Source organism: Salvia splendens, chromosome 5, assembly GCF_004379255.2.
Source record: "Salvia splendens isolate huo1 chromosome 5, SspV2, whole genome shotgun sequence".
Classification (NCBI taxonomy): Eukaryota; Viridiplantae; Streptophyta; class Magnoliopsida; order Lamiales; family Lamiaceae; genus Salvia; species Salvia splendens.
Genome location: NC_056036.1, coordinates 20,206,183 through 20,277,153, shown reverse-complemented (window position 1 = coordinate 20,277,153; position 70,971 = coordinate 20,206,183). Strand labels below are relative to the sequence as shown.

The following is a 70,971-nucleotide window of genomic DNA, read 5'->3' as shown; positions in this document are numbered from 1 at the left end:
TCGTACCACTACATGCGTGGGGGTGGCTCCATCAGCGCTCCCGTGACCCCCCCGAGCCCCGGAACCCCTGCCGACTGGAGCAGCTCGTTCGCTTGCCTGCAGCACCCCATGTCCGTGCCCCCGAGCCCTGGCCGCCAGACGTGGTACCCGAGCGGTACCACTTCTCCGACCTTCAGTCTCGTTTCCTCAAACCCGTTCGGCTCCAGATCTCTCATGTGCACACCGGGGACATGCTCCCCTGCAGATGTCCCCATGCCTCAGTTTGTGTTTGGCGCAACGGATCTCGTGAAGCCGTGGGAAGGAGAGAAGATACACGAAGAGTGCGGCCCGGATGAGCTCGAGCTTACGCTCGGGAGCTCGAAACCGAGGTAGATCGCCGTGACTCGCTGAGAGATTCATGATGAATACACTAAATAGTTATGCTTGAAGTCATGAATAGTCAGTTTATCTTGATTTCTTGATGATGTATCGTTGTGATTAATCATACTTCAAATATCAAGGTTTCGTATTCATCCTACTTTGTGTTACGGCAACACTCCAATGTCATCATAACTTCTTATCGGCTCTAGCAGCCGTTCACGATTTCATCCACATTTATCTTGGTTAAGAATACTCAATCATACTTCTGCAGGTTAGTGACGGAAAGATATTGGTCTATTGATCAAATTTATGCTGTAAAAGAATGACTTAGTTTGTTCACTTATGTATTACATGTTCTCAAATTTTGAGAACAATACTCATAATAACGGACAAACCATGTAATCACTCCATCCCACGGTAAAAGTTACTTTTGTCATTTTGATCTTTTCCATAAATCATAATAAGAGATCATTTTATTCATTTTGATTTGTCTTACAATAAGAGTCATTTTCCATTTTTACTTTAAATAGAAGTAGACCTATATTCAGTTAACTCATATCACTCACATTTTATTATAAAATTAATAGTACTGTATAAAAGTGAGACCCGTGATAATATACTTTCTCTGTCCACCATTGCCCATTATGAGTCCCGGTTTACCATTTTAGTTCATTCACAATTAAGAATTTTGGTTCACTTTTACTGTAAATGGTAGGTAGATCTGACATTCCACTCACATTTTATTACTAAGTAATACTACTCCCTCCATCATACTGCAAGTGAACACCTTTCCTTCTAGGGTTGTCTAATAGCAAGTGATCGATTCCATTTTTTGGCAAAAATAAGACATTTTCTCTCTCTTAGTTTATCTCTATTTATTTCTCCTACCTTTTTTCTCTCCATTCAACTCAATAAATATCATTTTATTAAATTGTGTACTAAAAAGAAGTTGATCACTTGCGGCGGGACGGAGGGGATATATAAAAAAAAATGAGTCTCACATTACACTATCTTTTTCCACTCACTTCCTTTATACTCTCTCTTTTCCATAGTAATGAAGTCATTTTGTCATTTTGTTATGTTCCATAGTAGTGGGGTCATTTCACTTTTAAGTATAAGTCAACAAATTTTCTTCTCACTTACTTTATTCTTTATTTACTTAACTTTCTTAACACAATTATTTTTAAATCGCGTGTCGAAAAGAAATGCCTCCACTACCGAGGAACAAATGGAATATATTTTTAAAGAGAGATTTTGGAATAGGGGATTAAAATCCATTAGCCTTTTGACATTTGTGATTAAATTCGGTAGCCTTTCAGAATATGGGATCAAGACATGCGAATTTTTCAAAATAAGGGATTTTGGCATTTTGTCTACTAGTGTCAACACCCGTGCTATGCACGGGGCATAAGATTTCCAAAAAATATGTAAATAAAGACCAAAGAGTATGAGTTAGTTAGAATAAAATATTAGTAGTAAAAATAAATACATAATAGAAAGAGAAGAAAATAAAACATGTGTAAATAAAGACCAAAAAGTAAAAATAGGATAAATGGAACAAAATAATAGCTCAACAAAATGTGATCAACAAAAAACAAATATATAGGGACCAAATCTTAGGAAAACAACAACACACCAATAGTTCATAAGTTTTGGAAAACTTCTTTGTAGACAACAATTTACACTGCTCCATAAATCTCATAAATTCGTAGACACATTTTATTATTCATAAAAAGATTTTGAGATTTTAAATCCGCATATAATATGAATAAGACTACAAATACTCCCTCTGTCACCCAAAGATTGTCTCACTTTGCTCGGGCACGAATTTAAAAAAATGTAATGAAAAGTGAGTTGAAAAAATTAGTGAAATATGAGTCCTACTTTTATATATTAGTTTTATAATAAAATGTGAGTAGGAATGAGTTAGGGAAATATGGAGTCCACTACCAAAAATGGTAAAAGGTGGAATGGGACAAATTTTGTGGGACCGACGGATATGGAAAAATGGGACAATCTTTGTGGGACGGAGGGAGTAATTAACAAATATGATTATGCTCAAAATTAAAATACTTAATACAACTAACATTTTATAGTTTGCCATAAAAGAACTCCAAATAATTCTCAAAGAAAAACCTTGACCAAACAAATCCAACACTACAAACTCCGTCAATCTTTATCCCGACCAAACAATTGAATATTTATTTATCGTATACTACTGAATTAATATAGGATAATAAATAAAAACATGCCACAACAAAAATAAGTAGCCCAATAAATATAACACTACAACCCAAATTAAGCTAAAATCTCATACAATACAGTCCAAATAAAATAAAGTCATAGCCCAATTATTAATTGAAAAAGGCCCAAAAACAAAAAAAATGGCCCAAACAATTTACCTACAATTAATACCAATATTTATAATATTAAATGACAAACAAATAAACTTACGTAAGACTAATCATCTTAGCAGGTAATTAAAAGTTAATTACACCTACACATCAAATTAATAAAGTAAAGTAACGAAATATTTAGAAAATCCCTCTCTCTCAACGGAAACCCTAGGGACCTGTATTCCTTCCGTCGCCTTCCTCTTCCTCCACCACCACAACCCCGCCTCCCTCTTCCTCCACCACCACAACCACACCTCCCTCTTCCTATACCACGACAAAGCAAACGACTGAAAATCATACACACTACAATAGATCTCTAAAGATACATCCTAAAGCACAATTAGATTTACCCTAATCCTCAAAAATTAATACTTCAAAATGCACCTAAATCTGGAAAAATAAAGAGAATCACACAATGTACACAGGTAGCGAAGAACGGATGGCGCCGGAAAGGATGGAGTCCCCAGTGAAAACACGAAAACATCGACGGCGGTCAACACATAAAGGTAATCCAAAACTTTATCAAAACCCTCTCAAATTCATTCTTCTACACGACTCTCACAAATTAGACTAAATCTAAGCAGGAATGAGGACACAGTGATTAACAAATCGGACGCTTTTGGAGCCGCCGAAACACCAAAAGGTAATTTTAATCCATTTCCAGAACTAAATCGTCGCCTTATTTCTATATGAGTGTCCAATGTTGAATAGAACCTTGCAAATATGAGCCTAATTCAGAAAGGATTCTTTCTTCATTAAGCTCCTATATGAAAAAACCCGAATTTGTTTATAGAAGACATAACATAACTGTTTCTTCAATGCATGCTTAACATTTTTACTAAACAGCTTCAAAGATGGACTTAAATGGTGTTTCTATATATTTTAGTCATAATTTTACACATAAACAACATGTAATGCCATTATTGAAAATACTAAATTTTTAGCTTTTTTAAACAAAGGGATCAATGTTTAAAAGCTCAACATAAAGGAATCAAAGAGACAGAAGCATGGAAAGAAAATCAGGAAATAAGATGAGTGCCTGAACTTGAATGCGTTAAGTCCTCAAATGGCCAAACTCTTGAGTATTGCAGATTTTTTCAACTTCTTCAATGATTATTCCTTTGATATGTGTATCCAGATAGAGATTATAGGGTAATATGACAAATAAATGAAAATGGAGCTAAGATTTAGAAGGTATAGAACTACTTTTAAACCATGATGACCTTACACTCTGTAAACAGATTATATATATATGATAAAGAAGAAGGTTGTGAGAATTATAGATAAGTAAAAACTGAGAGACAAATAATAATGGAAATGGAAATTTAAAGGGTTAAAAGTACACATAAACCAAGGAGACCTTTCAGTTTATCATGGTTATCAACAATCCAAACCCTGCAAAATAGGCTTACATAAGACACCTTAGAATTACTGATGTGGTAATAATAAATTTTACAAAAATGACTTCACATTAGACTTAAATCAATTGTTTGCTGACTGAATGTTTAAATTATGAGCTTAAGAGATTCATAGATGCAGAATACTAAAGTATACAGATTTGTTTTTATTAGAATACAGGGTTCCCTGACACATTTTATTGAATCAAATATACACAGATGTTTTAGCTATTTTCGAACTACTGTTTGTGAATTTCAGAGACTTAACTTGTAAAAGGTCATCCATTAACTTCTACATTGCTTCTAAACAGGAAAAAAAGGATTGTGAATACTAATATTAGACTTAAATGGTGTATCTATATATTTCTTTAAATTCTTTGATTCAAATAATGTTAATCCACTGCCCACTTGTGAATTACAGGAAGAAAAGACTATTTTACTAATGAAAAACACTGATAGGGATTGATTACACAGATAGATGGTTGCAATCTTTTTTATAATACACAGTTTTTCTAATAAATTTAGTAGCATTCTTCTAAGTTGAAAAAATTTAAGTTAGATAAGTGCATAGAACAATTGAACTCAAGTGCATTCAAAATTGGAGCAGTAGTTAACTCAAATTTCCATACCAACTTCTGTCAATTTCTTTAACTATGTCAATCATATTTTCAAAGAGTTTAGTATAACATAACAAAGAAAAAAAGCTTCATATAAGAATTCTTGCAGTAATATACATTATATGTCATGAATGAAAATTTATTAAATAGTATACTAATCCATTATCTTCTGATTTCAGCAAGCTAAGAGGTAGACAACACTAAAGATATGACCATTTGAATGAGAAGAAGCAACCAAAGTTTGATGAGCTTAAAAGATAAGTTATTCATAATTCAATAATATAGGCTATAGAAATTGAAGTAGTATATTCAAAATTCTGAGTGCTTTTGATTATGTTTGCATGATTGATACGCTCGAATTTTGCACTATTTTAAGGCCTATTTTTGGTCTGTTTTGAGTGTCAAAATTGCATTACATGTCCATTATTTGCATATTTTATCCATTTTGGTATTTTTGACATGTTTTGTGAGAAATGTGCAAAATAGAGCTAAAAAAGGGCATAAAAACGTAAAATCTGGAATTTAGAACTGAAGCGCTACCCAGCGGCCCGCTGGACCCATGCCAGCGGTCGCTGCAACGAGTCCAGAGAGTTCTGGAGCTGTCCAGTGGCCCGCTGGGTCCGGTCGAGCACAATAGCCTGTGTTCAAACTCAATTTTCTGGCGATCCGGAGGTCCGATCAGGACGTTCTACATGTCATTCTCTTTTCCTTCGAAAGAGCTTCGCTGTGGTATCTTGATCACCTCAATCGAAGTTCTGTGGAGAAAGTTATGGCTGTTTTACCAAAGTCGCGTAAAGTTGTCCAGTACAGAATTTTAGGCAGAAATTCAAAGAATGAAAGAAGACATTACCTTATGAAACCAAATCATTTCCTTAACCTATGGGGCACGAAAATTCCATATTTACTATTGCTTGGAGGAAACTTTTTACCAAATTTAAATCCTTTTCAAGCCTATATATACCTCATAACCTAATTTATAATATTCACCAATTCATAGCCCCCAAAAGGGGAGCTTCATGGCTCCTCCCTCCATTCTTCAACCCTAATCCTTCATCTAGATCTTTTTTTTACCAAATAATTCCAGAGCTTAAATTTGAGAGTACTTCATAGTGCAAGGGGTTGAAGAAGGAATCAAGAGAAGATCAAGGCTACAAGGATTCAACATTTGGATTTTATTTGCTTTAGTTCTTATTTTCTTTACGACTTCCCTATAATCTATGTTTTTAGTTTATTCTATCACGTGTAACTAAACTCATAGGATTTTAGGGATGTGTTAGTAACGACTTTTGTTATACAATTTCGTTTTGCTATTACTTCGTTTCTTCCTAAGTTGTTGGATAATACTTCACGTTTGAGTGACACATTCGGTGATGATTTAACATAACTTGCTACATAATCGTAAGAGGAGGTTGTCGAGTTAGATCCACTTAGACCACCCGCAACGCGTTACGCGGGTGGCACGAGTCCCTTTCCTCCGTGACGAGACGGGCGCGGGAGGCGTTGCAGCGTCCATTCCCGTTACCAGCCCGCCGGATCACCCGTCACGCTGAGACGCCGTGCGAGACGTCTCGCCACGCGCTCCCGCGTCGTGGCGCGCGCTGGGGCTATGCGTGACGCTGACACAATAATTCATTTTTTTAATTCGAATTTAATAAAAAAAATTAAAAAATTGAAAACGGTAATATTATTGTTTTCGACCATTTTTCTTTTTTTTTACTCTATAAATACTCCTATTTCATCCTCATTTCACACACAAACACACATCTAATCCTCTCAAATCATCTCTCTTTCCTCTCCAATTTTCATCTCAAATCATCTCTTTTATTCTTCCCCCAAATTTAATCGATCTAATGGATCCATATGAGCAAATGCGTCGAATAATGGAAGAATCACTTGAAGAAGATCGATGTCGGGAGGCGGAAGAAGTCGCGCCGCCCCAAAGACGCTCCCGGACTTACATCCATTGTAACCGGGAGGAAGCCGCCGCAAGGTCAGTCCACGACTACTTCTGCGATAACCCGGTGTGGGGAGATACCTACTTCCGTCGCCGTTTCCACATGCGGCGACCCCTATATCTCCACATCGCAAATACATTGGCAGCCCAGGAAGAGTTCTTCCAAGAAAGGTTCGACGCCGTCGGCCGTCCTAGCCACACGACGCTGCAGAAATATACTGCAGCAATCCGTCAGCTTGCGACTGGACAAACGGCGGATGTGTTCGACGAATACCTCCACATTGGAGAAAGCACTGGGAGAATGTACTTGATCCAATTCTGCAAAGGCGTCCGGGCAGCCTTCACCGACGAATTCCTCCGGAAGCCAAGCACGACAGATTGCCAGTTCCTGCTCCTCCTTCACGAAGAAGTGCAGGATTCCCCGGAATGCTTGGCAGCGTCGATTGCATGCACTGAAAATGGAAGAATTGCCCGGTAGCGTGGAGGGAGTCGTACACGAGCGGCCACAAAGACACCCACCCACCGTTATACTCGAGGTCGTTGCCGACTACCGGCTATGGATCTGGCATGCGTACTTCGAGGTCCCCGACTCGAACAATGACATAAACGTGCTCCACCAATCCGACCTCTTCGCTGAAGTTTTGGATGGTAAAGCGTCGGCCATCAACTTCACCGCTAACAACCGACACTATAAAATGGGGTACTATCTTGCCGACGACATCTACCTGAAGTGGCTAACCTTCGTGAAGACGTGCACCAGGCCTGTGAACCCAAAGCAGGCGCTTTTTGCGCAGAAGCAGGAGGCTGCTCAGAATGATCTGGAGCGGGCGTTCGTTCTCCAAGTGCTCTTCAACATTATCAAAGCCCCGGCTCGTACGTGGTCCATGGAGAGCATGGTCGACATCATGTATACGTGCATAATCTTGCACAACATGATTGTCCAAGACGAAGGACCCGAGGTGGGAAATTGGTTCGACCCTGAAGCCCCCGGAAGCTCTACCGCAAGTAGTTCGCCACGCAGTGGAGTGCATCCGTCTATACAAGAACGGTTGTCTATTCGAGCAAGGACACGTGACTCTTCCGCCCATGCCCAACTCCAAGATGATCTAATGGAGCACATTTGGGCAAAATTTGGCGGAGGAAATTATTAAATTATGTATTTTTAATTTTTTTAGGAAATTATTAAATTATATTTTTTTTACGAATTTTATGTTGTAAGTTTATTTTATTTAATGAAGTGTGTTTTTATTAATTGAATTTGGTTGGAAATAAAAAAAATGAAATTGAATGAATAGTAATTTAAGGGACGGTTAAGGGACGGATAAGAGATGGAGGGTTGCAGGTTCTTTCCCTTAGTTAAGAGATGGAGTAAAAAAGTACAGTGGGGCCCATGAATAGTAATTTAAGGGACGGTTAAGGGATGGATAAGTGACAGCTTGCGGATGGCCTTAGTAGACATTACAATTAGTTTCCCTTAAAACGACATTGTTAATTGAGAGTGAGGACTTTATAAGGGTCTTAGGAGCTTTTAGGAGTTACGGATTTAGGATGACAACCCAGTGTTAGTAATCTACGCTTGTGCCGCATGGGAAAAACTTATGTGACTCGTTCTATCGAAGTAATAACTGTGCTATGGTATTGTAGTAGGAATTTGTATAACCATAACTAGGGCTGGGGAAAAATACCGAAATACCGGCCTTATCGTACCAAAAAAATATTGAAAATACCGAACTTTTGGTCTACCGTTATTTTCGGTACGGTATAATACCTTACCGAAATCTTTCGGTAAGGTAACGGTATGAATTTTCATATACCGCGGTATACCGCTTTATACCGAAGTTTGGTATGTACCGTAAATTAAGGTATATACCGTAAAATATAAATTTAATAGTATAAAATATATTTTATATATTTTAAAAATTATAAAATTTATTGTGAAATATATATATATAATTATGAATAAAATATATGTAATATATATATATAGGGTGCTGTTAGGTTGAGATTATTTAGCTAAATTGAGAAATGAGATGCAATCTCAGCCACTAATCCACAAGATTAACGAAATGTCAACAGCTATCACATTATGTCAACACGGGGGTATAAGTGTCATTTCGTGTTTTAATGTGTCGGATTGTTGACATGGCTTGTATGTCTAGTTGACATGACTTATAATTGTTGTTGACATGGTTTCTATGTGCAGTTGACATGGTTGTACGTGTAGTTGACATGGCTTGTAACACAGTTGACATGGCTTGTACATGTAGTTGACACGATATGTACCGTAGTTGACATGACATGTCAATATTCTATACAATCCCACAAATGTCAGCAAAAAAACATCCCATAATGTATTCATAAATTTCAGAGAAATGTCACTAGCAACGCAAATGTCAATATGTCAACAGACCTCCAAAGGCACCTACAAAATGCCATCCTAAATTTTCATCTTCAATTCACAATGTCAACAAACCAGCATCTCCTACATTTCAACATGTCAACAGCAAATGTCTACAACTGAAGTTTCAGTATAATGTCAACAGCAAATTTGTTCACCCAAAAACCAACAGCCAATGCCATCATGTGCAATGTCAACAGTAAAGTTTTTTTTTTTTTTATTTAATGTCAACAGTAAAGTTTAACTACTAAAGTTGCAGTCCAATGTCAAAATCAAATTTCACAACCCAAATAAAAAGCACAAATATGTGTCAACAAAACATCAAAGTCAATCTCAAATTTTCAACAAATAAACAACATCTGAGAAACGCCGCATAGACAGAATCAACGCTCAACTCTCCGCAAACTCATCCCTAAATCCGAAAATGTATTTTCCCCTCTTTCTCTGTCTCTCTCGAATCGAATCAAAATCGAATCAAAATTCTCACTGAATTGACCGATTCCGATCAATATATATGGACAAGGCGGCGCTATTAGGGCACGTGGTGGATCACGTGAAGGAGCAGCGGCAGAGGGCGAAGGAGGCGAGCAAAATCAGCAGCGGCGTGCCGAGCGAGATCGCCGCGGCAGCGGCTTCTCAATTCAGTGAGAATAATCAATTTCATGTCAACTCTCCAATTTCGATCATCTCTCAGCTGAAGAAGCCTTTTTAAATACCGGCGCCGGATATCGCGAAGCAAATCCTCAAGGATCAGCACCCCTGCTTCGCCAACAGACCGCCGGGCGTGGCCTTGGAGATCATGTGGTACAACTACATCGACATCGCCTTCAGCCCCTACGGCGACTACTGGCGCCAGATGCGGAAGATCTGCATCAACGAGCTTCTCAGCCCTAGGATGGTGCGATCGTTCCAGTCGATTAGATTCGACGAGGCCGCGCGTGTGGTCGATTCGCTGCGTGGATCTTCCGGAAGCGTCGTCAATTTGACCGAGAAGATCTTCTCCTTCACAAGCTCCATCACTTGCTGCTCTGCGTTCGGCGGCCTGTGAAAGGATAAAGGAACTCCAGAAGATGGCTTCTGGAGGATTAAATTACCATTTCACCCATTCATAATAAATTAATTTAAAAGTATTTTTTAGGTGGAAAAATCTGGACCACTCATTTAATAAAAATGAGTGGTTGATGTTGAATCTCATTTCTCAATTAGCCAAAAAAATCTCAATTGATCATGGACCTATATATATATATATATATATATATATATATATATATATATATATTTTAAAATAAAATATAAATAATATTCTAAAAACTCAAATTATCTATTTTCATTGCAGTACCAAAAATGAGGTACTGCATCGGTATGGAAATTGGTCATACCGAAAATAAGGTATACCGAAGTTCGGTATTCCAAAAATTTTGGTAAGTTAAATGTATGATTTGTTCGCATACCGAATTTACGGTAAGATATACGGTATGGTGGTTTCGGTAAGGTATATCATACCTACCCAGCCCTAACCATAACTGTGAACGCACATATCTAGAATTCCCTTATCTCTCATACTTTATCTTTGTGATTTAATTGCAATTAGTTGTTTACTTGCTTTATTTATTTGTTTTATTTATTTTAAAACCTAAAACTCTTGTTTGTCTAGATAGTATAGGACGCTTAGTACATGATAGCCAGTTGCAATTATATTTTATGTGTTCGATATCCCGGTACTGACCTTTAGCTATACTAGATCTACCCTGTATACTTGCAGATATTTTTAGTGCTAATAAAAAGTGCATCAAATATACTTGCTTAAATCATGATTAATAGACATTAGTGAATACAAATGCATATAAAACTTTAAACATACAGTTATGGAAATTATTCTAACTCTAGGACTTGATAATTGATAATCCTCTACTGGCTTGCATCATATTTTTCAAGTGAATAAACAGAGTCAAACAATAAATGGTGTAATAAGAGGGAAATGACTGAAAACTAAATAAAAACCTTCATTATAGTCTGAAAGGATATCTCAACATAAAAAATTCTTCAGATTCTTCTCATCTTACTAAGTTCAATACATGGAAAAGATGCAAATGGCCTAACATCATCCAAAAAGTGCCAAGTTCGGTGACAACAGAAAACATAACTAAAAAAACATAAGATGAGGATGCAAAACACAAAAAACCACTTCTGACTTCCCTCCTAATTAAGACCACCAACTTTCTCTTTCTTTTTGAGTTGAACCTCTCTCACATCATCACATTCTTCAAATTCTCAATCCAAACATCTCTTCACCTTCAGCAACTCATTTATAACCTTTCTCAGTAGTAGCAGTGGACAGATCGGGAGTTTTGAAAACATTCTGAGAAACCTATAATAATATTGAAATTAAGTTATAAAACAGTTAAAACAATTGCAAAACATGAAAAAGGCAAAAACACAAACACTAAATTGAAATACCTCATCAACATCAGCTCCAAAACGAAGTTGAGATCCTTCAACACACCAATCATTCATATTCTCATTCACAAGTAAACAAATCAGGTGTGCCACCTGATTTCTGAGAAACCTCAAATTAAAATGAAATCAACTTTTTTTCTACTAAGAAATATAGACAAAAATCTAAACTAAATAATATCTATACCTCAGCAAGATCATTTCCAAAAAAGAAGATCAGATAACTTCACATCAGGTTCAAAAATCTGTTCACCCAAGTCCTTAGGAATATACTTGTCAACTACTTCAGGTATAATGCACACATTGTTAACATGAAATGGGTAACTTCTATAATACTCGATATGAATTTTCAGTTGAAGCTTGAACAAAACATTCAGACCCACAACACTGTCTTCAATCCGAGTAAGAATAGAATTGATAGGAAAAGTCTGCCAAAATAGCCCATTCATTAGAACTCAGAAGTTTGCAAAACTTTAACTTCAAAATTTAAAAAGATAAACCTGGGCACCATCTCCTACTAAATCAGCCACATTCATTCCTAATAACTGGACACCTTCCCTATCCCACAATAACAGAGAAGCATTGCTGGTATGATCAACAACATTGTCTACAAATCTGAACCTACAAAAGACAACAATATTGATATTACATATCACTCTTAAACCTTAAACGCCGAACAACATCATTATATGATAACCTGGAGTTCATTATAATGAACTAATAACAAACTTATAATGAACTTTAGATTTCTAAACTATGCATGATGATGTCATTGTTTTTAAATCTCAGAATTCCCTATAATGAACTACAAACAAAGTTGTAATGAACTCCGCGTTATTATATAATGATGTGTTTGGCGTTTAGTGTTTTAAACTAGTTTGGTATATAATACAATATATATATATATAGGTGTGTTAAGGTCCTTCGCAGCTTTTCAGTCCAAGCTTCTTTTTAATCACAACCCTTGGATCCTTGAATTGAATGGTTGTGATGATCTGCATTATTACACTAAAATGGTGCATTATTAGTCGGTGTGCATTATTCAACTGAAAATCTGCATTATTACACTATAATGGTGCATTATTAGTCGGTGTGCATTATTCAACTAAAAATCTGCATTATTAAATGACACGTGGCATCAATCTAACCGTCAGATGACAAAATCGTGGGGATGAGATTCAAAAGAACAATAGAACAAAAGATACAAAAAAGGAAATGAATACATCCCTATATATATATATATATATATATATATATATATATATATATAGGGCCACCTTATATGCACAACACCTCCTTAGTGTAGAACTAGAGACTAAATATTGACCATTGGATTAAAATTTTAATGAACGAGATTAAACTTACCACATCTTTATTCAGTTATTCATCCTGTTATTTAATTAGTTCAGCCAAGGATGGCATGGTCATTTTTTAACTTAGTCAAACATGGTAAACAAAAATCACGGAAGTATGAATTAGGGTAAATCAAATTCACACCTTCGTCTTCCCTCTTCCAACTTTCGCTGCCCCGGTTTCATCTCTCACTACTCCATTCTCTCTAATCAGGTCGACAATGTAGAGATCTCCGACATCGTTTTATCTTCACCATCCAATTCTCACCATGGTTGACATGAGGCAGAAGAAAATCAATGGTATGTTCTACCCTTTTATTCATTCTACGAAAACAACACGAACTAAATTATGAATATTTTGGTTTTAGATGAGCGGCAGTTGCGTTCGAAGGGCTCATCTCGTACCGATAATTTATGACTACATACAATTTAGTTCATCTGGAACAGATTTCAATTCATTTTTTTCCCAAATTGGTTTCTCGGCAGTTAATTCCAAACCCTAATACTGAACATGCTCAAAAGGGCAAACAAGCGAATGAACCGAAAAATTCAGGTGAGCTACCCCTAGGTTTCAGTTTAATTTTGTGTTCCCTTTGTTTGTTTGATTTTAGATTATTTAAGTTTTTATTTTTTCTTCAAATTTATACTGTTTGAGTTATCAATTTGGGATCTCTGTGTGTTTTGCAACTTTTGTTTGTCCAAACTGTCCATCGCTAAATTTTTTCTCATCTGAAGTTTGTAATTTTAAGTGATTGCTTTATAAAGTTGTAGTGATTTCCTTAATCAATGAATAAAGTAATGTTTTAGTTGAAATTCAATGTGTTTTGGATTTTTGTGACACATGTTAAATGAATAATTGCGTTGCATTATAAGAGGTAGATGATTGAGATGAAATTCTTATTCGGCTTAACTTATTAAAAATATAAATGAACAAATTTATTTATGATATGATGTAATTTGGTATGCTTCGACTGAATAGTGTGGTTTAATCATAAATATGATTATATGATGCAAGGATTAAAAGTATAGGGTCCCCTTATATGCACAACACCTCATTGGTGTAGAACTAGAGATCAAATATTGACCATTGGATTTAAAGTTTGATGGAAAAGATGAGATGAAGTATATGTCATTTTCCTCAGTCATCCGGTGATTTAATTACTTCATCCAAGGGATATTTTAGTCATTATGCTCTTTAGGTCAGAATGAATCATAATTTTAGGGTCAATTAATTTCACTCATTTCTCTTCCCGCTTCCAATTTTCACAGCCCCACTTTCTTCTCCCACTACTCCATTCTCACAACGACACAGGCGATTCAGAGAGCTCCATCTGCCATTCTCTTCACCATCCAATTCAATCCCTTCGTCTCCTTCTCAGCCATAGATATCATAGGATTCTTACCATTCGTATTTGTTGTGTTCTACACTTTTAGTCATTCTACGAAAACACAACATACTAATTATTCTAAAACTTTGGTTTAAGATCAGCAGCAGTTGTATTCGAAAGATGCATCTGGTTATTTTATTTTAGATGTTTAAAATTATTTTTTTTTCAAATTTTTACTGTTTTGGTTATTAATTATGCATTTCTCAGTGATCTACAACATATTTTTCGAATCTTTTGATTGTGTAAATTTGCTTCATCTTAATTTTGTAATGCGAATTGATTGCAGTATAAAATGAAGCGATTTCATAAAAACATGAATAAATTATATCATTCTATGAAGTTATTTGTGTTTTTTTTTTCACATTAGATTCAGTTTAACACAAAATATTTTCATATTTGGGTGAACTTGTTACATTATAAGATGAAAAAAGTTGTTTATTAGATGAAGAAATTCAGTATGTTGTAACTGAATTTGGTTTGTGATGAGGTGTAGATATGTCTAGATATTTGGTATGTCGTAACTGAATTAATTTTACCAGAATATATTTGCGGTAAGTTATGATGTTATGTGGTGAAAGTTGATTATTTGATGAAGTGATTGGTCTGGATATTTGGTATGATGTATTTGTGATGAGTTCTGAATGTAGATAAGTCTTGTTTTGTTAGGAAGTTGCTTATGCGAAGAATTGCATAAGTTTTCCAAATATCTAATGTAATGGAATGAAGTAGTAACATTATTGAATGAACTTAATACTGATTAATATGAAATGCTAATATGAACGGTATCATTTGCACAAGTATATGAAGAATTGTACTTATTATGAACTAAATAACCTAGTTTCATGAAGTAATGACATGAACGAATGAAATTAAATACTTGTTGAATGAAGATTTGTGTTTGTTATGATCTTTGACTAACAACAATTAGTTTTTATGTATCAATGTCTTGTCTTAAGTGCCACATAAAGGATACATCCAAGCATGATCGTAGATTTGTCAAATGAAGAAATAAAGGATATGTCCATGCATGGTCGTAGATATGCCATATGCCACAAGGAATTTCGACAAGATACATGATTCAAGGAATCTCGACAAGATACATGAAGAAGAAGAAGAAGTGATGAGTTGTTTTGTTAACATTCGTTTTGTTAGTGTTTTTATTTTCAAAATTGTCATGATACATTTATTTCTTTGTAATTTATTACTTCATTATAGTAGGTTTATTACAGTACTTTGTTGCTTTATTCCGCTTTGTATTTGAATTATTTAAATTTTTTGCAAACTTTAAAGCGAATAGATGGTGTGAAGTATTACATTATTAGATGAAGTGATTTGATTCAAATTTGGTTTGTTTCAAATTTGGATTTTGGGAAGATTCAAATTAGAATATGGAGTTATTATATTACAAGATGAAGTAATAAAAGTATGAGATGAATTTGTTACATTATAAGATATAATGCTTTCTTTCAAATTTGAGTCATCTCAAATTTGGTTCATTTTAGCTGACGTATTTCCAAGTTCGGTTGAAGTTATAACATTATAAGATGAAGTGGTTAGGGTATTAGATGAAGTTTTAGCATTATAAGATGAAGTAATTTGTTTCATATTTGGTTCATTTCAAATTTGGTTCATTTTTTAGGATGAAGTTATAACATTATAAAATGAAGTTATAACATTATAAAATGAAGTTAATACTTTATAAAATTTGAATGACCGGCATCAATCGTAGTCTAATTATATAACCATGAAACACAGTAGTAAATGTTCTTCATGGTGAAATGAAATAGATTCATAACATAGGCGTTTCAATTAAAACTAAATGGTCTTCACGTTGTATTCGCCATCTCTTTTATCTTGTCGCAGTTCTTTGAATCATGGTGACCAACCTTATGACATTTGGTACATATACGACTAGGCTTTAATATCATCTGACCAATATTTTTAAATATCTAACAAATATAATGGTTTATTTTAGCAAGACAATCAGTTCTGTACAACATTCATATACAAGAAATGGTATCAGGACATATAAACGAGAATGGTTCATCTCACACTTAATACAGTTCATTATTAAAGCAAAACAGTTCATTACAAAACAGGTGTGATTCGGGCGATGACCTTGAGCAAATCCGGTTTGATTTTGCGGTAAGGAATTGCAAAATAGGTGTAATTCCGACGATGTCCTTGAGCAGGTCTGGTGGGATCGGCGATAATCTTGAGCAGGTCCGGTTTGATCCCGGCGATGACCTTGAGCAGCTCTGATCTAATCAGCGGTAACATAATTAGAACCGATTTTTGTATATCACTAGGTAATTACAAAACAGATTTTGCGATAGGGAATTCGTAAGAATGTTTTCCATAATTGTTTAATCGTGAATAATCGCGATAGGGAATTCACAAGATTTTTTTTTCATGACGAAATAGGAAACAAATTATGAATAATCGTGAATCACAAAAAATAGGTGCTCGATTGTGTTTTCCATAATTGAGATGCAAGAATTACGGTAACAACAAAACTAATTGAACTTTGGTATTCCAAAATAACCCTTTTGTTTATTTAATTGAATATAAAAATCAGATTTGGGTAATTAAAAGCAACCGTTAGATGTAATCCATGAGTGGATGAGATTTGGTCTCTAGTTCGGTCTTTAAAATTAGTTCGACATTGAATATAATCCTATATATATATATATATATGCATATAAATAAATGGTAAGAATGTATATTGCAGTAATCAAACTCTAATAGAAACAGTTAGTGTACTACTTTTGTACTGTAACAATAACTATAAACTCCATATATATGCAAAAAAATGCTACAAAAGGAGAGATATCAGTGAAAGAAAAGGGAGCCCAAGAAGATCTTTGACCAAAATGGTAAGAATATATATTGCAGCAATCAAAACAATTCTAACAGAAACACTTAGTATACTGATTTTTTACAGCAACCAATAACTATAAAGCCGGACACAACGGACCTTGATAATAGAGTTAGGCACTTTAGGAAAAAGATTATTAACCAATGTTATCAAAGGTGCCGTTCTTTGGTGGGAACTTTCTGGAGAAAATGAGAGATTCAAAAATATATAAGTGAATATAATCATCTAAAGGATTTATTGGATATAGTAGATTTTGCTAATAAATATAGTAATATAATTATCAATCTCTTTTATTATTTTCAATCAATATTTAATGGAAATAGTAGTCAATTAATGTTGTAACTTGTTTATAATTACAGTTTTATTATTCCAGTCAATGAATGCAGCAAATTTTTTTTGCAGGAATTATCTTAAACAATTTCAAGAAGCATTGAAACCAAAGAACACTTATTGCATGGAAAACTGGAATAAGAGGTAAGTATATACATTCTACATAAATTCAAATGTAGGAAATACAGAAAAATTAATGAATCCCCATTCTAAATTTTAAATGCAGAGAAAAAAAGAAAAAAAAAATAACTCCTCTGCAGAGCAGTGCAATGTCTCAAGAATAACACAGAAGGAAGGAATGACAGATTGAAGGTAAGAATACCAAATTAACCGTCCATAGTGCTAAACACAGTGACAAAATGAAAAACTGATACAAAATAATTGATAAAAAAGAGACTGAGCATTCATAGTAGAAAAGATAAAGAAGAAATAGGAGTAGGGATCATGGAGAATATGAATTAGTGAAGAACTAAACTGAAATATTTTTCTATGGATGATTGCTATCTGATTCTGAGAGAAAGGAAGTAACTGATTATGGGAGTGGTAGGAGATGGGTATTTATAGGGCTCCCTTCTTTAGCATGCGGATAACAAAGAATGCAGGTTCCCATAAAAACATCATCATGAGTGACCTTTCAAGTGTCATTCTTTCGAAACTAAGAACTCAGAGTTCATATGCAAATTAAAACATGCAGCGTTGCTCAACTTGATCAAGTCAGACAATAGATGGTTCAAGCTGGCCTACAACTACTAGTCGTTGGGTATGCAAACCGAGAGACTTATGACCTTCAAGACCTTAACCACAATACTTTTAAACTAGTAAAGGGAAGTAAGGGTCGAATCCCTTAGGGACAGATGCGAGTGGAGTTGGGATTGAGACATTTGGGAGATTTGGATGTGGCTGTGGTCACGCTTTTTAGTGGGTTAAGTTTAAACTCAGAAAAAGGGAACTGATCAACTAACTAAACTAAACTGATCAATCTAGACCAAAGACATCATAACTAGAGAAAGGTAACTTGATCAACTAAACTAAGAACAGAAAGGTAAAAGCAACTTGGGACCACTAACACACAATAAGCGCACTACCTAAAAGCTGTAAACATCGAAAAGGTGACAGAGACTGCAATCCTAACAAACTACTACATTCTTCTTCGCTAAGCAGCTAAATAAAACAACGAAAGCTGATCTAGACAGAGCAACAAACATAAAAACAGAGATCAGATTAAACGAACACAGATCCATATGAAATCAACGTAAAGAAAAGCAAATCTAAAGTATCCAACCTATTCTTATGCAAGTTGACGAACTAAAATGCAAATCTACATACGAGAAAACATAAACAAGGCGGAACTAAAGCAAACAAATGCAATCAAAACAGAGAATATTAGATCCAAAACAACTTGAATCAAAAACTCCATTTCATAAAAGATCTTCAACAAACGTAACTAAAACAGAATTTCCAACGAAAATTTAAAGAGTGATCAACAACGGAAAGGTAACTAGAGTAGCAACTACACGAAAAACATTATAAACAACTAAGCTACAGAAAGGATGAACTAAAAACATAATAGAAATTGTTTTAACCCCTCGGGGTGCAACAAAAACTCCAACGACGAAGACTTCTACGCAGATCCAGGTCCCTCCTTCCTTGACGAGGAAGAAGAGATGAAAACAGAGGTGGAACCAGCGACTTCTGCTGCTAACTCCTTACTCCATGCTGTGAGGTGAAAATGAGGTGACCAAAGGTGATGATGGTGTTGAACTCTCTTCTTATGTGCACTCTCTCCATATTTATAGGATGATGTTGGGCCCAAATCCCTAGGGTAAGCCCATCATATCTTGACATTTATGCCCTTGAGATGGCATATTTTCTTCTCTCTCCTCTGACTCATCACTTCATGTGGTAAACTCCAGTTGATCAACTCGTCGGCTGGGTAGGCTTCTGTAACAACCCAGAAAAAAAAATTCAAAAAATCAAATTTATCTAACTTGGTCACCAAGTCAGTAAATCATTTAATTAAAGATTCTCAGATATTTTTCTTTCCCTCAACCCACGTTGGAAAAATCGTTATCTCTCCCCAAATCTCTCTCACATCCAAACCACCCATCCCTCTATTTTAAATCTCCAAATTCAGTTTATTTTCCTATTCTACTCGTTCTCTGTAGCAAGAAAACCAAGACCTCTTCTTCACAACTTCAATTCAAGAAATCGAGAACCAAATTCGTAAGAAGAGAGAGAGCTACCGGTTGTCTTTCGAAATCTGTCCAAGGTATAATTTCTACCCAATTTTTAAAGCATGAATTTTTAGCATTCTATTCACGACATATCATCCTACACCCTTCCCACATAATGCAATCAACAAGCATCACCAATCAAACTCCAATAATCAAACACCCATCACGGTGAAATTGTTAACTAAAAATGAAAAGAAGCATACTTTGAATGAGAACCGATCTGTTCGGTTGAAATCGAATTGGTTTCGGGGCTGTTCGGGTTGGTTTTTGGACAAATCGGGGGTTGTAGTGATGTTTCGGGGCTGCACGACCACCGACGGAGCAGCGGCGAACAGCAGCCGACGGCTCTGTGCAGACGGAGCAGCGGTGAACTGCAGCGACGACTCTGTGCAGCGGCGACAGCACCGTCCTCCCGGCAAGACAGCAGCAGCTCATCCGGCGGATTGGCGGCGGTGGCTGGACGCTGAAGATGGCCGACGGCTCTGGCGGAATTGGAGACGGCGACGGAGATCCTGGAACTGCCCGTTTTGGGCGAAGAGAATTAGAGAGATAGAGAGAGGAAGTTTGGGGCGTGAAGGAGGGAGGAGTTTAAGTGGGCTATTTGTTTTTTTTTCAGATTTAGGCCTTTGTTATTTTAAAAGGATTTGGGCCTTATAATTAAATTGGAGGACTTATTTAAGTTGGGCTAACTAAATAATTAATTTGATTCTTGGGCTGATAAATTAATCGTGGGAAATTATTTAATTAGCTCCCGAATAATTAGAAGTACGAATAATTTATCCTAAGTCCGAAATAAATATATTTTCGAGGGAAAATAATTTCGATGATAATTTATGTGCTTAAATAATTTTGGGATTTTAATTCGATATCGTGGAGGGAAATACGAGGAGCCAACGGGGGAATTATGGGCGTAAGCGGCCGACCGGGTCTCAAGCGATGTCTTGGGCGGCCGCCGAATAATAAAAAATATACGAAAATCGAGAAACGAGATAAAAGACTTTAATGAGGGTGCATGCATTCTAATTAGTAGTTTTCTCGCGCTGATTGTTGTGTTATTATTTTATGTATCCAAAGGGAATTGTTCCGTGAGACTCTAATCCGGAAAGAGGAAATACTCAAGTGCGACACCTTTAAGCAGTCGAGGTGGGCTTTCGAACTAAATTATTTTCAAGAGCTTGCGATTTATTATATCCGGTTTGAGCATCTTTTAAAGTGATGAATTGCTTTCTAGGTGTGATTGCCAAGTATTATTTCATTCCATGGCAATATGATATATGTGTTTAAGGTGTGAAAGTGATTGTCATATGTTGTGAATTGGTTGTGAATTGCTCGACTTTGTGGATGTGATATGATGATGCTCGACCTTGACAGAAAAATGATATATGTTTTAAATATGTTTTTGAGAAAAAATAAAGTTTGCAAAGGGTATGTCATGCCATGTTTTTGTTTTGGAGAAATTGCCTATCTGTTTGTTTTGCAAGGGAGTTGTCCCTACTAGACCTATTGAAATCGAATTCGGGTCTGACTAGGGAGTGAGTCCCTACTCGGACTAGTGTACACCAATGGGGATCGTGAGCCTTCTTTTGGGTCGGCCGGTCTAGTGATCGAGTTTGCGGCCACATTCTCGTTCACAGGATGTTGATGTTGATGTTGTTGTTGAGGTTGAGGTTGTTGAGATGATTATTATTTAGTGGGGAGTGAATCCCTACTATGAGTTTAATCGAATTCGGGTCCTAGCAAGGGTGCGTCCCTACTCGGACTAGTGTACATGATGAGGACCGTGAGTCATCGAACGGGTTGGCCGGTTTTCGTGCTCGTGGAAAGTTGCCCCTTACACGGCACCCTAAAGAACAGATATGGCAGTTTCTTAATTAAATCAAGGAGAAATGATGAGGAAAAAGGATTTGAGGATGAGTTGAAAGTTTGTGTTTGGGATATTTTTAGTGTCTCGGGCCTTTTCAAGTTAAAACCCCGAGGTCACTCAATGGTGGCATGATATAATTATTTTTATAAAATTGTTTTGGCATTTGTTCACTGAGTACATCAAGTACTCAGCCCTGCATGTGTTTTCCCTATGCGCATGTTGAGCGGTGACGAGCGCGGTGGGTGTTGACCATAAAAGTGAAGAATGTCTAGAATATGTTGTGTCTTCATACATAGCATTATTCTACTCTCGAAATGCTTCCGCTAAATATTGTTTCTTTTAAGTTCGTGTATTGTTGAGATATTTTCGTTTGGAGTTGTTGATTGTTGAAATGATACTCTGATTTTATTCGAGCTATTCCCATTTGTTTCGAGCTATGGCCGATTTGTATTTTTTTCCCCTTTCTTCCCCGCTTCTTTAATCCACCCCTAGTCGCGATCAACCGTGTTTTCTATCCTTAGAAAATGCGGTCGTGACAGCTTCACTGTTTGTATGCAACTGATCAACTTGGCTTCCTTTCTGGTCATTTTTCACTCATTTCCCGAGTTGATCAAGTTGATCCTACACTTGCCGCTTTTACACTTTATACCCCCCTGCACACTCAAATTCACCATTCTTTTCGCATATTATCAGCCATGTTAGTGTAATAAACCCTACAAAACCATGCTTGTAACGAGCCCTATCAACCTTTTAGATTATAATCAGAAATAAATAATAGAAACTAAATCAAATAATAAAAGAACACTGCAAGTATTCTAACAATAATATAGATATTTACAAACTAATATAAACATTAAGTAGTAAAATAAGTCCAAATCATTTATAAAATATATATGTACAAATATATAACTTAATAACACTTAAATTGAAATCATATTTTAAAATAACATATCATAAATTCGGCCCATTAAATATTATAAGTTTCCATTAATATAGCTAAATTAAGGCCAAATTCACTCTCTTATTTTTTAACTTATTCTTGTGTTATTTATATGGAACTTAATAAGTCCTATATCAAATCTAAACCCTAACTAATAACAGCCGCCTCTACTAGTCTTCAATCTGCAGAAAATAGAGAGAGAAGAAGAAGAAGAAGAAGAAGAAGAAGAAGAAGAAGAAGAAGAAGAAGAAGAAGAAGAAGAAGAAGAAGAAGAAGAAGAAGAAGAAGTGCCTCTCACTCCTCACGGTGCAATCATCATCCAAGAAGCATAAATGTTATAGCAGGCGTGGCCTCCCTAAAGCCTACTCTACAGCATCAGCAACAAAACAACATATCTATAGGAATAAATATATCAAGGTACGAAATACACTATCTATGGAAAATGGATGCATGTTAATTAATTTTTCTACTAAGATTTCTATTTGGATGTCCATATTTTCCAAATCTTAGTTGACAAAATTTTTTCCAATATCTACTTTTTTCCAAATTAATTCTTATAGTATATCATTGCTCTAAATAATGACTAATGTGCATCCAAAACAATAAAAAAATGTTCTTTAGATGTTATTCTTAGGGATTAATATATTGCCTATTGTCTGCAAATTTATGTATCTGAATTTATGGTTCACAAGACTTGACACTTTTTGAGATTTTTTTCAGGGACAAATTGCAATGGGAAGTAAATCTTGGATAACAAAGTATTATTTCATAACTTCATTAAGGTAATTAATATTTTACAGTTTCTGATTGTCATTTAGAAAATGAATTTCAGACATATGTTTTTATTCATAAAATTAAAAGGTTTTGAATATGCATTTAACATATCAAAATTTTCTTTTTCACAGACAAAAATCATGGGAAACTGAAGAGTGAATCAATCACAGCTTTGGAAGAATGAAAAAAATAGATTATTGTAATAGAATAGTGATATTTTATACTAAGCCTAGAAGGCTAACATAAATAGGCTGCAACCCTATAGTAAAATTTACTGTCATACGTGAACATTCTCCATTGAGGGAATTTATCTATTCTATTTATTTTTAAAGCAGGATTTACAATTACTGTAAAAGAAAAATTACAAATTAATTACACACTCATCTCTCCTTTTCCCTCCAAAAGGGTATAAAAGTACTTTCATCCAACTACCACTTTTAAGTAGTATAGATTTATTCTTTTCTTTTTTTCTTATTTTTCCTTCCCGACTATTTGGAATTGACCAAACTATCCACCCTCCACCCTCCTCTCTTCACTGCCTGACTCCACCCTCCTTCTCTCTTCACCACTCCCGCCTCCACCCTCCTCTCTTAACCGCCTCCACCCTCCTCAGTCACTAATTGCCGAGTGGCTCTATTTCTGCCCATTTTATTCAGCTCTCAAACTCCATTTGCTATGGCTTTCGCGACTGAAGTAAGATTGTTGTCTTACTTTTATAAAATTATGGGCAGAATCCGAATAGGCACATATAAGGAAAATTCACCCACAACAATATTCTACTCTTCAATACAACCTCGCAAAGCAGGGCATTTCCACAATTTTTAGTGTATGCTTGTCTTCTTTTTAGCTTTGCTTCAATTTGTTAGGCATGTTATTCTGGTTTTTAGCAAATTAGGTCTTGAATTTTTGTTCTTGTGAAAGGTATGCAGTGAAAGGGAGGAGGAGGGTGGATATTTCATAAATGATGTGAAGGAAATAATAATAAAAAAAAGAAAATTTAGAAAAAATCAAAATCTCTTATTCTGAAAAATTCGCGTACCTCAATCCCAATTCTGAAAGATCAACGAATTTAATCTCAAATTTTAAAAGATTTGCGAATTTAACCATTTTTCTGAAATCTCTCATTTTTTAAATCCCGTATTAAACTGAAATAGAACTCCTGATACCAACGGATAAAATAATTAATACTCCTACATAGTAACATAAATTGGGAACATAATAATTTTAAATCATTTTTTAAATCACGTATTAAACTGAAATAGAACTCCTGATGCCAACGGATAAAATAATTAAAACTCCTACAGAGTAACATAAATTGGGAAAATAATAATTTTAAAATATCAAGTGACTTTGAAGCATATTTTCACAACTTTGCCACCTAGCCAATGCTAGAGAGTCTTTTCATGGATATTAGAGCGGGCAGGAGACTCACAGAAGGAGAAGGGTCTAAAAACTTAAGTTGAAGAAGATTCTCAACTTGCAAAGTACACCATCCGTTCCCTAATAATTAAGGTAAAACTTTTCGACACGAAATTTAAGAAAAAAAGAATATTGAATGTATTAAATAAATAGATAAAAAGTAAGAAGGAGAAAAAAGTAGAGAGATTAAAATAAAAAGTGAATAAAGTAAGAGACAGTAAAGTGGAGTAAAAAAGAGAAAAAAGTTACTCCCTCCATCCCTCTATAGTAGAGGCGTTTCATTTTGAGTAGAGATGCCCAAGGTTTTCAGTTCCGGCGGTTAACCGCATAACCGGAACCGTAACTTTTTTCTTGAACTGGAACCGCCATATTTTGAACCGCGGGCCGGTTCCTATTGCAAATTTTACGAACTGAAACTGTGCCGGAACCGCCGGTTCCAAACCGAAACCGTGAAAAACCGTTGGAAAACCGTGAAATCTAGCCGGAACCGCGAAAAACCGCCGGAAACCGGCGGTTTGGAACCGTGAAAAACCGGTGGTTCGGAATCGGAGCCGCCGGTTTTCGAACCGTGGGCATGTCTAATTTTGAGCACTCATTTTTAAAAAATGATAATAGTTAAAGTGGAAAGAGGGTAAAGTAAGAGAAAGAATAATAAAAAAAAGAGTTTCTCTATATTATTTTCTCTTTTTTTTTACTTTTTCTCTACTTTAATTATTTATTATAGTATATTTTTTTTAAATGAGTGCTGAAAATGAAACGCCTCTACTGCAGAGAGACGAATGAAGTACTATATATAGAAATGACTCAATTATGAGGAACGGACGGAGTAATAGAGTCTACAAGATCAAAGACGCATTGTTGATTAATGAGTATCACAGTGTTAAAACATGATATATCATCGATGTTCAGGAAGAAATAATTAATTTTATAGTAGTAAATAAATTGAGATTTTAGTTTATGTGTTAATCCAATTTTTAATTTAGTTGTTTATAATTATTATAATAATATTGATGTTCGAGAAGATATAAAATATTTCGTATATAAATTGAGATTTTAGTTTATGAGTTAGTTCAATTTTTAATTTAGTAGTTTATACTAATCCCTGCTCACAAAATATAGACTAGTTTTTATCATTTTAGATCATCCATAAAAATTAGACCAATTTTTAAATAGAGAAAGTTTTACACATTTAAATAATATTACTGGTAGTAATGATCCCACAATCCATGAACACTGTTTCTTTTTTCTTTTTTTTCTGTTCTCTTATTTTACCAATTGCACATTAAAACTCGTCATATATACAACTATGTCTATTATTTATATAATGACGTTATTTTGTTTATATTTGAATGATTTAATTAAATTAAGTTGTTAGGAAATGTGCATTATTGAATTTGAGGCCATATTTGGGATATCAATTGGTCATCTTCATTGATTTTACCAGCGACGTTTCGTCAACACGCACTATCCAATTCCACCCTTCTTTCCTATCCGTTTCTACAAACACATTCACACTCTGTTTGGGAAGAAGGTGTCGCATTATTCAGTGTATTAATCAAACTACCATTGCTTGATCGATTCTGCTCCTTCTTTTCCTTTTCCTTTCTTTTTTCGTTTCAGTCACTCGTAAAAGGATTTATTCACCGGCATCGTTTAATCTAGGGTTTCTGATTGGAGCTCTGCTCTTCAATTGAAGAATCGGAATCATTTCTCATTTCGCCGCGGTAGGTCGATATCGTATTGCAGATTGCATTTCCTTGCTCATGATTCGCGTATTCAGTTGCTTCGTCGCGCTGAGTGATAAGTCGATTTGAGAAGACTTGATTTGTTGAGAATGATGTCTGTGGAGAGATCGTTTGAAGCGTGGGAGGAGGTGCAGCGGCACGGTCAGGACTTAGCCGATAAGCTTGCGCAGGGGTTTACAGGTTTGATTCACTCTCACATAACTCCGCCTTCGTTCGTCTGGCCGAATCCTCCCACACCGAAGCTGGAGTTTCCGGCGCGGAGTTTTATGAGGAATGACTTTGGCCTGTCCGTGGATCAGTCGACGATAACTGGCGTGACCGCTATTTTTGACATCGGCAACAGGATAGGGCAGGCGGCGGCTGATTTTGGGGCGAGTTTTAGTGGTGTGGTTCAGCAATTCTTCAGGCAGCTGCCGGTTCCGTTCCGGCATGAAGAGAGCGCTGGGGTTTCGTTGGAAACAGATGGTCATGGACAGAGGGCGAATGTTGGAATTTCGCTGCAGGAGGATTTAGGGTCTCTGGCTGAACGATTTAAGGATTATGGTATTCCTGAAAATGGTGCTGCGGTGGTGGAGGGTTCGACTGAGGACGAGACGAAGGCATTAAAAAAGTTGGGTCGAGCACAGGTAAAGAATTAACTTCATCAACACCTTGGTTTATAATTGAAATGTCCTGGTTTAGTGGCTGCCTACGACTAGATTCGGTATGAGCTTCTGATAAATGATGTACTATAACAATATCTATTACCATTTGCTGTTTGAAATTTCTAAGTAGATTTGAGAATAGATGGAAGATGTTGAACCCTATTCATAATAGACTAACAGTACCATGAATTGTTTGGTTTGTTGATATTTGTAAGTACTACACCTCATTTTTCATCTAGTATTTGAACATTGATATAGGCTTGACTACACCTTTTAGATTGTGAGTTGGTAATTGGTGCAGATGCTAGAGTAGGCTTCGTGACATCAATAGTTACCTAATCATGAGGGAACCTTTGAATGGTTCTAATTGAAAACACTTTCCCTATGGAGGGCATATAGTTTTGATTCTTAAGTTGAGATTGGTAACCATTGAATTGGTTTCTAGTTTGACATCTCTGATTCACATTAAGAATGACCGTATCCAGGTTCTGCTGCAACTCTACTATTATAAATGTTTGTGTCTTTGCATATAGCAGTGTTGTCTTTTTTCTTTCGATCTGTTAACGGTGCAAATCGTCCTGTGTCTGTTTATGCCTCATATTCCAAACAAAATATCCTGTATGCAGGGTACTATCAATGTCACATCGACTTATGACAGTAGAACCAGAAATATAGAGAGCTCTCTGGTTGCCAGAGGAGATTTATGGCGAGTAGAGGCATCACAAGGTAGTTCAACGTCAGGCAGTGATAATTCTTCCCTTTTCCTCGTCCAGCTTGGGCCTGTACTTTTTGTCCGGGATTCCACTCTTCTTTTGCCTGTCCATTTGTCAAAGCAGCACCTTCTGTGGTATGGATATGATAGAAAGGTAAGGCAAATTTATGAAACCTGTTGCCTCTGTTGGTTTGTGCCATCTATGCTCAAGGAAAATAATAGTAATGCTTGTTTCTGAGAATACTTCATAGTCAGTTATAATGCAAATCCTGGTAAGCTTGTTGAGATAATTACTGAATCAACGTGGAACAATAGCTGACACCCTAAATTGGTCGGTCACAATGATTAAGGGTGTGAGTGTTGCTCCCAATTTTATCTTTTATGGCTGTAGTCAATATGCTGTTAATTACTATTGTTTATACTTTATATACATAATTATGTCTATTGTGTGCTTAATTAGATATTCTCACTTGAAATGTGCATATTTGTGATTTCCGCAATTAGCCATTAACATGTAAAAGCCAATTTTACTGTTTTCTAAAATTGTACTTTCTGTTAATTAAAGGCTGATTGCTTTGTTTGTCTGTTAGCTGGTTTGGTCTCTCCATGTACTTGCTTCCCAGTTTAGTGTAGAAGTTGGGATTGTAGGAAGATTTCTAATTTGATGTCCGTGTACTGATAGGTTCAAGATTTATTACTTCATGAACCAAAGAGAAATAGTACATGATTTGATAATTTGGGGTCTCTTTTAGTTTATTGACTGAAACAAGCAATCTAAATAGAGTCATAGACTTATGTTTATGTATCAAATCTAAAGTAACTCTTTGTTTTTGTTCTTGAAAAAATGTGCAAGAATCTTGATTAGTTCAGCGGGTGGATGAATGTTCCAAATTGTAAGGGCAAGAAATATCGTTGTAAATACTTAGCTCGTATGAAGCGAGACTCACCAATACTCTTGTGGAGTCTTAAGGAAGTGAAAGAAAATAGAAGGAAATTAGTTCACCATCATAGTGGCTGACTGGAACTACCATGTGCAAAGTAACTTCATGTTATGTACCCCTGGATATCAGTAACACATGATACCTGGGAACTATCTCAAGAAAATGAACAGGCAAATATGCACATGGACCAATTGACTTGACACTTGTGTTATTTCCATTTGGTACTTATGTCAAACGTTTGAAACATTATCTATCCAGTTAGTTGATTACTTCTCTTGCACTGTTGTCACAATCCTGTTCATGAGGGTTGCAATTAATGTGATTTTTTGTTGAAAACTTAACCAGTTTAGTGGTTTATGCTGCACAGAATGGAATGCATTCACTTTGTCCAGCTGTATGGTCAAAGCATAGGAGGTGGCTGTTAATGTCAATGATCTGCCTCAACCCTTTCACTTGTGTAAGTCTGAACCTGTCATATGTGTAACTGATGTAATTTTAATGTGGAAAATATCCATGGAAAGAAGTAGGAATATATATAATCATGTACTTGTGTATAGTTGTATATTCTAATTATGTGCAATTACAAGAAATTTTTAGGTATTTTTTAACTTATGATCAGTTTACATTTGACTTTGCTGTAAGTAACTGCTTGCTGGGATGCCTATACATATTTGAATGCTTAGCATTTTATTCTCCTTTCCTAATTGAAAGCTTTAATTTTCTAACTTAGTTAGCTCTTACATTGCTGTTTCTTCTGCGCAGTCTTTCATGGACGTGCAGTTTCCTAATGGCCAGTTAACCTATGTATCTGGTGAAGGTATATCAACCAGTGCATATCTGCCCCTCTGTGGTGGTCTACTTCAAGCACAAGGTCAATATCCAGGAGAGATGAAGTTTAGTTTCTCTTGCAAGGTGCCACTGTTGTGACTTTTTTCCTAAACTTACTGCTGCCTTCTGTCTTCATTTTTGAACAAGAAAATTAATATTCAACACATGCAGAACAAGTGGGGAACACGCATAACACCTACATGGCAGTGGCCTGACAAATCATTTGCCTTAGGATTGGAGCAGGCATTGGCCTGGAAGAGATCTGGTCTCATGGTGAGACCAACAGTCCAATTAAGGTAACTGTAATTGCTTTATCAATATCCAATGCCACTGCTAGTTATTTTATGTGTTCCTTTATCAACAGTATGTTATCTATTTATGAATATCCAGTCATGCTTATTGTTCTTCATGTAGCCAGTATGAGTCATTTTTTGGGCTTTGCCGCAGAACTGTCTTACAAGAATGCTTATTGTTCGTCATGGGGCCAGTCGGTGTCATTTTGTTAGGCAGTACTTACCCTGTTACCTTGTTTTGATCTATGGACCTTTTCATATTGTTTCTGATTCTGATCTACAGCCTTCAAAACTTCATGCTTACAGTTCCTTATACATTTCTTTTTCTTCAGTTTATGCCCGACATTTGGTGGAAGTTTCCCTGGAGTACATATGGAAGTTACTCATTCTGTGAAGGATGAATTTAATCTTAGTTGTGGATGTGCCCTCGTGCATCGTCCTTCTGCTTTTGCATCAGCATCGGTAAATACTTGTGGTCGATACTATCTTGGTTTGTTTTATTTATTATTAATATTTAAGGTGGTTTTCAATATGCCCAATGCTATTCTTCTTAGCCAACTCATGAAATTATTATTTTTATAACTTTTTTTATACTTTTTGGACAACTATATCCTTATGAACTTTGGTAGTGCGGACTGAGATGGAAGATGGTGTGGGCTAGTGTTGTATTATTGGCTAATTTTGATTGGTACGGTTATTGAAGAGTATAATCGTCAAAATTGAGAGTAAAATAATGTTTTAAAGCTTAGACAAGAAGTGTTTTTAACTTATCCTTAGAATAATTTTGAGTTCTCAGACCTAGTGCCCCTAATGCCCCTAATCGCACTCTGTGTCTCTAGTGCAACGGAATACCTCGTTTTTGTCAAGATATGGTCATACAAGTTGTTCTCTGGAAGACTGTTCCCACTAATTGAGCATATTTGGTGTAATTTAAGTGGTTAAACTTATTAAAATGGCTTTTTATCTGAATGGAGTAGTGTTTTTCTTGTTCATTTTCTAAAACGAAATCTTATTCGGTCTCTCGTCCTTGAAAATGGATGTAGGTTGGGAGGTCCAAGTGGAACTTAAACGTTGGAAGCGCAGGGGTAGTTGTGAAAGTTGAAACTCCTCTAGATCATTTTGGCAATCCTTCTTTCTCTGTTCAGTTAAACAGCGGAATCGAGTTTTAACTATTTCCTCTTATTTGCCGCCTTGTGTTTTAGAACTGCGCCTTGAAGTTAACTGTATACACCGTGTTTAGGGCATCGTATCCTCTCTAGTCTCTCCAGCAATTCTGGGTTACGAAGATAGAATAGAAGATGTGAATATTTATGCCAAGTTGAATAGATTGTATTTTGGTGCATTTAGCAGTGGATAATTTTATATTTTATTCTGTTTAATCAAGTTAAATAGATTTCGAGTTATTCTGTTTCAGCTTATGTTAATTTGTTTTAGGTGGCAGTAGATGAAATTAGTTTGATATGTCTTTTCCCTACGTAAATTGTGTAGACATGTCCAAGGCTCAGGAACTGCTGGTTCCGGTTCCGGAAAATCTTGAACCGGAATCGAACCTTGAGCGTATTTCACGGTTACGTTGTCAGTTCGAAAACTGCCGGTTCCGATTTAGGTTTCGAACCGTCGGTTTTCTGGCAGTTTTTCGCTGTTCGAACCGCCAGTTTTCTGACAGTGTTTTGCAGTTCCTGTTCGGTTTCACGGTTTTATGGTGGTTTTTAACAGTTGTGGTTCGGAACCGTCTGGAACCCGTGTTTCCGGCACGGTTTCGGTTCCATTTTAATGCCGCGGTTCCGATTCAGAATCGTAACCAGTGGTTACGATTTCACGGTTAACCGCTATTTCACTAAACCTTTGGCCTCTCTTCATCTGAGTTTCGACATGAACAAGGTTTGTGTTTGTGCTATTTTCTTTAAGCACAAATATTGTAGTGTTATAAGTATATATTCAAAATAATTTAGGGAAAGTAAATGCGTAGGGATTTAAATTTGAATATGTTTACTTTGGAATTTTTAGTATATATCCATGGATTAATCTGTGCGGGAGCGACAACGATGTTTGAATTCAAACGAATTCCATTAGTAAATTGTATTGTCTTCGAATGGAACAAAGTTTGTTGTTATATCAAATTCAAACCCATAATTGACGTCTCAACTATAGGTCGAATTTTTAATTTAATCGATGTGCAGAAGGTTCACGTGCCTTACGCTATGCTATCTTAATTGGTGGAAATAATAAGTTTAACTTAGGATCAAATAAAAATAATAGTATGTGCAGACAAGGTAACATAGCATGATTGCAATTGTCACTACTCACCAAAAAAAAAGGCACTGAATATTTATTTCTTGTTTTTTAACAGCACTAATTCATTTTGCAACTATCTTAATATCCTATGATCATACAACTCGGGTTTCGGAATTTTCTACAAATCCAAGTGCTTGACCATTTGTTATTCACTTATTTTGTGAATGATTAAGGACAGAGTAGTCGTGTCTCAAATTACTATGCGATCCATGAGTCTTTTGACATCTATTGTAGCAGTATCCAAGATCAAAACTTCCAACTTTTTTTGAAAAAATGATCAATAATTATAATTTCTAATAATTTATTTACAAGTAATTTGAATATTTGACTTATTAATTGGAAGGATTGTGCTTCATAGTCAAGATTAAAACTTGACTATATCCCTCCATATTTTCTATTTTTCTTGGTTAACTAATCTAGAACATATAGTACTCCCTCCGTCCCGCACTACTCGCACTTATTTCCTTTTTGGGCGTCCCTAGTTACTTGCACTCTTTCCATTTTTAGTAAAAAATTTCACCTACAGCCGTCATTTTTGACTTTCCTATACACTCATTCCTTAATCTCCGAGCCGAAAAGGAAATGAGCGAGTAGCCCGGGACGGAGGGAGTATAATAAATGTGCTAAATGCTAATCACGTACTTGAGTTTAACAATAGTGTTATACATGAACCATCCAAGAAAACGCCTTCTTAGAGCAACCACATCGGCGAGCTGCAGCTCGTCCGTCCGTCCGTGCCAGCGGCGCGGCACCGCTGTCCGCCGCTGTGCTCTTGCAGCTGGCACGGCGCTGCTCGATGCATCGAGCAAGTCCGTGCCAACGAGCAGCATACGTGGCAGACGGTGACTATGCCGTTGGCAATTTGATTTTTTTTTTTAAAAAATCGGATTTTAATTAAAAAATCCGATTAAAAATAAAAATAATATTTTTCCACTTCCCAAAAAATTGTCCGTTTTCTACCCACTTTTAATTTATTTTTCAATTTTTTCCCCCAAAAATACACATTTTCATCTATAAATACCCCCACTTTCACACCCAAAAATTCACACCACACTACACAATTCTCATCTACATTCTCTCATTTCCATTCTCAATTCTCAATCTTTCTTCCACTCCTACAATCCCCGACTCCCACGGTTGGAACCCCGAGTGGTTCGGTTCACAACCGTTTCCTAGTTCGGAAACAGAATATTCGGCCCCTCCTCAAACCCAAGGTTCGGAAGTTCCAGGTGGCTACCGGCCTTACCCGATCGACGACCAAGATGCCCCCGAAGGGCAATACGGGTGGACACCCGAGCCTAGAGCGAGGTCGAGCGGCCCCTCCCAAACTCCGACTCCTCCTACTCGCGGTGTCCGCACACCGTACACTCCGGCGGAGATGGAGCAATTGTTCAAAGTGTTCTTGTCAATCTCTGAAGATCAAGAGGTTGACACGAACCAATCCGGCGATCATTATTGGTGGTGCATCTGTCGCCGGTACAATGAAAACCGGCCGGCTGGAACAATCGAGCGCAACGAGAGTATGGTACGCAACGCCATATACAGAGCCAATGAAGAAATCCAAAAGTTCCAGGAGTATTACCTCCAGGAAGAGCGGTCGGCGGGGAGCGGCTGGAGCGAGGTCGACATCATCAGTTCCGCCTTGTCGACCTACCAATCCATAAACTACAAGCGTTCAAGTACCTCAACATTTGGCAGGAGACGCGGTCGCATCCGAAGTATAGGGGAGGCGTAACTTCCTCCTCTAGCGGCTCCTCCAAACGGTCAAGGTCGGTATCCCTATCCGACGCCGGCTCCGAAGACGTGGCTAGCCAACTTGCCGGAGCTAACTTGAGTAGCCCCGACGCCGCCCCGAGCGGTTCCCAACGCCGACCGCAAGGAAGGAAGAAGGCGGCAGCCAACCGCCATCGCGCCGCGACTCCATCCGCTCTCGATCCCGAACCCGCTCCCGCTCCCTATGTTCCACCTCAACCCCCCACCAACTCGTTGTGGGGGGTTTTGGCCCAACTCAATTTGGCCGATAGGTCAAATATGACCCCCGGGCAACTTCGATCGCATTTGGCGATGATACGGGGTCTCCAAAGAACGTTGGAGGTATTGCCGGATGATGACTTGTCTTCCCCGGATGTAATTTTTACTCTTAAATTGTGTAATTTTTATTCTTTAGTAGTTTAATTATGTAATTTTCATTTTTTAGGATTTTAATTATGTAATTTTTATTTTTTAAGATTTTAATTATGTAATTTTTATTTTTTAGGAATTTAATTATGTAATTTTTAGTTTTATTGTAATTTGTAATATTATTCCGGGTATTTTTAATGAATTTTAAAATTGTGGAAATGTTTTTATTTAAATTGAATAATAGAATGGTGAGACTCTTATGCTCGTCCTTGCGGAAGAGCACGGATGTGGGTGTTGTGCTCTTGCCTAAGAGCAGGTAGAAAAAGTAGGGCCGAGCCCACATCCGTGCTCGTTGGCAAGAGCACGGATGTGGATGCTCTTAGATTTTATAGCAAACAAATTTCGATCATAAACATTGTTAGGGACCTAGCTGATGAAGTGAGTAAACTTATGATTTTACTCCATAAGCAAATATTCTACTCCTTAGGTCCCACATTAATTGGTACTCCTTCCGTCCTATTGAAGATAACTCATTTTTCTTTTTGGTTTGTTCCACCTAAGATGACTCATTACTTAACATGTAATACTTTTATCTTTATTTTTTTTCTCTCTCTTACTTTACTTTCTCCACCCAACACAAAAAATAAAATTGCATAAATCTCGTGCCGCCCAAGGAACGGATCATTTTCCTTAAGACGGAGGGAGTACCATTTGACTTGACACAAGTTTTAAGAAATATAGTGAAAAGTGGGTGGAAAAAGTTAGTTGAGTGTAAGTTCTACTTTTATATACTCTCTCTGTCCCTTATAATTTGTCATCATTTGATCCGACATGGATTTTAAGAAATACTATAAGAGAAAGTGTGATGAAAAAGTTAGTGGCATGTGAGTCCTACTTTTATATATTAGTTTTATAATAAATTGTGAGTGAGAATGAGTTACTGGAATATGAGGTCCACTACCAAAAATAGTAAAAGTGAAAGATGACAAATTTTTAGCGACGGACGAAAATGGAAATAAGTGACAAATTTTTAGGGACGGAGGGAGTTTTAATTTTATAATAAAATATGAGTGGAATGAGTTAGTGGAATGTAAAGTCCATTATAAAAAATAGTACTACAGTAAAAAAGTAAGAGTGTCAGTTAATTAAGGACGGACGAAAAAAAATTAGTGCCAATCAATGGAAACAGAGATAGTATAGTCTCAAGCACACTTTTTTCCTTATCATTTAAAAATAACCAAAGTATAAACTTTTTATAAAAAAAAAATCAAAACTCCGTTAAGAGAGTATTAGACTTAAAAATGTAGTAATCTAGACTGAAACTTGATCCAATATTTTTTATTTTATCTAGTCATATTATAAAAAAAATTACTTTTACTGTCTGCAAGCGCTATAGTAATTGTTAGATTGTGTTCAAACTTTTAACCCACTATCTTTCAGTGCTTTCATATCGCTACGTCTTTTAGCATTTCCCATTTGCATTTTCTTTAATTTTTATTCCTTATTCTGTCTTTGGATTTTAGTGTTTAAATTTAGAGTGAAACAAAATGTCTAAAATCCCGAGAAAATGTACTATAAACGGTTTTGTAAATAAAGGGTAAACATAAATAATTTTAATAAGACAACCAAGAACGATGAAGGCTATTATTGTTAGATTCTATCAATTAAATAAAACCTTCCATTTAATTGAATCCGAATAACTCATAATAATAATAATAATATGGCAAAAAGAAGTCAACTTAATATAACATTCAATTATATCAGTAATGCAATAATATTCCACACATACATCTACATAAATGTAATGTTAATGAAAAAAAATGAATGAAACTTTGATAAAGTGCTCATTATCATTCTATATTATATAGCTCAAAATTTCATTATTATTTATACCACCAGAGTCCAGAGAGTAGTAGTGGCAGCAGCAATATATGGGTTTGAGCTTGAGGCTGCTACGTCTTCTTCTTCTTCTACTTCTTCTTGTGTGTGTGTCTCAACAGCAGCAGCAGGAGGAGGAGGAAGGGTGCAATATATTTGAAGGGAGTTGGGTTTTCGACGCGTCGCATCCTCTGTATGACGCGTCGCAGTGCCCTTTCATCGCCACCGGCCTCAACTGCCAAAAGCAAGGCAGGCCAGATTCAATCTACCTTCAATACAGATGGAACCCAAACCACTGTGTTCTTCCCAGGTCTATCTTTTTTATGAGTGTGTTTATCTGTTTTCATTTTTATGATAGGAGTATATTTCTACAAAGTTAGAACGTACAATAAGAGTCATATTTCACTTTAATTATAAATAGTAAGTAAGCTCTACAGTCTATCATCTTATTATACTCACATTTTGCTAACTTATTCAATCAATTTTTCTTTACATTTCTTAATATCTGTGTTATAAACCAAATAAGATTCGTATTGTGAAATGAAGGGAAGGAATGAATGATAGGAGTAGTAATAAATGTTGAAGATGCAGATTTGAGGGGAAGGAAATAATGGAGAGGTACAGGGGCAAAAAGGTAATGTATGTGGGAGACTCACTGAGTGCAAACCAGTGGGAATCTATGGCGTGCATACTTCACCAACGCCACTTACACACTCACTTCACCAACCACACTTTTCTTCCCGGTAACAACTCTTTCACATTATTCTTCTTTCCATTTTGCTAATAATAACAAATGGACTAACTAACAACTCTTCTTCACTTCACTTCACTTCACTTTTGTAAAGGACTACGATTTCACGCTCAAGTTGTTGAAAAACGGATTCTTGGTGACCATGCTTAACCGCACCATGATACTCGACACCCTCGCCCGCTGGAAAGGCTACGACGTCTTGATCTTCAACACCTACCACTGGTGGCTCCACTCCGGCCGCCTCAAAACGTCAGTCCATTCCCATAAATAAGCATCATCTTCGTCTTCTTCTTACTCCTGCCTGCTCCCTCTTCCAGATGGGACCGTTACCAGATCGGGAACAACACATTCCCAGACATGGATCTCATGCTGGCATACACCACTGCTCTAACCACCTGGGCCAACTGGGTGACTCCAACATCGACCCAGCCCGCACCCGTGTCTTCTTCCAAGGGATTTCTACAGTTCATTACCAGTAAGCTATTACTTAAAACATCCTCATTTTGGCTCCAAACCTCTCCTAATGTTGCTGTCTATCAGTGGTGCATACTGGAACGAACCTAGCGTGCAGGACTGCAGGGGACAGACCAAGCCCGTTGAAGGGTCCACTTTCCCAGGAAGCAAGCCTCCGGGAGACGCGGTGGTGAGGAGTGTACTGAGCAACATGGACAAACCTGCAACTCTGCTCGACATACTTTTACTGACTCAGCTGAGGAAGGATGGCCATCCATCCACGTATGCTGGGGGCGGGGTCGACTGCAGCCATTGGTGCCTTGCCGGAGTTCCTGATACCTGGAATCAACTCTTATACACCATTCTTTTACAGAGTTAAATCACTTCTTTTCCTTCCTGGGGATTTGAGATTCCTCAGTTTGTTTAGTAAAGCAACAGTTCATGTGTACTAAAGAGATTTATCAAATAAAAGAGAGACAAAACTACAAAAATTACATAATCGTGCAAATGTTCCAGCCACAGGAGAGATGGAAGTGATTGATGAAATACATTATCAACATCTGAAATGTAGTCCCCGAATGAAACATTAACACCTCTACGTCTGCTTTGTTATCCTGTCGTCCCTTATAGGTAATTCCTTGGGTTGTTGAGCTTCATGAGGGTGATCTGGACCAGTGTAAACCTTAAGATGGGCAAACAGTGATCTGCCAAGCTGCAAACAACCAAAAAAACTGCTTTTAAGGAACATAAGAAATACAACAAACGTGCATTCATGTTCGATTATTTTTCATTATTCTCTGATTCTTGCATTTAGCTAGAGTATAAGTATTGCCTGCCAGCATGTTCAGACGAAAGCAACAGTTCTCAGAATAAAACTGAATAGATGTGCTAGAAAATCTGAACATGATTAAGAGAGAACACTAATCTAGTCAGCACATATTTCAATAAGCAATAATTATGCGTTGTCTACTTATTGGCTACTCAATTGATCAGCTTGAGAAGAGAGTTCCTGAAACAATCTTTCAGCATGCTCAATGATTCTTTCAGGAACTCTCTTCTCAAGCTGATCGAAAGTTTCCACTGTCATGCCACCAGGTCTTCCTGAGTGCCTCCGGTAGAGTTTCTGTGTCCTCTTCTTTCCAGATACAGCGATCTTCTCAGCGTTCACCTATTTTATGCCATTATGAGTATATAAATTGTGAACATGTAATGTATCAAAATTGAATTAATTACTTTGAGAATACGATACTAGTTCGAAACAGCCAAAAAGAAAATGAAGCAGATAGATTGCTAGATCATCAAAGTAGATTAACTGCAACAGCGTGATTTATTAAGACAGCCGACAAGCCATGAATATTTTTAATAAGTAGCTAATAGACCCTACTACTAAAAAATAATAACATGCTTTTTTAAAATTTTGCCCCCCTAGTAGAACTGAATCAAAAAATTAATTTCTCAGAAATACTTATCTTCAAATTGAATGGTTTGCCACCAAAATAAGCAGTGTATCTAAATAGATTAAAGAGTAATAATACCATATTTACCCAAACTTCCATACATCTTTAGCCAAATGCAAATGTAGTGCTTCATGTAATGAAGTCAGTAATTGATCTGAAATGAACTAGCCAACTCTTTTTATTGTTACTAACGAAACATATGTAGTCTAAAAGAAATGCAAAACTATGAGCTTATAGCATGTGGGAGTAATAACATCTAACTTTAATATATCTCACCATGCCTGTAGTCAGTCCTTAGCACAAGAGTAGAGTCATATAAATGTAAATGGAATTCTACTACCAATTAAAGTAATTTGTGATAAGCTCAAAAAGTGTCTGCACCCCGTATCAGCTTACCACTATAACATGAGCTCCCATGTCGACACTAGGAGTATAAGTAGCTAGATTCTTTCCCCTGATATGAATGGCTATGGTCGAAGCTAGTCTTCCAAGAATCTTGTCGCTAGCATCCACTACGTACCAAGTCTTGCTGGTTGGAATATGGTCTTTAGCCTTGGGATACCATGTTTTATTCCACACATCCTAAAATATGAAACTGTGAGCAACACAATTAACTGCAGTGTGCGTTTGTTTGTGTGTGAATACACGGTCATGGCTGGATAAACTAAGCTAAGGACTCGTTAGACAAGGGTACGAAACATGCTTGAATGTAAAAATACCTTACCAAGATTTTAGATGAAGATTGCGTGCACAAACAACTGGACTGTATAAAGTAAAAAATATTCTCATTTAGCCATCATACCAAGAAAAGCCCCTTCAACCTCCTCACAGATCATCAATTCTTCATTTATCGTGCCAAAAACTTGGGCATTTTCTTCAACTGTCAATCGAAGAATGCAACCCTACATATTGCTCTCAATGGTCAGAAAATGCTACTCCCTCCGTCCCAACTAAGATTACACATTTTCCTTTTTAATTTGTTCCAATCAAAATGACACGTTTCTATTTTTAGTAACTTTTTCCCCAATTAAATATTCAATTCTCTTTCCATCTCCATTCAATACTTACAACCGCTCTTTCTCTTTACAATTAACCACATTAACCAATAATTAACCACATTAACCAACAAAGAAATCTTAGGGAGTATGGGAATCCAACTTTTACAATCAATCATGTCTACATTCATCATCTTTGACGAGATTACTATATTTTCACTTATTCATCCATCATCAATGTGAATTCAATACTTCAACACCTACCACAATTTCCAAAAAATGTCCCAATTCTAGACTCTACACTCTCTTGAAAAGTCAGGATGAAACACAAATCAACACTAACCACATCTCGACTATCACGACTCCGATTTTGAGAAAATTAGCCCCCGTTTTGTCAGGATAGAAGAAATAAAAACCTAATTAAACAGAAATAGGGGAAAGTAATCTTCAGCTAGCAACATTGACACAATTAATTTAAAGATGGGGAAAATAAACTGACGGGGCCAGTGAGATCGTCAAACATCCACTGCTGCTCGGCCGGTATAACGGCGGGTTTGTCTTGGCAGCATATCTTGAAATTGAAAAGCCTCTTGGATTGGAGAGAAGGTTTGGTCGAAGCGGCGAGTGAAAAGACGAGGGAGGAGGGTGAGGGTTTGTTAGACGGTTTGGAAATGAAAAGGGAAGAAGAACTGGCGCAGTTATTTGCCATTGCCATTGCTCTACTGCAACAATGAGGATAAGGGCATCCTCATCTGTGCTCTTGTCAAAGAGCACGGATGTACCCACTTTTATTACTTTTTTAATCAGGGTCATATTTGATCTATCAGCCAAATTGAGTTGGGCCTAAAGGGTCCACAATGAGTTGGTGATGGGTTGAGGTGGCACAAAGGAAGCGGGGGCGGATAAAGTCGCGGCGCGACGTCGGTTGGTAGTCGTCTTCTTCCTTCCTTGCGGCCGGCGTTGGGAACTGCACGGGTCGGCGTCGGGGCTACCCAAATTAGCTCTGGCGAGCTGGCTAGCCACCTCATCCTCGACCGTTTGCTGGAGGAGGATGATACGCATCCCCTATACTTCGGATGCACATGCACCTCCTGCCAAGCACGGAGGTACTTGAACGGTTTGTAATTTATTGATTGATAGGTCGTCAAGGAGGCACTGATGATGTCGAGTTCACTCCTACCGCTCCCCGCCGACCGCTCTTCCTGGAGGTAATACCTCTGGAACTTTTGGATTTCTTCGTTGGCTCTGAATATGACATTGCGCACCATACTCTCATTGCGCTTGATGTTTCGTGCCTATCTCCGGATCTTCAAAGATAATCAAATAGGCTTGGAATAATTGATCCATCTCCGCCGGAGTGTACGGGGTGCGAACAACACGAGGAGTAGGAGTAGGAGTAGGAGTAGGAGTATGAGGAGTTTGAGAGCCGCCGCCGCCGCTCCCTCCCGATCTGGGTTCGAGTGCCCACCCGTATCGCCCATCGGGTGCATCTTGGTCGTCCACCGGGTAAGGCCGATAGCCACCCGGAATTTGAGAACCTTGGGTTTGAGGAGGGGCCGAAAATTACGTTTCTAGACTAGAAAATGGTTGTGAGCCGAACCATTCGTGGTTCCAACCGCGGGAGTCGGAGGGTGATCGCTGGTGCATGACATTTTTTTTGTAAGTAAGAGTGAAAGATTGAGAATTGATAAGAGAAGATGATAGAATTTAGATGAGAATTGTGTAGTGTGGTGTGAATTTTTTTGTGTGGAAGTGGAAGTATTTATAGAAGAAAATGTGAATTTTGGGGGAAAAATTGAAAAATAAATTAAAAGTGGGGAGAAAACGGATATAATTTTTTGGGAAGTGGGAAAATATTTTTTTTAATATTTATTCGGATTTTTTAATTAAAATTCGATTTAAAGAAAATTGCCAACGGTATTGCCGTTGGCCAATCAGGAAACGTCACGTCAGCTGCTCGCTGGCATGGGCGTGCTTAATGAATCGAGCAGCGCCGTGCCAGCGGCACGGACGCCGTCCGTCGGCGCGAGCACCGCTACGGATGCTCTAAGCCGTGGGGGTTTTAAAATTCAGTGGGAGTCGAAAATGTTGAATTTAATTGTTTATGGACTAATTTTATAATTCCCATCTTAAGTAAAATAAATAAACTTAATCAATTTGAATTATTTTTGATAAAATGAGATGAATTTACTTGATTTTATTTTGTCTTATATACCAAACATGTACTAAAATTATTTTAAATAATTATACTATTCCTACCGTCCCAGGTTAATGGCGCCATATTTCTCTTAGGGACGTTCCCAGTGACGGAACTAGAAATTGGTATAAGCCGGTGCTGAAATTTAACAATAAATACGGTAGGACGCACGATGCCCCTAGAATCTCTGGTAGCAAATAGTCTTCTCTAGTAGTACTAGTGGTCGATGTATCTAGGATTTTCGATTTGAAAGTCCGAAGAAAATATTAGTACACGCATAGATAGTGACATGGATAATCTAAGAGTCCGCAAATTGAACTGCTAAAATATTAATTTAATATAAATATCGTATTTCATCAATGCGCGATTACTTGTCCCACTTTGGCTCGTTTTGAATATTAAAAATGTATTGAAAAAAGTTAGTGGAATGTACGTCATTTATATGGAATATTGATTTTTTAATAAAATACTATTGATCAAATTAGTACTATAAGGTAAATGAATATGTATTGGCAGACATATCAAAAGTAAATATGAGACGAATAATTCGGACAAAAAAATCAATAAAAAATTTTATTTATACAATATATTATCATACAAATTAAACATAATAAATTTTGAAATAGTATTTAGTTCCTTAAACATTTTTAAAGATAGATGAATCAATATTTATATATTCCTCAACTAATAAACTCACAAAATAAGAAATGGAATATCATTTAATAATGAGATAAGATCCTCTACTAATACTACTATCCCAAAATCAGAGCATCGGATGCTATCCCATTGATGACGCCGTATTAGTGACTTAACTCAACTAGGAAAAGTTTAAATTTATTACTCATTTTTTAACCACTAAAATTCTGCTTTGGATTGAAAATATATTCATGTAATACAATGAATTTTATTTAACAAAATGAAAATTGGTGCTTAAATAAAACCAAATATATTGCTGCCTAAATAAACTAAGGTAAATTAGAGGAGGAACTAGACCGAATTTTAAATATTTTTATTTTCCTAATCACAAAAAAAAGAAATAGATATAATCATGACCTCTCTTCCCAATGTATAATCATATCCTTACACTTACACCCTCTTTACCCCTCCGTCCCTCACCCTTTCCGTTCTCTTTTTCAAGCTTCTTTCTCCAGCTATGTGAATAAAAGCATAGAATACTAAATGAATCTAGGAGGATGGCACCGGCCAAGCCCCCGCTGAAGCGGTGGCTTGGCCTACGCTATCTCCGTCCCTGGACGTTCCTTATCGTATTTGGCAAAAAATAATACACTCTTATACTTTATCCTCTTTTTTACTTTATTCTTTATTCATCTATCTTCTTTATTCTCACAACTTCACATACTCCCTTCGTTCCTTAATAGTTGAGTCATTTTTCATTTTGGAAAGTTCCCTCGTAGTTGAGTCATTTCCATATATAGAAAATTTGTTCTTTTTCTTACTTTACTCTCTCTTCATTTATTCTCTCTATTTTTTTAACTTTCTACTTTATTCTCTCTATTTTTTTAACTTTCTACTTTATTCTCTCTACTTTTTTCACTCTCTTACTTTTTTATCTATTTATTTAACACACTTAACATCTCTTACTTAAACTTCGTGCCGAAAAGTTTCGCCTCAACTATGATGGAACGGAAGGAGTATTAAATAGTAGTAGTACCTATTTTTTTAACATGTACGTTGAAAACAAATGTCTCTATTAATATGGAACAGAGGGAGTACAATTTAACAATAATAGTAATATACTACAATTTTATTAATCTAATCTATACGAGTAATAATGACATATAGTTGGCTTTCGATTCATTAATAAAATAAAAGTGAAATACTACAATATGAAGTCTATCTAGATTAAATTAGTCCCATGTGTAAATGTAAAATGAATAGTCATAAAATACAATGAAATCTTGACAATATGAAGATGAACCAATATATATTATCAGTGGCGGACGCAAGCTTTTCATTTGGGGAGGGGGGTGTGGAGAGGTCCAAACTAACGTTAATAATTGTGGAATATTTTTAGTATCAGTAACATCAGAAATAATCACGACATGAATAACACATAATAATGTAAGATAAATAATTTGAAAATGAGCAATATAAATTAAAGTACATTAGATGAGAGTGTCAGCATCGAAATAAATGAAGAATATATTTTTATAAAAAGCATAACATTATAATTAAATTTACTAATATGATATATACACATATAATGTAACTAAATAATTATTTTTATTCTTAGATTATAAAAATTAGTATTTTGTAATTTTACAGTTAACAATATTTACATGAATATAAATAAACAAAATTATATATAAAATTACTAGTGTGAAAAAAGATGAATGAGTTAAATATTAATGAACTAACTATAAGAATTGGAAAAATGAATTAATTACTAATTCGACAAATGAATTAATCTAGTTTAATAGCTTTGAGAAAATCGAAAAATCAGCAAATATTTGCTACCAGCCCGAGATCATGTTTGTTAGCAACCACCCAACTTAATCCAACCATCCATTTTTTTAATATTTAATTAATTTCTATCTCTTCTTCGTCATCTTCTACATTATTAATATCCATCCAACCCAACCACATCATCTTTTATGATTTATCAATGACCACCCAATCATACTATTATATATTTATTTTTATATTATTTTTTAAATATAATACTTATTATTACATGAAATATTTATTATTACACAACAAAATTTATAAAATAATATAATTAATGACAAACTAAAAATTATAAAAATAAACAAATAAAAAACATAAATTACATAAGTGAAATACGAAATTGAAAATACCTAATTGGTGCTCAAAACATAAGATGAAAATTAGGCATTCATGTAACATCCCTAACCTAATAAATATATAAATTTGCATAAAAATATATTTATATACTTCAATCCAATATGAAGTATATACATGTGTGACAATAAAATAATATATATGTAACTTAAGAATTTATTGTAATATATAATAATTTATGAGTATATATTATATATATGTATATTTACGTCTACAATATATGTACATTATATTTGTATATTTGTAAAGCTTTTTACACAAGTTTATGGAATATTTTTAGTGACCAAAGTTTTATATTAATAGTATATTTATTAATAGTTAATGCTTTAAAACAATAAAAAGTGGTTTTTATGCATGTGGAAAGGAGTGCACGTGCAATTAGGAGAAGTGATACAAGCAATTGATGCTTAGGTGTTTTATTAGGCCATCCACAATAGCAATAGCCTAGCCACAAACTCCTCCGGCCACATCATCAACACTAAAAATCCTTCTGCCACATCATCAAAACAAGCAAATAGCCCAGCCATAGCCTAGTCACATCACTAAAAATTATATAAAACAAATAATTAACAATCACACAAAATACGGAATTAAATTTACCACACACATACGGGAAAATTCAATAATAATATTAAATTTTTAAAAAGTACATTAATTAAAAAAATACACTTCATTAAAATTAAAATAACATTACAACATCATCATTAATGAGTTTGTCCAACATCAAAAGTGGAACATAAAAGAGAAACAACCAAGAATGAGTTTGTCCCACATCGAAAGTGGAACATAAAACATTCAAGGATGTCTCTATAAAAGAGAAACAACCAAGAATGAGTTTGTCCCACATCGAAAGTGGAACATAAAACATTCAATCATGTCTCTATGAAAGAGAAACAACCAAGAATGAGTTTGTCCCACATCAAAAGTGGAACATAAAACATTCACGGATGTCTCTATAAAAGATAAACAACCAAGAATGAGTTTCATAAAAAAAACATTAAATAAAAAAAATTAAAAAATCCGCTGGGCGATGCGCTCGGCGATCTGGAGCGCTGCAATAGCGCCGAGCGGATCGCCCAGCGCACCGCCTAGCGCCGTGAAACCGCCGAGCGCTCAGCGGTTTTTAATTCCGAAATCCACTGGGCGGTTGCAATGGACCGCCTAGCGCCGGTGCTCGGCTAGGCGCCATTACGGATGGCCTTAGTGACTAGTCGGTTTAGCCGACTTTAGTTTCTATCGTGTACATATATATAAATTGTGATAGATGTATATTTTAGTGGGGAGGCATATGATAAAAAAGGAAGAAAATAAGAAAGGAAGTTTTGGGGAAAGGGAAAAAAACATAACGGGTAATGCTCAAAAACAAAAAGATAAGCGAATGTGAGCTGATTTTTATGGAATTAATTCGCGCACACATACACACTCACACTTTTAGAATCGAGGGTCGTGGATGGGAAGCATGAACAAGTGCTCGGCTAGATAAATTACCTTGTCGTATCAGGAGTGTATAAATTACACCTTTAATTTTACACGCGTTATGTAGTTAATTGCTATATGTTGACTTGGAGTGAATATTTGGATTTAAATGATATGAATCTGATATAGTTGTGTTGTTTGATGTCAATGGTGGAATATGACATGGATATGTGATTGGTGCAATAGATATGTTAATGATGCTATTGATATGTTTATATATGGCATTAAAATTTCTTGAATCATTGGATTAAAGAGGATATGTGACTGTCTTGCCATGGGTCTGATGTCAATGATAATGGAAATAGACCTACGGGTCATATACAATGATAATGTACCTACGGGTCAAAGAAAATATGCAAAAAGGGGCCTTCGTGGAAAGGTCAAAATGCAAAGAAGGGGCATTCGTGGAAAGGTCAAATCAAAGAGGGACCTTCGTGGAAATGTCAAATAATAAAAAGGGACCTTCAGGTCGTATACAATGGAAATCCCAGGCAGATATCAGGCTTGACCCATCACATAATAATAAAAAGGAACTAGAGGCATATGCATATAGATATGAAAGTGGTTAGGAAATATGGTGTATATCGTTTCTGATTTTATGTGGTGGTTAAAGAAGATGTTTGATATTTGTGTGATGTGAAATTAAAAGTGAAATCTACATAGAGGTTGGGGTGTGACAGTTGAAGGTGAAATCTATATAGAGGTTGGAGTGTGACAATTCAGTTGCGATTGTCGAATTTTGTCTTAGGTTGATTGTTAGTTTTGAAATGAACTTTGAAATTGACAAGAATTTGGAAAATCATCAAACCTAGGGAAATAATCTTTGAAGGATTAAAACTTTGGGAAGGGTAGAAATTTGGGGTATCGGAGAATATATTATTGTCATCATCCTTCATAGTTAATAACAAAAGAAACTAAAAATACTTACAAAATTGTGGGTACGAAAGAAGAAAGATTATAGGAAAATAAAATATGATATTATTTTGTATGCAAAACTATAGCAAATGTGGTCTCTATTTACAGAGCATGAAAAATTATAAATTTTGGTATAAATTTTATAATTTATTAAAGATATAATAATTTTCTAAAAGAAATTTATCTAACGAATGAGATTGTGTCATTTGGCTTAATCTCATTGGAGGAAGGGAGGGAGACCAGACGGTTGGTGGTGGGTGTGGAGGAGACCAGACGGTTGGAGAGAGAAGGACCACTTTCTTCGATTTTTAAAAAAAAAATAGAAATGAGGTGGCGGTCGATCTAAAAGTGTCGATAAACGTGGTCTGCTTCGAACCTGTGACATATGTGATACTAGGCCAACCAAACGACCAATTGGGCTATGGAAAGATACAGTAAATGCTAAATGAATAATATATACTCCCTTTCGTACCAGAATAAGAGTCCTATTTAGTTATGATACGGGTTTTAAAGAAATGTAAAGAAAAGTTGGTTGAATAAGTTAGTGGAATATGAGTCTCACTTATATATATTACTCCCTCCGTATTAAAAAAATAGAAACATTTGAAACAACACAGGTTTTAATGCACAATTGGTAAAATAAGTGAGAAAAAATTGGTAAAGTAAGAGAGAAGAAACGAAAAATGAGTAAAGTAAGAGAGAGAGAAAGAGAAAAAGTAGTGAAAGTAGAGTTAGTGGATTGTGGGGTCCAAGTCCTAAAATAGAAAGATTCTAAAGTTTCTATTTTTAAGGAATGACCCAAAATGAAAATAGTTGCTATTTTAAAAAAAGGGGGGTAGTTTTATAACAAAATGTGACTGGAATAAGTTGGTATAATGTGAGACCTACTTACCATTTATGGTAAAAGTGAAATATGACTCTTATTATGGAACGAATTGAAATAGCAAAATATGACTCTTATTATGGAATTGAGGAAGTATTATATTGGAAAATCTAAAATGAGTAGGTGTTCCATGGATTCCTATGCCCCATGGTAGGTCCGCCTCTATATATTGTCACATGCTGAGATTTTAAAGAAAAATTGAACTAGGCATAGGATAGACATATACATTTTGGGTGTAAATAAATATGACAACTAGTGTATGAGTTGCCTAAGTGGTATAGTGACAAGAGTATCCACAATAGTGTGTCACAACCACGATTCCGCAAGGCACAACCACAAAAATTCTTCCACAACCACAAAAACTTGTCCAGCTCAATAGTGGTCACGCCACAGCCACAAATTACATTATTTTATCAATTGTTAGTATATTTTAATTGGATTATAATAAAAATTATCGGACAAAAATAATTAGAAAAAAATCATTTAATTAGAAAAAAATTAAAACCAAATATTCATTGTATTATTGAGATAATAAAAATATAGAGAGTTGAAAATAAAGGAGGTACATGTGTGAAGTAAAAATGAGAGAAATAAGTGTATATATATAAATAAATTCTGAAAATTTTAAAAAAAATCGACGGCGCCGCCGCGGCCCCCTATTGGATTAAAAAAAGAATTACGATAACTAAATAACCCTATAATACTGTGCTAGTAACATTTAACTACTTCGCACTGTTATTTTAGAGCATCTCCAATAGCGGCGAGCGCACCGGCTAGCCGATTCTTGGCGCTCGCCGGTCCGCTCGCCGAACCATTGCAGCCGGCGAGAGCCAAATCGGCGAGAAAAACGGCGAGCGCACGCCGATTCCCGAGCGCTCGGCGATGCGCTCGCCGATCTTCTGGCCGCCATTGCAAGCGCCAGATCGGCAAGCGGGATATTTTTTTATTATTATTTAATTTTCAAAACACTATATATACACGATCTGCACGTCATTTTCACCACTTGTTTTAACGAGTTTTCTCTCTATCTTAATTTCTGTACAAGATCAACAACGCAAAATTAGTAACGCGGGTGGTAGTAGTGGTGGTAGTGGTGGGGATGCTGAGGAGATCGAACGGCATTTGAACAAACAGTTGGAGGCCTATACGTCCCGAGAGATCGACCGGCTGATACAACGGGCCTTGCAGCCAGCGGTACCTCGACCTCGACCCGTTGTCCACCGCCGAGCAGTGATTGATCGGGATCACGTAGCTGCACATCAGCGGCTATTTGACGACTACTTTGCACCGGAGCCGCGGTTTAACGCCAACATTTTCAGGCGGCTTTTTAGGATGAGCGGGGCCCTGTTTATGCATATTGTTGACGCTTTGGAGGGTCGATATCTGTGTTTCCGCTTCAGGCACGATGCGGCTGGCAGACCTGGCCACACACCTATTCAAAAGTGCACTGCGGCAATCAGGCAGTTGGCCTATGGAGGCGCGGCAGACATGTGGGACGAGTACCTCAACATCGGCGAGTCGACTGCCCTTGAATGTATGAGGTATTTCTGTAAGGGCGTGGTTGAAATATTCCGTGATCAGTACCTTCGAAGCCCTACCCCGAAGACTGCCAGGAGCTGATGCAGATGCACGGGGCGAAGCATGGGTTCCCGGGTATGTTAGGCAGCATAGATTGTATGCATTGGGAGTGGAAGAACTGCCCCGCTGCCTGAAAATGGTTCTACACGACCGGCTACAAGGGAAAGAATCCCACGATGATCCTCGAGGCCGTAGCTGATTACCGGCTGTGGATTTGGCATGCATATTTTGGGGTAGCCTGGTCGAACAACGACCTCAACGTCCTCAACTCGTTGCCCCTTTTCAACGAGCAGTGCCAGGGCGTCGGTCCGACCATCAGTTTTGTCGCCAACGGGAACCAACATGATATGAGCTACTACTTGGCAGATGGGATATATCCTAGGTGGCCCGTCTTTGTGAAGACGATCAGATGCGCATCAGATGAGATGAAGGCCTACTTTGCGGAACGGCAGGAGTCGGCGCGCAAGGACGTGGAGCACGCATTTGGTGTGCTCCAGTCTCGATGGGCGGCAATTAGGGGTCCAACGCTTTTGTGGCATGTCGACTGCATTGCTGATATAATGTACGCTTGTATTATCATGCACAACATGATTGTCGAAGATGAAGGTGTACAACTGACTAGTTGGGCCAACGACGATAATGAAGCCAGTCCAAGCCACGACGTGGCCACCCCCAGCGTATGAAGTGGGGTACCTCACGATGAAGCCGGCCGCCTCCAAGCACATGCCGACGTGCGCCAAGTGGAAGCTCATATTCGACTCCAAAAGGATTTAATTGAAGAGTTGTGGGCGCGGAGGACTGCACGGCGTTAGTTTTTTTTTGAAATTTTGTAATTTTTTTAATGTACCTTTTTTTTAATTTAAATGAAATTATTGCATTTTCTCGTATCTGTGTCGTAAGTTGAATTCCGTATTTTGTGTGATTGTTATTTTTATAATTTTGTTTATTATGACTGGACTATGACTGGGCTATTGCTTGTCCAGTTGCTTGTCCTGATGATGTAGTAGGAAAAGTTTTAGTGCTGATGATGTGGCAGAAGAAGTTTGTGGCTGGGTTATGGCTAGGCTATTGCCGGTGGTGATGCTATTATGAAACAACCAAACGCCACCTTCTTCGATAAAGCACGCAAGCTATAAAGATGGCGACTTTCCTCACTCACGCACTCTTTCTTTCTTCAAAGTCCACCTATTTTCCCTCAATTCTCGAAAAGCCCTCTTTTCCTCCCCTCAATTTAAACCCCCAGACCCCAGAGGCATAATCATGCCGGCGGCAGCATCCGATTCTGATCTGGTTCTACACGTTATTCGATCGATCCAATCGTCTCCCCCCACCTGGCAATCCTCATTTCTCAGCAACATCTTCATCTTCCTTCTTGGCTCCCCGCTTCTCGTCTCCGGCCTCTCGCTCTCCGGCATTGCTGCCGCCTTCTTCCTTGGCACTCTCACATGGCGCGCTTTCGGCTCTTCCGGTTTCCTTCTCGTCGCCACTTACTACCTCCTTGTGAGCTCTTTTATTTTGTTGTTAATTCATGTTTATGCCGTCTCAATTCGAGTTTCAATAGAGAAATAGCAAAAATCTTTGCTTTTGGATTGTGTTCTACAAGTGAATTGTTGATCATATTTGTGCATCTATTGTGTTTGATTGATTGTCTGAGACAGAATTGAAGAGTTTTTTTACACTTCGTAATGTATGGAAGTGTGAACTTGATGGTATGGGGAAATGAATTAGGGCACAGCAGCAACAAAAGTGAAGTTGGCGCAAGTGAATTGCTTATCATATTTGCGTATCTATTGTTTTTGATTGATTGTCTACGACAGAATTGAAGAGTTTTTTACACTTTGTAATGTGTGGAAGTGTAAATTTGATGGTATGGGAAAATGAATTAGGGCACAGCAGCAACAAAAGTGAAGTTGGCGCAGAAGGAGGCGCATGGGGTTGCTGAGAAGAGGAGAGGAAGGAGGGGGCCGAGTAGTGTCATCGGATCAAGCGCTGCCGGCTGTGTCTGTGCTCTTCTCTCCATCTATGGATTCGAGGGAGGGGCGTTTGCTCGTCTCTGGGAGCTTGGCTTTGTGGCCAGTTTCTGCACTAAACTCAATGACACTGTTTCGAGTGAGATAGGGAAAGCTTATGCCCAAACGACGTGAGTTCTTGTGCTCAAGTGAAAACTGTTGCAGTTTATGTTAATCCCACTCGTACCTGAATCTGATATATGTATTGTGATTCCTCTCATTCCGAGACCTTTTGTGCACTTGCCAATTGCCTTTTATTGCAGTTATTTGGTGACGACGTTTAAGACAGTCCCCAGGGGGACAGAAGGTGCCATTAGCATTGAGGGAACTGTTGCTGGACTTTGTGCTTCGATCTTTCTTGCTTCTGTTGGTTTTTTGATGGCTGAGGTAAAATTATGCTCTCCATCTCTTTTCTCAAAGCATTTTGCACGAGGGGTAACACATTAGTTAGGTAAGAGTTGAGCTAATGAGATCTTTTAATGGTATTCTTTCCATGAATGCTAGTTTATTGTCTGTCTTGTGTTTTTCTCTAACCTTATACTAGTTTCATATTGCTGATAATTACTTAAACTTGAGCTTAATAGGGGAAAATTGGGACTGGATTAATCCAAAGAAAGTAGGCAGAGATTGCTATAATTACCTGTGTTCCTCATACAATGGCCATAGGTACCTAATGCGCATCCCATTTTTTAAATCATAGAGCTTCATACGAAAATAAAAGGAGTCTGGGATAAGGAAAATGGGAAAGAAAGGAGGTGACCGTGAGTGTGTCTTGAGAAACAACAAGAGAAGGAAGGAGGATTGGGATTCGTTTTATTTTGTGCTTTTGATTCGTAACAATCCATTTGTGTAACTTAAATAGAAATGCCTTTAATTAATTTTGGTTCCAAAGGATGAGGTTTTTGTTAATTTCTTAGAACAATGCCTCCATATAATGTTTTCTTCTACTGCAACTGATAAAGAATCGCGTCTTAATAGATAAATGTGACCGAATGCATCATATGCGTCATTGCTTCCCAGATTGCTAATGTAGGGGAGAGTATAATTGGTGCCTCACTTCAAGAGAAAGAAGGGTTTAAATGGGTTAGTCACCATATTTATCTTCACCCTTTTCAGCAGTCTTTCACTTAAATTGTGTTAGTCTATTTTAAGTTCCAATTCACCGTTTGTGGTTCCTTGCTCAGCTCAACAATGACGTGGCCAACATCATCAACATATCACTGGGCAGCAGCTTGGCCGTCCTTATGCAGCAACAAGTGCTCCGGAATCGAACTTCATAACACGATTCGTCTCGATGCTAGCCATCCAATCGAGCTCTCCACTGTTAGGAAATGGTTTTAATGCACTGAGGTTTTAAAAATGTAGTCCTCTGACATAGAGCATAGTATAACTATATTCTTTTATTACCTTTATACAAATTTACCACAGTAAGTTTCTTAATACTCTGATTGATCGTGCAACCTCCACCAGAACAAAAGCAAAGAGAGAGTCGATTTGCAGAGAGCTCTGCATTTCTTCCTATTTTGCAGAAACAAATTCAAGATTGGTGCTTAGGATTATCTTTTATTATACACATTTAAATTCAGCCGATGTTATATTCAAGTTACAAGATTATATCATCGCAGTTGCCACTTTCACCGGTGGTGACAAAGTGAAGATAATTTTACATACAACATATGAAGCTAATCATCCAACAACTGAACCTCACAACAAACAAACAAAGCAAACATGACGAAGATAAGGCTCGCGTAAGACCATCTATCCTAATCCTAAAGAGCTGGGATATCCCGGGGCAGCTATGTGGTACAAGACCATGAACGACGTATAGTTCATCAATAATGTATCCTCCGCTTTGAGTTGGTAGCATGTGAATGATCGTGATGGTTACGGAGATTCTGTAAGGGTGGGGAACTTATGTCGGGCACAAACACAGCAGAGTCTGGCTGATTCTGGAAGCTTTTCGGCCAGTAAAGCCCGGATGCTGTGGGCGGAGAAGTGATCTGTGGCACTGCCCAATATGTTTCCGGCACCTGACCCATGCAATCATCGCATTCTAACTCACCATCAGCAGCTAGTAGAATTTGGGAGCTATCTGAACTTCCAAGCTTTCCACTGTCAGCCTGGTGAAATTCGTTAAAATTGTATAGGTCAGCCGGTGAACAAGTTGAGCATAATACATCATCTTTAAGCAAATTGAAAGCTCAGGAATAAAAACGTTGTCAGCAAAATCTTTTGAACTACTAGCAACTTCCAATCATTGCGAAGAGCAAGTTATAAGCAATGTCCTAAGACTTCCTCAAGCAACCAAAAAGAAAGCCAAAGGTGAAATAAAAAATGGTTACATGCATGTATAGAATCACTATACGTCTATACCCTAAACAACCATCCATGAAATCTGAAGATATGAGGTGTCACATCACATAACTTAGATGAGTCATTATCCATGAAATTGTAGCTCTGAGTGAAATCACCATATCCAAGAAATTCATCAAACTGCCACTGTGAAATACTTCCAGTTGAGGAACCTCCGGAGAAGGGCGGCTTTGAAAAATCACCACATCCGCTAGCTTGAACAGGCATGCTTTTACCATATTGAGCAGTTGATGATGCTGGGGTGGCCTTTTTTGGAAGAGAATGAGGTTCCGGTTCTGATATTTTATCAGCCATATTGGTCTTTCCTGGAGATGGTTCAGCATGACCTTCAGTAGCCTCAATGCCCACTTTAACTCCTGTGAGTAAAAACCTTTGATGCCCAGATACTAAGGAATTTGCAGAGTGTATAGCAACATCACATTTTCTGCAAAGTAGGGCTCGGTCCTCTAAGCAAAAGAAATAGCCAACAGTTTCCTGCATAGTAAATTAGTAATAAGAAAACTACTCTTACATGGACATAAAAACAGCTTGTGAGGGGTTTCTTTTTTTTTTTTTGGGGGGGGGGGGGGGGGGGGGAATTGAGTAAAATTTGCTATAGGGATTTAAAGAGTCAACTGTATGGGAGCAAGAAGGCATAAATCAATTTCGAGCTCTTAAACATAGTAACCAACTTCGCACAGAAATTACACAACAGCATGGGAGAGTGATTTGGTAAAATATTGGAAATTGGTTTTTTTATTAGTATAATTTTAAGAACACCCTTACTAGAAATAGAAACAATGGATACGGGGGTGTACAATTAGCAGGATATCAGTCTTAGTCTGACCAGACCAGCAGTCGTGTTTTACATTACATGCCTTAGAGGCAAGAAATTCATCTTCTAGGATAATTTTACTTCATTTCCCATTCCCAAACAAGCATTATTTTATCACCTGTCGACTGACGTGCATGAAAAGAATGGCACGAAGGGACACACTTTCGAGGCATGGAGAAGATCCAAAAGATGATGAGATAATGAGAAAATAAACAGTAGAATTCTGGAACGACATGAGGCAGGACAATTGGAATAGCGACAAAAATAACTAACTTAATAGATATTTCACCAATTCAGTGAAAAGCAAATTGTCTGCGAAAGCAGTTGTGTGACAAAAGAGAAACAGAGAAACGAAATCAAAGGGCGTTAGAGAACACTTGAACTTGAACAAACAGGTGGATCCAACAGACTAGTTATCCCTGACCTTTAAAGAATATGCGTCTAATCACATGGTCGGCAGCGCCTTGATCTTAACAAAAAGGGCTACGGCCAACAATAGGTTGCTAGGGTCACTATAGAGTATAGCAAAACAATAAACTATTTTCAAATGAATTTGAAGCCAAGAAAGCCAATATTGAACGCATAAAATGAAAGAGAGATGGAGACGGAGTTCATCAGCAGAATAGGCAGGCTGGAGATGCAATATTGGAACTTTGCCATTTATTATCTCATTAAGAAATTAGATGTTCAATATAATGCACTGTTAGCTTATTCCATGATACTGCAGATGCAAAATCAACAACTATCAGTTGTTTTATGAGAGAAATAAATTATCATACTTCTATAACCAACTCGGCTATACTTCCATGCTACCCTATGAAGTCCAGTACACCAAATTATTTTAAAATGGCGTACGGCACAACTACACTCTCTTTTTTATTCTTTCCTTCATGATTCAAAAATAAGGGAGCTAATGAGAAAACCATGAACAAGGATCTGAAGAGAGTTTTCAACTAGCTCATATGAAGAGGTCCCCGGATGAGAGACCGGAAACCATCCGGAACTTCACACATTGCACCTATATCATAGGTACAGTGCGCTACTTATTTGGAATTGAGAATATGAGGTGGTGACAAACTGACAATGACATCCTAGTGTAGAATGATTATGATCCTCATCCTTAATTTTCATGCAAACGGATAACAAGTTTCATCAATATTCAATACCCCTCTAAAACCACAGTTGCAGCTACATGATACATATGCTTCAGCATCCAACAATAACAACTCTTAATACCCTTTTAACTGGTTGAAGTCTGATGAGATATGTCATGCTCCGATAGAGATTAAAGACATAAGCAACTATGAAACATTTAGTAAAGAGACAAAAAAAAACCAGACCATCATTACAGGAAGCCAGCCTGACAACACCTCAGAGCCCTAAGCGGCTAAGCCATACTTGATCTCAGAGCGATAAACTGAGCTAAGACATTCTGATATTCAGATACGTGTTTCAGGCCGAGGAGCAGGCACAGTTACTGATAGATGCCGAGATATTACATTCCTAGCACTTCCTTAACAGGAAGTTCATCAAAAAACCAAAACAATCATACAAGGATCATAGATCCCAATCGTATGCTGAGTCATTTGTAAACTTCGTCCAATCCCCAAAATATGAATTGTTGTTTCCTTTTCAATTTCCTACCTTTCTCCATCTCTTTTGACCCGATATTCGAGTTCAACGACCACAGTGAAAGGATATACATACAAATATGAATTGAATGAGTAATAAGATAATCTAAATCACACACCCCCATAGCAATACAACATCAATAAAAAAACAAAAAAACCAAGCCCTCGGCTTCACACAATTAAGTGTAATTTCGGATCCCTCGATTTCCACAATATATTTTACCGATACTAGTCAAACACACAAAGCATAAAATGAACATTATTTATCCAATTCTACACTTTCCAGAAATGGAATAAGATACAATAAGTTAATCAAAAAACCAATTATCAAGTACCGCACATGTTAGTTTTGTATTAATATATGAATAATGTGAGATTTGAATATTAGTTTAACCTAGCTCCAATAAAATTTGACTCACCAACCCAGCTAAAAATTACTCGACGAGATTTTGCGAGCGAGAGGGAAAATGATCGAACCTGGCAAATATCGCACTTTGGCATCTGCGAAGAGGCAGTGGATAGCGGGAGCCTCTGATGTTTCCCGGCGAGTTTATTGGCGGCGTGAACCTTCTGATCACAGGGCCAGCAGAGGGCAGCCTCGTCGGCGCAGCAGAGGACGTTGGCCTCTGCCGCTTCACAGACGTTGCACTGAATCTTCATAAGGTGTGAATTGTGATCGATCGAAAATCCAGAGGAGTGAATATAGGTGTGAGGGTTGGGTTGGGTTGGGTTGTGTGTGAAACAAGGAGAAGATACTTTCAATAAAGTCAGAAATATTATTATTGGCATTTTTGTGGATAATTCTGGGTTTTTATACTAATATATAGTAGTACACGTTAAATTTATTTGAATTAACTTTAAAATAAAATAAAATAAAAATTAGTTGATGTAGCTAATTTTCTTGTCCACCAAAGTAGATCTATATTTTATACAAATTTTAATTAATTGTAATACGGCTATACCCAACCACTAAGTCATAGTATAAAATACATACATATATGATTGTGGTTTTCCTACGCTGCATGCCCTCATTTGACAAATAGCGGGTAACCGAATTATCTTCAAATAGCCTTACTCTGCCGCCATATTTCGTCCAAGTCCCGCCTCTGTGTACCTTTACAAATATGAGTCGGTTGATCCACATACAACTCACTCCTTGATTCTCCAACTTCTTTGTTCGGGGCCGACGTGTTTTCTCTTCCATTTTTTTGTAGAGCTCAGATACATTCGTTGTTGTTTTTGACATATTTATTGTTGTGGTTGTAGTTTGTTTGACCCACTTCGGTTGATCGACTTATGAAGGCAGTCCGTCTGGCATCCGTTGTAAGTCATCTGATTTGAAACATGATGTTAAAGATGATTCCACCTGCAGTTCCTTATGTAATACGATGAATATATTTGTAGCTGTTGATGCAGAGCCTCGTTTGGGACTAAGGAACGCCGAGCGGACACTTTGGTCATGGTCTCCCCCGTGAAGGGGAAGTGCTGCTTGTCGTTCTCCATGAGCTTGACACTACTGGCAGGAAATTCGACTACGTATTCCGATCAAGCCATCGATGCATGAGAAGAAGATTGGCTTGATCAAGCCATCGGCCGATGACTTGATCAAGCGTGTTGGAGGAGATGACTTGATCAACCAAGCCTTGTTGCTTGAATGTCGTACACGAGAAAAGACAAGTGACAGCTCTCAGCAAGCTGTCATCGCACAAGTCAACGCCTCACGAGCTCAGCTTGTGACTGTACCCATACTCACAGCTAAGATGCGGGACCATAAATGTACTTGGAGAGACGTGGTGCTAAAGGGATTAAAGAAGGAAGTAGATTAGCTGAGTTTGTTATGATTAACTTTGTAATCTTGCTTTAACTTGTACTAGATGGTTTATGGTAGAGTTCTAGCTGTTTCCTATGCCGCATATATGTAACGACATTTTTGAGCTTTTTATATCATCAATGAAATAGCTGCCGGGGCTCTTCACCATCTATTTTGAGTTATGTTCATTTACATTTTTCTTCGCGTGGTTTTGCATAGTTCTTTACATGGTATCAGAGCAGGATCTTCTTGATCTTGTCTCTATACCCCCTTTCTCTACGTTTTTGTTTTCTTTCCACAAATGGCAAGCTCCAGCTCTACATCTGGAGGCATTGCTCAGGGTTAAAACAATCAGTCTCTCTATGCACAGCAGCTGCCCCCTATATCAGTGAAGCTGACAGATGCAAACTTCTTAATGTGGCAACAAGTTGATGTCACCGCCTATGGATATGGGCTTGAAGGATTTCTGAATGGAGAAAAGAAATCTCCACCCCAGACAATTGTTATTGCAGAAGGAGAAGGGGAATCTGTCATTAATGATGAGTTTATTTCATGGCAGAGGCAAGATAGGAGAGTTGTAGCATGGCTGTTCTCTTCACTCTCAGAAGGAGCTTTGGGCTGCAAGGGATATCTGGAGTGCCCTTGAGACCAATTTTGCAAGCAGATCTACAGCTAAAATAATGCAATACCGGCAGCAAATGCAGAATCTCAAGAAGGACTCCCTGACCATGAGGGAGTACATTGGAAAGATGAGAAACTACTTTGATCTTCTTGGATCAGTAGGCTGCAGAGTATCTGAAGATGAGCAAGTGATGCACATTCTTGAACGTGTCACGTGTACTACAAGTTGAGGAAGTGAAAGTTGTGAACTACGAGATTAATCGCACCATATCAACCGTGGCGGGATCAGGCTCAATTGAGAAACATTTTGGCACGTGGGAAAAAATTGAGCTAATTCTGTCATCCATCCCGGGGGCTAAAAACGCACCCACATCTAGGCCGGCTCCTAAACTTAAGGTGCGTGATTTTCGCAAAATCCATACCCAAGAAGGCCTCAATACTAACCCATCTTCCAACCTAGCCTCATCCAAACCGTGGAAAACCATAATCAACCCTAAAACTACCCATCTTTTATTACCATCTTCCGAACCGTCACCTACGATAAAACCCATGTCCAAAACTAACTCATCCCGACCCTCTCGGCCATCCAAAAATACCCGCACTCCCAAACCCTCAAGCCAAAGCCGAAAACCCAAACAGAAATACACCCTCCCCACCCCCTCCCCGGAATGGATGGCGATGATGGACCGCAACGTCATACAGGAACCTAGCAGAGAAGGCCCATCTCATACCTCCCAGGGGTCCGAGAAAGATACGACAAATCCTTAGGAGAAGAAAAAGAAGACCATGGCGGATATGCTTACGGATGGTCAGCCAAAGCCTTCGAATGTACCATTCATCTTGGACCCCAATAAACTGAAGCAAAGGGGCACGGCAACCCAGGAGGACGGTATCCCTTGCCTTCATTTACCTGATACTGATAACTCTGAGCTTGCAGATCGCATGGGACTCGCCCTGATTGGGAAGTTCTCACACTCCATCCCAACCTCCCACTTGATTCGCAAGGCCCTCTCAAATTTCAAACTGAAAGGTACGCTAAGTTGGAATTTTATAAATGCAAAGCATATCCTCATTACCCTTTCTGAGATAGATGATTACGTGAAAGTTTTATGTGGAGCTAGTAACAATAATACTTGGTTTATTGAACACCATCCAATGAGGATGTTTAAATGGACTGCTGATTTCGACCTATATTTTGAGACTCTCATCGCTGATGTTTGGTGTAATCTGCATGCTTTACCCTATACATCTTTTTTATGAATCTATGCTATTTTCTATTGGTAAATTGTTTGGTGAACCCATACAGATTGATCATAACACTATCACACGCGCACGATTGTCATATGCACGCATTTGCATTGAAATAGACATCTCCAAGCCTGTGCCGGAAAAATACATACTCCGACTTGGGGGAAAGGATGTGACATTGCAGGTGAGGTGGGATAAAAGTCATTATTTGTGGGATAGTATATTTGGTGTAATATTTGGAAGATAGTATATTGAATTATTCTCTTTTATAGTTACTCATTCTTGGATGTGTTACTCTTTCTTTCAATGTGGGATAAAAGTCATTATTTGTAAGTTTATAATAGATCGTCCATCATTCTTCGTCTATATTAATACTCTATCTTCTATTATTATAATTTAACAACAAATATTATTACATAAACTATTATTCATTAGTTCTTTATCATTAATGATTTGTTTATGTTTATAAATTTATGTATATGTTAACTAATAAATAATATTATACACATTGAAAGAATAATTCTTATACAAATTGTGTAAACCTAACAATAATTATTATACAAATAAATATTTTCTATATACAAATCATATTTCTCAATAATTCTTTATTTTTATCAATCAAAAATATATTTGAATAATAATTTTGTTTATATATATATTATACAAAACATGAAGAAAAGTAGAAGACAAAAGAAAATTTTATATCCCCCATGTAGTTATAAAAAAATATACTTCAACATATTTTGTCCCACATCGAAAGTGAAACATAAAACATTCAAGAATGTCTCTATAAATGAGAAACAACCAAGAATGATTTTATCTCACATCGAAAGTGGAACATAAAACATTCAAGAATGTCTCTATAAAAGAGAAACAACAAGAATGGTTTCATAAATTCGCAAGCCCATCAAATATATATAGGCTATTATGAATTTCTTGTATTCATTTATGTGTAAAAATTGTTTTTAAATATAAAAATCAATTTTCATAATTTTTTTTAAAAATTTTGGTTGAATCGCCGAACCGGCCCGGAACCGGCGGTTCAGGCAAAAAACCGGCGATTTTGAACCGCCTCGTGAACCGGCAGTTTTTTGAACCGGAACCGGCCCTTGGCGGGCCGGTTCCGGTTCATGCATATAATGAACTGTGAACCGCCGGTTCATGAACCGGAACCGGCTGTTCGAAACCATTGTGCATGCTTACTATAAGGTGAACACTTCCAATAATCCCGCCATTTTTTTTGTCCACAGCTAGAGATGCCCACCGGTTCCAGTTCCGAACCGGAACCGTGGCCATTTTCCCGAACCGGAACCGTCGGAATTCGTGTCGCGGTCCGGTTCAGGTTCAAGGTATTTCGAACCGGAACCGTCACCGAACCGGCGGTTCCGGACGGTTCGGAACCGGCGGTTAACCGGCGGAACCGCCGGTTCAGGTGCGTATATCAAGGCATGGGTGATGGGGCCGACGGCGGCAACTTTTTAGCTGAAAAACCAGCCGGTTCCGGTGGTTTTTGGGACTTGAACCGGCGGTTAACCGACGGTTAACCGTGAAAACCGGCGGTTAACCGCCGGTTCAGTGGTATCCGGTTGCGGCGCGAGACACGAGGAGACATGGCGCAGCTTTTGCAGACGGTTTCGTTGACCGAACCGGCGGTTTTCCGCCGAAAATTCAATTTTTTTTTTAAATTTCAAATTCGAATTCTTCCATCCCCCCCCCCATTTTTATCTATAAATACCCCCCTCTATCCTCATTTACATTCACCCCACTCTTGTGTTAATAAGAGTTTCTCTCTTCAATCTCCCAATTCTCTCTCTTTGTCTCCAATTTCTCATTTGTGCTATTGTGCTTCCATTTAATTACGCAAGTGCTACTCTTATTACGCATTGTTATACACTTATACTTGTTCCCGTAGTTCTATAAGTTGTCTTCCTTTCTCAATTGCTAAAACAAAAAAAAATATATTATTCCATATTTCTACATTTCTACATAGCAATATGTCTTCATCCCGAGAAGGTCGTGTTGATAAGGGAAAGGGAAAGACCAAGAGGCCATCTCGGAGATCCGTTATTGATGAAATTTCTCAAATGAACATGGATGAGTGGCAGGTTAATATTTATTATCTACTAATTTAATTAATTTTGAATTACATTACATTATTGTTCATAATTTTATTTTGTATTTACAATACAAATATTATTTTGTAGGCTCGAGAAGAGCAAGATGTGGCACATGCTATTGCTCTCTCTCGCTCTCAATACCAAGGCGATGCTTATGTTGGTACCGGTAGTGGTGCTCCCGGTCGCGGTGCCTATTCCCAACAAAGTCCAACCCCTGTGAATGTTGATGAAGACGATGATGATGATGATGACGACGAGGAGAAGGGGGAGGAGGTAGAAGAGGTTCAAGAAATGCCACCCCCACCACCACCAAGGAGTCGGCGTGGTCGTAGTCGTGGTCGTGGACAACCTCCTCAACCTCCTAGACCAGCTGAAAGGTCTTTAACCTCAAACATCATGGTGAAACATTTCAAGAAGGTACAAGATAGTAACGATCCTAACACTTATAATGTGTATTGTAACTATTGCGAAAACGTATACACATTCCGAAGGGGTGGAGGATACGGTACATTAACCCGTCACATGGAGAAAGCGCATCCGGTCGAGTTTTGTATCGCTCCAACCCAAACTCAACTCAACTTTCAACATGGAGTCGGGACCGGGAGTGGGACGGGTTCATCCCAAACATCAGGTACGTGTAGCAATACTCTTTTGAAATATGATCACAAAAATGCTCTTAATGTGATGTCTAGATTTGCCGTTATGAAACATTTTCCATTCAATGCTTTTGATAACGATGCTTTTGAGTCGAGTATGCGGCAAGTTTATAATGCCGCTGCAAGAAAATTGAGTCGAACTTCAATGACTCGAGCCGTTGTTCGACAATGCATGGAAAAGAAGGCACAATATGATCACACACTGCACAAGCAATTGCTCAATTGATCATTCAAGTTTTGAATGAATTTCAATTGATCAATAAAATTTTTTCAATTGGTTTTGACAATGCTAGCGCTAACACTGCTAGCATAGATGAACTAATCAGTGCATGTTCTCCTGTTATTGATGGCAAATATTTTCATGTGCGATGTATTGCCCATATTTTGAATTTGTGTGTTCAAGATGCGATCGATTTGTGGCAAAAGTATGTTGATCCTATTAGAACTGCTGTGAAGTTGATTCATAACAAAGCTCCTATTGGTAGAGCTTGGAAGAGATATTGTCATAGTAAGCAATGCAGGTACACCAACTTTCGTTTGGATGTTTCAACTCGTTGGAACTCGACATATGATATTTTGGAGTCGACTTTGAACCACATTGAGTATTTATGTGATTTTTTTGGAAGTTGTCCTCATGTTCCTTCTGATTTGATTTTGATACCCGCTTGTTGGGACCACAGCATGGATTTATTTCGATTATTCCGCGCTTTCAAAAATGCCACTGTTGAGTTATCCGGTGTTTATTATCCTACTTCTGTGCGCGTTTTGGAGCATTGCATGTATGTGGCAATTGGTTTTAAAACTTGTGTGAAAAATACTCAATTCATTGAGTTGAGGGCAATTTTATTTTATATGGTTGAAAAGTGGTTAAAATATTTTTCACGTATTCCAAATGTGTTTTTGATTGCAAAATGCTTGGATCCAAAGTGGAAGTTGCATGGTGTTTATAAAATTTTAGACATGTACTATGGTTGTTTGCACGATTTGGATTTTTCTCAACTCCGCGAAATGGGCTTGACAAGAGGAGAATGCTTCGAACTAAGTATTCCGGATGTTGATGAAATCAAACTAAGGTTAGATAGTGCACTTCGTGCTCTCTATGCGGAATATGAAATGCGCTACAACACCGCTCACCAGGTACGTGCTCCTCCTAGTCCTTCCACATTTGATTTTGGTGGCGGGGAGTTTAGCAATGTCATGATTGATCCAGACGTAGTATCACAATTGCAAGATCTATACGATACTACAACCAATAGGACTAGAGCAACTAGTGAGTTAGATATATATTTGGAATCGCGCTCTATTTTTCAAGATGCAGGTCCTCCTACGCAACAAATTGACGTCCTTAATTGGTGGGGAACACATGACAAAGAGTTTCCGATACTATCCATCATGGCTAAGGAGATTTTCGCCGTTCCCGCTTCCACCGTCGCCGTTGAGCAAGCTTTTAGTGTCGGCGGTTGATTCCTCAATAAAATTGTGAATACGTAGGCAACTCAACTTAAATTTGAAAAGTTTAACTTTGAAAGTTTAAGTTGAGCTCAAGCCCTTTTCAATTTAATTTTTTTTTCCCCCATTTCATGTTTTTTTCAATGTAAATTATATTACATTGTTGTATGTTGTATACTTGTAGTTGTAGATGTATATATATTGTAATTTGTAATGTATCGTTGTCCGTTACAACTCAAACTCAATAAAATTGATATCATTTTCTCCTTATTCGCCGTATTTCTATTTGAATTATACATTGTCTTGTTCCAATTTGTTGTATAAATCCAAATTTCAAATTAAAAAAAATACAACCGAACCGTGAAACCGCCGGTTCCGAACCGGAACCACCTAAACCGCCGGAAAAACCGGCGGTTCCGAACCGGAACCGGAACCGCCGGTTTTCGAACCGGAACCGTGAAATAGCCTCACGGTTCGGTTCCGGTTCCGCCTTCGACCGAACCGGAACCGCCGGTTCGTGAACCGTGGGCAACACTATCCACAGCCACTTCGTATTTGTCCGCGCCCACAAAAAAAAGTGTCGGCAGCAATAGTGGACACTTATTTTAGCCACTTTTCACTTTAATTTTTAATTTTTATATTTTAATACCAATGGAATCAACAAATTGCACGTGTCATTCCACAAATCGTCCATTTTTAATACCAATGGAATCCACAAATTTTAATGAGAGAAAGTATGAATAAAGAGTTGGAATGTTGTGAAAATAACGAGGAAAATGAAGTGTATTTATAGGTAAATTAAATAAATTTTTAAAAAAATGGAAAAAAAAATTTGTACGCCCCCTACCGGCACGCCGCTCACCGCCGCGCACCGCGCCCGGCGCGTCCTCGGCGCCTAGTCGCCGATCGCCCTTCCGTACCGGAGCGGACGCTTCTCCCACTATAGTTAGCCGCGGCGGCGGCAGTTTCGGGGCGGATAGTATAGTGGATGCTCTAATAGACCATTTGATTTGAAAATGCTCATCTCAGTAGTCACTTTTCGAATCTGTGCGGAAAAGGTCCAAAAATTTTCAAAACAGTCAACACATAACTACTCCCCAAGGATTTGCCCAATAGATGTAAACAAAATTCGAATAAACGCCCACCAAGATTGACATTTCTACAAAACATTTACAAACTGAAACTTCCCTGTCATCACCTGATTCAAATTCAATGAAGATTCGCCCAAAGAAAGAAAGAATTCATGGAACGAGAAAAAATAAGGAGCGGAAAATCAACCCGTTCTTACCTTTTTCGATTTCGTCCAGAATTTGTTCTTGAAGAAGAGAGAGTGGGGACAATTTTGGAAGAGAAAATCGTTTCCAAGAACCTCACCTATACAGCTCCTCCGAGGTATTGTGTAAAAAGAAGTTTGAGTTTGTTAACCAAAAGATCTTGTGAAACCCATTTTGATTAACACGGGTCGTCATGTTTACTGAGTGGGCTACTAAACATGGGTTTGTGGGCTTCAACAGTCTTTATACAAGCCCTAACAAGGGTACCATTCAGCAATGGTGCTTTCCGGCCGCAACGTGGTGCTCTCTGCGACGAGCAGGGGCGGACACACTTGGGCGGAGGGTAGGGCTTAAGCCCTTACCCAATTTTTTTTAAAAAATTTCTACTTTCAAAATTTTTAAAATTTTGAAAAATCATATTAAGCCCTTACCAACTAATGGTATTATAGAAGAAATTATCTTGGAATGAATAGCTGTAAGGGCTGAAATTAAAGAAGGAAGAAGGGAAAATTTAAAATTTGCAAAGAAAAAGTATAACCATGACGCAATGGGGAGTGACTGAGTGAGGAAGAAGATCGAGTAATTTAAAAATAAAACTAAAAAGTCAAACTGACCTCTATTAATTGGTTTGACGCGTTTTTAGCTTAGATAAAATAGACTTGAAACTTGTAAAAGTGCTAACACTTTTATATGTGGGAACACGTTTTGTTTAAATAATTAAATAAAAAAATTATCTTCTGTAAAATATAAGTACTTTAAGTTGTATATTGCAATTTAGAAAAATAAAAAGAGAGAGAATGAAGGGTTTATAACAGTGGCACATAAAAACGGTGAAAAGAGGGTTTGAGTCTTTGAGATTTTAGTGAATTTAAATTTAAATTCTACACAAATTGTGAAGTAAAGGAATTTATTAAAGTGTTAATTTTGTATTCTATCTATTATTTTTTTAAGATTTTCAGAGAATAGTTGCAAGTTTGTAAAAAAAGTTATAAACAATAGTTATTTTAAAGTTTTTATTTTTTTTAATTCTATAGCTTCAACTTTGAAATTCTTGTCAAATGCACATATTCTAATAGCTACTTTTTATAAAAAATATGAGATTGTCTAGACTGACTTGCGAAATCGATGGAAGAAGAGTGGAAGAATGACAGTTTAATTATGTATATTGAAAAGGACTTGTTTTTAACAATTGAAAACGAACAAATCCTGCAACGTTTTCAATCGATGAGAACACGTAGAATTCAGTTGTCGCAGCTTTAGATGTAAAAACACAGCTATGACACTGTTTTTTGTTCTTTTTATTAGATATATATTGGACTAGTTCGTATTAAATATATATACATTTTTACGGTTGTTGTAATTATGGTTTTTGCATTATATAATATTATATATCTACATATATTATATATATAATATATTTGACTATGAAAAAGTATATAGTGGAATCCAGCGCCAGCCCCTATGGCCAACTTGTTCTGCGTCCGCCCCTGGCAACGAGCTGTTCCGTGCCGTCTGAACGGCATGCCATTGGAACACTATTGCAAGCGTTCCGCTGCAACGATCGTTCCTTTTGCGGAGAACTTCGCTCGATCTGGTGTAACGACACGCCCAACCCACGTGCCACGTTTTGGGCGGGCGGTCACCTCAAACCCCTCCCCCTCCCCTCCATTGCGAGTGGTCGTCATTTGCACAATTGGAATTTGTTTATTTCTAAAAAAATATAAGAAATAAATATAAAAAAAGAATTCACACTTTTCCAAATATTACCGTTTTTTTTATTTTTTTTAACCCCTATAAAATCATCTACAAAATACTACATGATTCATCACCCATTTTTTTCACACCCAAAAAAGTTTTAAAAACGTATGTCTAGTGGTAAGGGACGGGACGGACCAAACCAAGCGATCCTCCAAACTTCTATAGTTATTTTTTTGTTAATTCTTTTGTTAACATGCCGCCACTGCCGCCTCCGCTGGAAGAGTATTTTTTTTGTTAATTTTTTTGAACTATGATTTAAATTATGTAATTTTTAATGTGAATTTTAATTTTTAGGATTTTACTTATGTGATTTTTAATTTTTAGGAATTTGTAATGTTATTTTAGGCAGGTTCTTAAATGATAATGAAATATTTTTATGTTAATTGTATTTTTAAATTGATGTATTTAAATAGTGAGACTCATTAATAGTTAAGGAGTGAAATGGAATGTTGGAGGTGTTGTACCTTAATTAAGGAATGAAATAAAAAATGGATAAAAGTCGTATAGGGCCAATGAGCATTCCTTAGTTAAGGAATACCATTGAAGATGCTCTAAGGGGATAAAACTCAATGCATAAAGTGTGACTTTATTGAAAAGTTAATATTTTACGGGTCACTATTCGGTCTGGTGGTCTGGGGCAGGTTAGCTACACACTGGGGTGAAAATTGTCGACTCACCTCGCCTGCGCCACCCAATCAGCCATGTCACTTCATCTAAAACTCCTCGATCTTCCACCTGATCGAGTGAGTTGCAAAAAAGAAGTGACTCAAATTACAAAGAACCGATGGAGTATAATAGAGACATACAAATTTCGAACTAAATCGTACATAATTATATTGTTCAGTAGAAAGGGGATCTCAATACTAGCATGGAAAGATAGGAGAACATAATGTAGAATATACTCCATCCGTTCCATAGTAGTAGAGTTACTTTGCCATTTTGGTACGTTCCATAGTAGTGGAATCATTTCCCATATTAGTAAAAGTCAACACATTTCTTCTCACTTATTTTACTCTCCCTTACTTTATTCTCTCTTCATCTCTCTACCTTTTTCATTTTCAACTTTATTCTTCTTTTACCTAACTCACTTAACACAATTTTTCTTAAATCTCGTGCCGAAAAGAAACGCATCTACTACTATGGAACATAGAGAGTAATATATTCAATTTTATTGGCTATTATATTGCCACTAAAATAGTTTCCCTTCGTCTCATCACAAGTGATGAATTTCTTTGGACACAGGATGTAAGAAAATGATACTTGTTTATTGAGTTAAAGTGGAATGAATAAAGTATGAGAGAGGAAAAAGTAAGAGAGACCAATAGAGAATAAAGTATGAGAGAGGAAAAAGTAAGAGAGACCAATAGAGAATAAAGTAAGAGAAGTGGAATTAAGTAAGAGAGAAATTTGCTAGAAGGGGAAATCAATCACTTGTAATGAGACAACCCAAAATGGAAAGTTGATAATTTGTGGTGGGACTGAGGGAGTACTTCATCCGTCCCACAAGAATATTCACTTTCTAAATTTGGAAGCACTTTTCTCTCTAATGAGGTGAGACTCATTCTCCACTAAAAATACGTTCTTTCTACTTCTCTCTTACTTTATAAATTGTGTATTAAAACTCGTGCCCTACTAAAAGTGCATATTCTTGTGGAACGGATGGAGTGATTTTTTTTCCTTTATATATTTGAAGGAAATTTTTGGAATATATTTTTAAGGATTTGTTACAATTTATCATTAATTCTTACCATGTGGTTTTCCACTTATTTCAAAAATTAGTAAAAAACATATATTGACTTTTTTTATGAATTTTTTTAGTTTGGAATTTGTTCGACATAATGTTCATAAAAAATATGTAGATTTTATATAAAAGGGATATTGGCATCTAATATCATGAAATTTTAAAAAAGTTGAATTTTTTCGACGAACTTTGAAATTGACAAATAATATCATGAACTTTACTCCGAGTTTGTTATTTCCCACCAATGAAAAAATTCCGGCAAATAATATCATGATACATATTTTTTTCGTAATTTCTCGATAACAACTTTGAGAGTTTCAAGATTTTCAATATTTGAGAATAGTTTTTCTTGAAGCATACCCACCAAATTTGTTTTTCAATCTATTAATATAGCCGAAATTTTTTCACTAGTGAGAAATAACAAAATCGGGGTAAAGTTTGTGATATTATTTGCCAATTTCAAAGTTCGTGGGAAAAAATCAGTTTTTTGAAAGCTGCATGATATTAGGTGCTAGTATCCATCCCTATATAAATTATTATAATCATAAATAAGCTCTGGCTTCTAAAATATAAATATAGTGATTGGATTGTAACATAATCAGAAGAAGATTTATAGTCTCAATAACGTTTTCATGCATGATTAGATGAATAACTACACAATTTATATTTACTTACATTTTTCAGTTATAAAATCAAATCTTATAAACCCGACCCGGAAGCAAACAACCGGATCCACCAAACCAGAAATCCGCTCCATATCACAATCCAACTCCACCAAAACATCTCAGATCCAAACCCTAACCCTTTTCGTGATTTCGGGTCCTCCGGTCGGATCCCGCTGCCGGAAAATTGTCAGGTTCAATACATCTCCTCTTGCGCTTTAGATCCGACCCGTTTTCGTGATGATGCAATTCGGCTTTCGAGCCTTTTTCTGTCCTGAATTTGTTGAACCATTACGAAATTCACGCTTTTTGATCTGTCGTTGTCCACGATCCTTTGTGGATTAGAGCATCTAGATGAATTTTTTATGGGTTGTAGAGTTGTAATTTCTGTGATCTCGTGCAAATTGTTTTATTTCTGGATAATCTGATCAAGAATCAAATTTGTATCGAGTTAATGTGTGTGAATTGTCAAAATTCAATTGATTGAGTAATGTTTGAAGACCTCCAGTTTTCTACAGGTTTTTGAGCCTCCATTTTCAGCGTCGCGATCATTATATTCGGATCAACTGCTCAAAAATCATCATAAAATTAAATATAGAAAATCATTAAAAAAAAATTCTGAACAGACGTTTCAGAGGTTCATGGTGTAGGCGGAGATGGGGGGGGGGGGGGTTTATTAGTCTCATTTCGGGTTTTAAGACCATAGCGAGAGGATGTAATAGGTGTATGTCTTCTCTGATATCATGTGTGAATATCTTGTTGAAAGTTAATTTGCCGGTATGTGTATGCCATAATCTTATGATGTGATCCATCTCCTGTGAAAAAGTATGTATCTTTCTTTTCTTTTTTCGATATAATGCATCTTTGAAACACATGTCGAGTACTTTTGTTTTGTTATATACTACTGGAGTAGTTATTTTTTGTATTGATTCTGGTCGACCTTGCGGTTCCTTTTCATGTTAATATGTTGTGCTTTTGAATGTGACTACTTTTCGATGTGGATGCTCATTTATGCATCACTTTGTCCGTAATTCTCAATACATCTTTGCTTGGTTAATCTGTTGTTAT

At 37.1% G+C, this 70,971-nt stretch overlaps 6 protein-coding genes, 3 long non-coding RNA genes and 1 pseudogene across 20 annotated transcripts in view; 6 read left to right on the top strand and 4 right to left on the bottom strand.

The window, feature by feature from the left end:
• The window catches only part of LOC121805585 (BES1/BZR1 homolog protein 3-like), a 2,606-nt gene extending 2,089 nt beyond the window's left edge, over positions 1–517 (top strand). The window contains exon 2 of the mRNA XM_042205500.1: positions 1–517. This exon is cut by the window's left edge and continues 102 nt beyond it. Within this exon, the coding sequence (XP_042061434.1) occupies positions 1–372 (372 nt within the window). The 3' untranslated portion in view covers positions 373–517.
• An 18,403-nt stretch (positions 518–18,920) lies between these two features.
• Positions 18,921–20,344, bottom strand: LOC121803084. The gene is made up of 2 exons (XR_006050909.1): positions 19,962–20,344; positions 18,921–19,465 (listed from the first exon to the last, which is right to left on the bottom strand). It is a non-coding gene; the product is annotated as an uncharacterized LOC121803084 (long non-coding RNA).
• Positions 19,582–23,691, top strand: LOC121803083. Its single transcript, XR_006050908.1, has 5 exons — positions 19,582–19,793; positions 20,833–20,901; positions 22,737–22,979; positions 23,283–23,344; positions 23,468–23,691. It is a non-coding gene; the product is annotated as an uncharacterized LOC121803083 (long non-coding RNA).
• A 2,493-nt stretch (positions 23,692–26,184) lies between these two features.
• On the top strand, positions 26,185–31,321 carry LOC121805714. Of its 2 annotated transcripts, XM_042205677.1 has the most exons (8): positions 26,196–26,303; positions 26,418–27,126; positions 27,771–28,010; positions 29,165–29,254; positions 29,560–29,709; positions 29,797–29,921; positions 30,251–30,380; positions 30,962–31,321. In XM_042205677.1, the coding sequence occupies exons 2-8, from the start codon at positions 26,590–26,592 to the stop codon at positions 31,085–31,087; spliced, it is 1,398 nt and encodes a 465-aa protein (XP_042061611.1). In that variant the 5' UTR covers positions 26,196–26,303; positions 26,418–26,589; the 3' UTR covers positions 31,088–31,321. The 2 variants fall into 2 exon arrangements, with proteins under 2 accessions (XP_042061609.1, XP_042061611.1); XM_042205675.1 differs by having other exon boundaries at positions 26,185–27,126.
• Positions 31,322–36,183: 4,862 nt separating this feature from the next.
• Positions 36,184–37,929, top strand: LOC121804997 (annotated as a pseudogene).
• LOC121804998 (50S ribosomal protein L13, chloroplastic-like) lies at positions 37,753–40,625 on the bottom strand. 8 transcript variants are annotated; one of them, XR_006051235.1, is made up of 4 exons: positions 40,368–40,625; positions 39,270–39,455; positions 37,912–38,584; positions 37,753–37,812 (listed from the first exon to the last, which is right to left on the bottom strand). XR_006051235.1 is itself a non-coding variant. In XM_042204741.1 (3 exons), exons 1-3 carry the CDS (start codon positions 40,581–40,583, stop codon positions 38,387–38,389), a joined length of 600 nt encoding a protein of 199 aa, XP_042060675.1. In that variant the 5' UTR covers positions 40,584–40,625; the 3' UTR covers positions 37,861–38,386. The 8 variants fall into 8 exon arrangements, 2 of the variants coding, with proteins under 2 accessions (XP_042060675.1, XP_042060676.1); XR_006051236.1 differs by having other exon boundaries at positions 37,912–38,128; XR_006051240.1 differs by lacking the exon at positions 37,753–37,812 and adding an exon at positions 39,676–39,775 and having other exon boundaries at positions 37,861–38,128; positions 40,368–40,505.
• Positions 40,626–50,889: 10,264 nt separating this feature from the next.
• Positions 50,890–53,189, top strand: LOC121805035 (protein VTE6, chloroplastic-like). The gene is made up of 5 exons (XM_042204781.1): positions 50,890–51,240; positions 51,627–51,880; positions 52,013–52,136; positions 52,728–52,832; positions 52,934–53,189. Exons 1-5 carry the CDS (start codon positions 51,001–51,003, stop codon positions 53,027–53,029), a joined length of 819 nt encoding a protein of 272 aa, XP_042060715.1. The 5' UTR covers positions 50,890–51,000; the 3' UTR covers positions 53,030–53,189.
• Positions 53,190–53,292: 103 nt separating this feature from the next.
• On the bottom strand, positions 53,293–57,342 carry LOC121805034 (B-box zinc finger protein 22-like). The gene is made up of 3 exons (XM_042204780.1): positions 57,045–57,342; positions 54,174–54,596; positions 53,293–53,869 (listed from the first exon to the last, which is right to left on the bottom strand). The coding sequence occupies exons 1-3, from the start codon at positions 57,225–57,227 to the stop codon at positions 53,582–53,584; spliced, it is 894 nt and encodes a 297-aa protein (XP_042060714.1). The 5' UTR covers positions 57,228–57,342; the 3' UTR covers positions 53,293–53,581.
• A 7,819-nt stretch (positions 57,343–65,161) lies between these two features.
• LOC121803302 lies at positions 65,162–66,031 on the bottom strand. The gene is made up of 2 exons (XR_006050958.1): positions 65,757–66,031; positions 65,162–65,513 (listed from the first exon to the last, which is right to left on the bottom strand). It is a non-coding gene; the product is annotated as an uncharacterized LOC121803302 (long non-coding RNA).
• Positions 66,032–69,960: 3,929 nt separating this feature from the next.
• The window catches only part of LOC121805353 (zinc finger BED domain-containing protein RICESLEEPER 1-like), a 3,656-nt gene continuing 2,645 nt past the window's right edge, over positions 69,961–70,971 (top strand). For all 4 annotated transcript variants that reach the window (XM_042205169.1, XM_042205168.1, XM_042205167.1 and 1 more), the window contains exon 1: positions 69,961–70,097. The gene's annotated coding sequence lies outside the window, so the exon portion shown is untranslated. The remainder of the gene's footprint in view (positions 70,098–70,971) is intronic.

What these genes read in the sequence shown, in the direction of transcription:
- LOC121805035 (XM_042204781.1), top strand. Translation starts at nt 51,001, where the DNA reads ATGCCGGCGGCAGCATCCGATTCTGATCTGGTTCTACACGTTATTCGA. An exon ending in AAAGCTTATGCCCAAACGAC is followed by an intron (nt 51,881 to 52,012) that starts GTGAGTTCTTGT and finishes CTTTTATTGCAG; the next exon opens with TTATTTGGTGACGACGTTTA. An exon ending in AGAAAGAAGGGTTTAAATGG is followed by an intron (nt 52,833 to 52,933) that starts GTTAGTCACCAT and finishes TTCCTTGCTCAG; the next exon opens with CTCAACAATGACGTGGCCAA.
- LOC121804998 (XM_042204741.1), bottom strand. Translation starts at nt 40,583, where the DNA reads ATGGCAATGGCAAATAACTGCGCCAGTTCTTCTTCCCTTTTCATTTCC. An exon ending in TTGACGATCTCACTGGCCCC is followed by an intron (nt 39,456 to 40,367) that starts GTCAGTTTATTT and finishes TTCATATTTTAG; the next exon opens with GATGTGTGGAATAAAACATG. An exon ending in TGGGAGCTCATGTTATAGTG is followed by an intron (nt 38,585 to 39,269) that starts GTAAGCTGATAC and finishes GGCATAAAATAG; the next exon opens with GTGAACGCTGAGAAGATCGC.
- LOC121805714 (XM_042205675.1), top strand. Translation starts at nt 26,590, where the DNA reads ATGATGTCTGTGGAGAGATCGTTTGAAGCGTGGGAGGAGGTGCAGCGG. An exon ending in AAAAGTTGGGTCGAGCACAG is followed by an intron (nt 27,127 to 27,770) that starts GTAAAGAATTAA and finishes TCCTGTATGCAG; the next exon opens with GGTACTATCAATGTCACATC. An exon ending in GCCTCAACCCTTTCACTTGT is followed by an intron (nt 29,255 to 29,559) that starts GTAAGTCTGAAC and finishes TCTTCTGCGCAG; the next exon opens with TCTTTCATGGACGTGCAGTT.
- LOC121805034 (XM_042204780.1), bottom strand. Translation starts at nt 57,227, where the DNA reads ATGAAGATTCAGTGCAACGTCTGTGAAGCGGCAGAGGCCAACGTCCTC. An exon ending in CAAAGTGCGATATTTGCCAG is followed by an intron (nt 54,597 to 57,044) that starts GTTCGATCATTT and finishes TTTACTATGCAG; the next exon opens with GAAACTGTTGGCTATTTCTT. An exon ending in TGGATAATGACTCATCTAAG is followed by an intron (nt 53,870 to 54,173) that starts TTATGTGATGTG and finishes GAATTTCACCAG; the next exon opens with GCTGACAGTGGAAAGCTTGG.